General features: G+C 41.6%; 1 protein-coding gene across 7 annotated transcripts; it reads left to right on the forward strand.

The window, feature by feature from the left end:
* The first annotated feature begins 9,940 nt into the window (after positions 1-9,940).
* KRBA1 (KRAB-A domain containing 1) lies at positions 9,941-55,349 on the forward strand. Of its 7 annotated transcripts, none has more exons than XM_031939339.1 (20): positions 9,941-10,203; positions 25,870-25,996; positions 27,024-27,140; positions 28,235-28,390; positions 28,585-28,764; positions 29,653-29,793; positions 31,578-31,751; positions 33,161-33,316; positions 38,258-38,437; positions 39,620-39,898; positions 40,781-40,951; positions 44,450-44,611; positions 45,691-45,867; positions 47,152-47,403; positions 47,489-47,635; positions 48,059-48,163; positions 48,994-49,134; positions 50,252-50,311; positions 50,973-51,146; positions 52,453-55,348. In XM_031939339.1, the coding sequence occupies exons 1-20, from the start codon at positions 10,165-10,167 to the stop codon at positions 53,283-53,285; spliced, it is 3,771 nt and encodes a 1,256-aa protein (XP_031795199.1). In that variant the 5' UTR covers positions 9,941-10,164; the 3' UTR covers positions 53,286-55,348. The 7 variants fall into 7 exon arrangements, with proteins under 7 accessions (XP_031795199.1, XP_031795203.1, XP_031795204.1 ...); XM_031939338.1 differs by having other exon boundaries at positions 9,942-10,203; positions 40,778-40,951; XM_031939340.1 differs by having other exon boundaries at positions 9,943-10,581; positions 40,778-40,951.
* The last annotated feature ends 16,740 nt before the right edge of the window (positions 55,350-72,089 follow it).

The raw sequence follows: 72,089 nt of genomic DNA on the forward strand, positions 1-72,089 counted from the left end.
AAAATTTGGGTCCTAAATATGGATAATGGTGGAAGAAGCTGAATGAAGCAAGAACTGAGATCCATAATCCATTCCCTCCCTCTGAAAAAGGGGGTAGCCTCCATGATCATAACTACACAGAGAAGCAACAGTAATATTTTTTAGTATAGCTTTTTATTCAAAACATATGTTCCAAATTTCCCCCCCTCCCCTAGATGGCAAGTAATGCAATATATGTCAAACATGTGAAGCAACAGTAATATTGCATTATTTATTTACCATAACTTGTTAAGCTCTTTCCTGATCAATGAACATCTTTATTACCAGTACTGTGTTGTTACAAAAAATGCTTTTCTGAGTGTTTTTTTTTGGGGGAACCTTTCTTTTTGACTGGAACATCCTTGAGGTATGTGCTTAGCAGTGGTCAAAGAGTATGGATGTTTTATCTCTGTTGGGAAGCACCTCAGGAAGCAGTGCATTAAATTGTTTCTGGGAGGCAAGAGGAGCAGGATTCCAATCCCATTTCTGATATTTACTCACTTTGTGACCATGGGCAGTTACTGAACTTATCAGCATCCCAAGCAATTCTCTCAGACTGTAGGTTGCAGAGAAATTGTCAATCTGTGATCTTCATTAGTCGAGGAAATTCCTCGCTGAAAGCACTCTGAACCAAGGAAACCAGAGGTCCACTTAAAAGCCTCAATATTCTCTAACCCCCAACCCCTTTGTTTTCCTTCCTCAGTATCTCCCTTTATTTATACACTCTATCAGTCCTACTCAGGTGGTCATTTGTAAAGGACAGAGACCCAGAATCTAATGATACCCCAAAACTATTTGCCCTGGTCTTCCCATGGAAAGAGGGGACAGGACATAGGGCCTGGGCTTATGACTTCATTGGTGCAGGGAATTCTCAGGAGAGAATTAAACGATTGTTTCCCAGAGGTATTCCAGTTTCACACAGCCCTCAGACTCTTAAGGCAAAGTATGAAGCTGTGATCCATGGGCTCCACCACTTTGGGCTCTCTCAATAGAGCTTTAAGACTCTAGACATCATCTACCAAGTGCCAGGCCCTTTGCTAAGCAATGGAGATACAAAGAAAGGCAGAAACAATCCCTGCTTCCAGATAGTCACATCAGTGTCCCCAAGGAGGTCTTTTGGCCTTGAAAGCAGACACAGCCCTGGGAAAAGGGAGGGCACTTTATGCCAATCATCAGAACAGTAAACGTATAGGTAATTTGTGAGTCCAATGCTAAGCAAATCCACTCAAGAACATCAAAGTCCAGATCACTTAAAAGATAAATTAGGAAAGGATCACTTGCTTTGGAAAAAAAACAAACCATTTAGCTACTCAGTGTCCCTTATTCATCTAAAATAGGCAGATCCAGTGTATAGAAATTGGGTTAATACAGAATGTACTCGGGAACCATTCCATGGAGGAAAATCCAACCATAATCGTAATTAGTAACAGCAGCAAGCTTATGACTCTGTCTTTAATTCATATTTCCCAGAGGTTTGGAAGTTTTATTAGACAGAGCCATCAGTCAATTCTTTGAAGCCTCTGAGTGAATAAGTGCAATATCATCTTGTGACTTTCTGCATTGTCTTCTGTCACATCAAACAAACCATGATGTGGAAAGCCCCCCATTCTTGGCCACCTTTCCTTCCTATCCCCAAGAATCTTACTCCTGCCGGGTTCTTTTCTCATTCCAGGCTTTTCCTGTGTCCTCTGGAATATCCATTCTACTGTTTATAATAATAATAACAACAGCTAGTTTTAATTAGTATTTTAAATTTGTAAAATGCTTTACCTATATGATCTCATTTAAGTTTCACAACAATCATATGATATAAGGGCTATTATTATCCCCATTTTACAGATGAGGAAACTGAGTTTGAGGTGAAGTGAAGTGTCCAGGGTCACACAGCTAGTAAAGGGACCGAGGCATGATTTGAATTCCTTGACTCCAGATCCATTGCTCAAAATTGCCCCTCATATTCTATGTCCTAACCCTGGAAATTAATTTGTACATAATTTGTATTTAATTTTGTGTGTATGTGTGTGTATACATATAATATGTATATGTATATAATTTCTCTCCTGCCTTGAGGGCAAAAACTATTTCATTTTTGTCTTTGTATCCCTGGTGTCTAGCAGAATGCCAGATATATAATAACCTCTTGTAATGTACTTGTTGAATTGAATGGAATTGAAAATCCTTCCTAGGAAAGCACCATGTGCCCAGGCTCAGACAGGTACTGTGGGGCACACAGATGAAGGAGAAAGCAAGCCCTACGTTTTAGGACCAAATTGGGTGGTAGCACTGACCTATAAATCCAGCAGGTGCTCAGAGAAAAAAGAGGTCACTGCAGGATAGAGTAAGTGAAGAGGGCTTCCTGGAGGAGGTGACACGAGCTGAGCCTTGAAGAAAGAACAGGATGGAGAAGGTATTCTAGACTGGAATTACAGAATGAACAAAGGCACAAATATGGATGTGTGTATGGAAATCTAGGACATAGCACAAAAGGTGGGTACACAGGTTGGGCTGGAACTGAGAATCCCCTTGTTTCTATCTTTTTAATCTCTCTCCTGTATTCCCCCCTTCTCTTCTGTGACTGCCTTGGTACAGGCCCTCACCACCTCACACTTCTGGTTGGATTCCCAATGCCAGTCCATCCTCATCAGTGTCAGACTGATCTTCCTAAAGTGAAGGTCTCACCACATCAATCTCTTCCATTTCAGTGGCTCCCTATTATCTCCAGGATCCAACATAAAATCTTGTCTGGCTTTTACAGTCCTTCATAACAGTACTTTCTGCCTTTCCAGTCTTAGACCTTCCTGCCCTTTGCATACTCAGTGGCTTAAAGGCATTCTCTCCTTGCCATTTCTTACTTGTGGTAACTCTCATCTCCCACGTCCCTTCATTTTCATTGGCTCTCCTCCAGGACTGGAACTCTCTCTCTTCTTATCTCCTTTTCCTGGCTTCCTTCAAATTCCAGCTAAAGTCTCACTGTCTGCAAGAAGCCTTTCTAGATTCTCCCTAATGCTAGTGCCTTTAATCTAATGATTAACTCCATTTTATTTTACACACATATGTATTCTGATGGCCGTGGCTCTCTTCAACAATAAGAAGATTCAGTCCAGTTCTAATGATCTTGTGATGAAGAGAGCCAGAGAGGACTGTGGGAACTGAGGGTGGATTATAACATAGCATTTTCACTCTTCTTGTTATTGTTTGCTTGCATTTTATTATCTTTCTTATTTTTTTCCTTTTAGATTTGTTTCTCTTGTGCAGCAAGATAATTATATAAATATGTATGTTTATATCATATTTAACATATTTTTTTTTTTACCATATTTAACATATATTAGATTACTTGCTATCTAGGGAAAGGAGTGAGGGGAAGGGGGGGAAATTGGAACACAAGGTTTTGTAAGGGTTAATGTTGAAAAATTATCCATGCATATGTTTTCAAAATAAAAATCTTTAATAAAAAAAGAAATTGGGGTTTTTATGTTTCTTTATCAAAAGAATATTTGTGTTAAAAAGACATATTTTTCCATGTGTACCCTTTGATCCAGCATCGGTTCATGTAAGTCTTTCCAGGTTTTTCTGAAATCAGCCTGTTAATCCTTTCTTGTAGAACAGTAATATTCCATTACATTCCTATACCATAACTTATTCAGCCATTCTCCAACTAATGGGCATCCACTCAGTTTCCAGTTTCTTGCCACTACAAAAAGAGCTGCTACGGATATTTTTGCACATGTGGGTGCTTTTCCCTTTTTTATGATCTTTTTGGGTGACATACCCAGTAGTAGCACTGCTGAATCAAAGGGATATAGACATTTTTATAATCCTTTGGGCATAGTTCCAAATTCCTCTCCAGAAGGGTTGGATCATTTCACAACTCCATCAACAATGCATTAGTATCCCAGTTTTACCACATCCCCTCCAACCTATATCATTATCTTTTCCTGTCATCTTCTATGTTGATCATTCTTAAAACTACCTTTCCAGCCTCATTGTCTGCTGACCTCCAGTCTTAAATTTCCAAATGCCTTTCTGACATCTCAAACTTGATTTCCAATAAACAGCTTAAACTCAACGTGTCTAAAACAGAACTCATTGTCTTTTCTCCTAAACCCTTCCCCCTCTAGGATAGTTTCATCTCTCAGTCCTTCAGGCTCATAATCTAGGCGTCAGCTTGGATTCTTGACTATCCCTCACCCCCCATCTATGTTTACAAAGCCTTTCTATTTAACCATTACCACCTCTCTTTTATGTGTCCCACTTTGATCCTGTGCTTCTCCCCTGATAATTGCCACCATTCTAGTGTAGGCCCTCATGGCTGGTGGGTCTGAACACCTCAAGTCTCTCCCCACTTCAGTCCATCCTCCAGGCACTAAGATGATTTCCCTAAAGTGTAGGTCCAAGTATGTTACCCCTCTACTCAATAAACTCTGGCAGCTTCCTCTTGCCTCCAGAATAAAATACAAAATGCTGTATTTAACATTTAAAGTCCTTTAAAATGTAGCCTTTTTCTACCTTTCAGCATTTTTATACTTCACTTCCTAACATTTACTCTTCAATCTAGTGACACTGCTCTCCTGGCTATTTCTTGAATAAGATACTCCACCTCTTGGTTCCAGACATTTTCTTTGGCTGTTGCCCTATATCTGGAACACACTTTCTCTTCTCTTACTACTGACCTCCATGATTTCTTTTAATCCACAACTAAAATTCCACCTATTACAGGAAGTCTTCTCTACCTTCTCTTCTTTCCAGTGTCTTCCCTCTGTTAATTATTTTGTATTTATCCTTTACATAGGTTGTTTTGTGCATATTTGCCATTGTCTCTCCCATTAGATTGTAAGCTCCTTGAGTGCAGGGAGGTTTTTTTTTTTTTGGTTGCCTTTTTTTCTAGTGATTAGCACAATGCCCAGAACATAGTAGTTACTTAACAAATTTTGATTGATTGATGAAAATACCTAGTACCTTAGGTGAACAAAAGTCTAATTTGATAGTGGTAATCAGAGACCCATTGGATATTTATCTCTATGCTTATCTTTCTTATTATGGAATCTTGTGGGATCTTAACGCAAGTTGTTGGAGGAGCACTTTCCCTTATTCAGTTCTAGGCCCCCCTCATTTTCCATCTGAAGTATTTGTCTAAGATTTATGTTCTGAGAAACTCAGTGAATGACCATATAACTGCATATCCTAGTGTGAATAACAGGCATTTTCATTCACTTGCCTTTTTCTATGTGGATTGTTAAGCCAATCTCTTTTGAATGATAATACATCTCATTGAAGAGGCTCAGCCTTATTCTGGGGCTTCATGCAGTCAGCACAGATACACACAGGCAGGAGTATTTGGGGAATTTTGCCATTTACAAAGAATCCCTAAGTATAGTGTGGGATAGACATAGCCCTGGGGGACGTGTCAGGCCCTTCATATACTATCCTTATCATTTATCTTCTTTTCTGATCTTGTCCCTTGTTGGGTGGCTAAGAGACAATTTTTTTTCCATTGGGATCTGCCCTGGACATCTTCCACCGATGTCAAACATCCCTGATTCCCTGGTTTATACCTTGTTCAGTGCTGACTACGAGAAGATTATTGATCAAAGCTATTTCTGTTGATAGGTCTATTAAGAAATCTTGTATGTGGTTTATATGGAAATATGATTTGCATGACTTCACATGTGTAATGGCTATCATATAGCTTGTCTTTTTAATGGGTTCCTGAGGGGCTGGAGGGAGGGAGAGAATTTGAAATTCAAAGATTTTTTTAAAATGATTGTTAAAATCTTTAAAAGTGGGGGAAAAAGAAATCTTATGTGGTCTTTACATGTGCATGGTATTCCTTTTTTGGTGAAGAACCTTGAAGTTTGTTTTGTTTTCCCAAAGTCATATGCTTTTTTTTTTTATTGTCAACAAATAATAAATTCAGTATTCTCTACACCTTTCAGTCAGTTGTCTGATATATGAAGATGTGGCCTATTAGCTTTCTATCCTGTGGTCTAGCTATGTCCTCCTTTCACTTCCCCTAGAAATCATCATCATCATTCAGGATAGCTAACATTTACTATGTACCAGGCACTGTGCTAAGCCATTTACAATTATCCTTTCATTTCATAACATATATACATAACATATAACATAATAGGTACCATTATTATCCCATTTTACAGATGAGAAAACTGAGGCAAATAGGTTAAATGATTTAACCAGGGTCATACAGCCAGTATGTGTCTGAGGACTGATTTTAACTCAGGTTTCTGTGTGACCCTAGGCAAGTCACTTAACCCCAATTGCCTCACAAAAGAAAAAATATATGTGTGAACCACTAATCCCTACTTAAAGATCTATGCAGGGCACAATTAACTTAGTTTTAAAAGTTTTAAATTTACTTAATGTAAAAATAAAATAAAATTACCTATGTTTTATTGTATTCTTACGTATTTTGTTAAATATTCCCCAATTACACTAGAATCTGGTTCTAGTGGGACTTGGAAGTATGGGTAGTCTGTGTGACTCCCACGGATGTAGCACAGGCTTTAAGAGAAAATAAGATCAGAACTGGGAATCTTGCCTCAGAGGATCATGAGCTCTATGAGCCTGTCCAAGTCATTTATCTTCTCTGGATAAAGACCATGTAGGTCCTTTTCAATTCTTAGTTTATGATTCTATGACCTCTTTGAAGAGGAATCTAACAAGATGTTTTTTATAACTCTTCTATCCTCCCCACTAGCATTCAGTCTTTCCAAATCTTCTTTCCAAATTCCTTTTCCCATCCCCTCACAACCAGTAGCCCACAATAGTGGATTTTTTTTTAAACATCTCCCCTTTCCCTGTGCATTCAGACTACCCCATCATTTTTTCAGAGAAAGGTTACCTGGTTAATAACAGAAGTGAGTCCCTTCCCTGGGGTTTTGATGATTGACTGAGGTGATCTATCCCCCTTTGATTGACACTTGTCATTTCCACGGTTCCACAAAAACATATTCATTCTGTTGACATAAACATTTGTATCATCCTTTCTATTTTACTAGGTATTGTATATACATTAGTTTGACTCAATATAGCATAAATATCATTAACATAACTAACAGTATAATATATCACAGAGCAAAAACATTCATTTTAAAATTTTGATTAATAATTTTTTGACACAATACTATATTCCCACTTGAGTCTCTTACCATGTATAATGAATACCAGCAAAACAATACAAAAGAATGAGGGTCATTGCCAAGGAGTTCTTACAACCTTGTACTACAATAATTGTTTGTTAAAGAAAGTGTTAAAGGAAAGTACTAAAATTTCACTTAGTTCAAAGTTTTTGAGCCTTGTTTTTTTATAGTGCACATACCACAACTTGTCCGATTTATTTTCCCCAATTTTTTCCAACTTTTTGCTGTTACAAGTAATGCTATTTTCACTGATCTGTCTTTTCCTATCAATAATATCCTCAAGTTATAAAATAGAAAGTTCTGTTAAAAGTAGGAACTACTTTTTTGTCTTTTTGCCCTTAGTTTCTAGGACAATGGCTGAGGCACACATAGTAAGAGCCTAGTAAATGTTTATTGAACTCAACTAAATTCAGAAGTTGATCTCTGGGTCAAAGAATATGGAAAACTTTTCTTTCATAAAATTCAATTCAGGAAACATTTTTTAAAGTGCCCACTATAGCCCTCTTTGTAGTGGCCAGAAACTGGAAACTGAGTGGATGCCCATCAATTGGAGAATGGCTGAATAAATTGTGGTATATGAATATTATGGAATATTATTGTTCTATAGGAAATGACCAGCAGGATGATTTCAGAAAGGCCTGGAGAGACTTACATGAACTGATGCTGAGTGAAATGAGCAGGACCAGGAGATGATTATACACTTCAACAATAATACTATATGATGATCAATTCTATTGGACATGGATATCTTTGACAATGAGAGGAACCAAACCAGTTCCAATAGAGCAGTAATGAATTGAACCAGCTACACCCAGTGAAAGAACTCTGGGAAAAGACTATGAAACATTACACAGAATTCCCATTCCCTCTATTTTTGTCTGCCTGCATTTTTGATTTCCTTCACAGCCCAATTGTTCACTATTTCAAAGTTGGACTCTTTTTATACAGCAAAATAACTATATGGACATGTATACATATATTGTATTTAACTTATACTTTAACATATTTAACATGTATTGGCCAACCTGCCATCTAGGGGAGGAGGTGGGGGGAAAGAGGGGAAAATTTGGAACAGAAGGTTTTGCAATTGTCAATGCTGAAAAATTACCCATGCATATAACTTGTAAATAAAAAGCTATAATAAAAAAGTGCCCACTATATGCCAGGAACTTGAGTCACAAACAAAAAAAGGAATAGGCTTGGCTCCTTTGGGAGCTTTAAGTCTATTGGGAGATAATAACAGGTACACAAATAAGCAAAGGCAAAATAAATACAAAGTCATTTAATTAGAGAGTAGGGGAAACATTAACACCAAGGATATGGAGAAAAGACTTTGGTAGAGGGTAGTATTTGAACTGAGACTCCCATTCTAGGACACTTAGATTTGTGATCTCCGTCTAGGCAACATTCTTCACCTGTACAACGAGGGGGCTAAATGAGAGGACCTTTAAGGTCCGTTGCAGTTCTGAACCTGTGGTCCCATGTCACAGGACTGCTTGCCACCAACATTCTGTAATGAGGGACGATGGCTGGGCAGAGCTATTCTACACAGAAGCCAATGGACCAAGTATCTGTCTACATACACCAAGGTCTGAACTTCTATTAGAGATCTAGTTCTCTGGTTTTTAAGTTTTTTTGATCAAGGAAATATTTCAGATAATACTGGAGGCCAACAGCAAGGTTTTTAAATTCATATGTGTGTGTGTGTGTGTGTGTGTGTGAGAGAGAGAGAGAGAGAGAGAGAGAGAGAGAGAGAGAGAGAGAGAGAAGAGACAGAATGTGTAGTGGTGTGTGTATGTGTGTGTGTGTGTGAGAGAGAAACAGAGAGAGAGAGACAGAGAGACAGACAGACAGACAGAGACAGAGACAGAGAGAGACAGAGAGAGAAACAGAGAGAGATAGACAGAGACAGAGAGACAGAGAGAGACAGACAGAGACAGAGAGACAGAGACAGAGAGAGACAGAGACAGAGAGACTTTTTTGATAGTCTGATCAGCCTATGAACCTCTTCTCATTTAATGCATAAAATATATAGAATTACAAAGAAAATCAATACACAATTATGTGTGTGGATATTTAGAACAAGTTCATGGAACTCAGGCTAAGAACTCCCATTCTAGAGGATCACGGGGTCATGGATTGATGGACAGGCGGCTAAGAGAACGGACCAAATAGTAAATAAATAATAATCGCCCTCATGAACGTGGGACTTCTTAAAAACCCCATGAGGGAAAGCCGTGGCACCCCCATTCACAGATGAGGAAACTGAGGCTGGGGATAAGTCGTGTGCCCGAGCCGGGGAAAGCCCAGTTTGGTGTGTGATGGGAGTGGAGAGTCTAGCACTCCACCGCGCCCCGTGACCGCGAGGAGGAAGGAGCGGGCGCCAAGGATGAGCTTCCCCTGACTTTTGGGGCTTGCCCAGGACGGGCACTGGGGCCGCACTTCCCAGAAGTGTCTGCGCGAGCTCTAATAGTGGAATCTCTCGCGGGGGGGGGAGAATAAGCACGGGCGAGTGCGCTTGCAGGAGGTTGGGAGGAAGGGGGAATGGGTGCAGGGTGCGACGCTGACAACGGGGAGGGGGAGGGGGCAGCGATGCCCCAGGCAGACTCGGGCTGCTTCTGGCAGCGAGCACCCAGCTCCTGTACTAGGGGCATGACCCGTGGGTAGGTACAAGCTGCAGGGCTCGCAGGGGTGTGTGTGTGTGTGTTCCACGTGCTGGGGAGCTGCGGAACACGGAGCCCCCAAGTCCCAGGGGCAGCCGTTAGCCATTAGCGCTTGCCTCCTGGGGCCTCCCACCGGCTCCCTTCCCCCATCGCAGCCCCTGCCCTGTCCCAGTCTAGGGGAAGGAACGGCGGCCCCAGACTCCCTCCGCCCCGACACAGCCACCGTGGGGCCTTCTGGGACTTGTAGTTCTTTTTTTATCCCGGAGGCGGGCTACCCAGACAGACGTGCCGCAGCCTGGAGGGACGGAACTACAACTCCCGGGATGCCCGACTGCGGTGGGAGGCGCTTCCACTCCGGCGAGGTAATCAGCTGGAGGAGAGCTCCGGCTCTCAGACGTCCCCCTCCTCCCTTTAGCATCCTTCCCCAGCCCCGTGTTCCTGGGGCCGTCCGGAGCCGCCTCCGCCCCTCCCCAGGGGCCCGTTAGCCCGCCGGGGTCGGGCCGCCCTTCCCCAGCCTCGGGTCCGCTGCCGGGCCACCCTGTCATCGCCCCTGCCCGGCACGGCCCCGCTCCCTGGAAGGGAGGGACGCCCGGACAAGCAGACAGACAGACCCTCCCCCCCCCCGCCCCCAGGTCTCGGGGGGAAACAAAGGCCTCGTGGCTGGGGTCGGGGGGTTGCTGGCCTCGGCCTCCGAGGGCCGGTCAGTGGGGAGGCTGCCTCTGGCGGCGATGGCTCTCCAGGTAAGGCTGCGGGCGCTCGCGGCTGGGGTGGGGCGTGAGCCTTGTACCTGCCTCCCTCCCTCCCTCCCTCCCCCCGAGGCGGGTACCCCCGGGATGCAGAGCCCATCCGCTCCGGGGAAGAGGCCGGGGCGCGGAGCGCCTGCAAACTTTCCCCGGCCGGGACAGCCCGCGAGATCCCGCCCCCGGCCGGGACAGCCCGCGAGATCCCGGAGGCGGCGGGGGCCCGGGCCGTGTTCCCGCGTGGTTTGAAAAGAGGACTCGGGAGGAGCCTCCGGAGCCTCAGCCCCCTCCCCTAAGCCCCTCTCCGGGCTCTAGATTCATTGGTCGGGGAAGCCTGTCAGGGGAGGGCGCAGAGAGGGGCCCGGGGGCGCGCGCGGGCCCGCGCCGGGGGAGGATGATGGGCGGAGCGCTCCCGGCCTCCTCTGGGACCGCAGGGAGAGTTTGTGCGCGGGCACGGGTGACCCAGAGCTCCGACTGAGGCACGCGGGGTACGGCCAGCCAGCCAGCCTTAACCGGGCTAAAGGTGCCCCCGAAGCCGACTCAGAGGCGTGGCCTGTGCCCAGGGCGCAAACCTCCACCTCGTTCGCCACAGGACGCCTGAAGCTCGGGCCTGAGAAGGGGAGGCCTGAGAGCGAGGCCCTGGGGAAGCTAGAACGGCCTCTCGGGGTTCCGGGAAGCGGAGGCGGGAACAAGCTTTTCTTAAGCGACTGTTATCCGCCAGGCCTGGCACTTAGCTGATGCCGTCTCCTTCAGAGCAGGCATGTCCGTGGATAGGCCCGAGGGCCAGAGGCCAGATGATCTCCAAAGGCTGAGGAGGCGCTTCTCGGCCATCCACGCACGGAGTCCTTCCCAGCACTGGGAGCTTTCCCTCCGAGAGTGCCTTCCGTGTCTGGTGTGCGTTGTGCTTGCACACTGCAGTCTGCTTATTGCTTCCATTAAATTATTTAGTTTTTTGTTATTATTTATCCTATATATTCTTCTGTTGTCTCTCCCCTCCAAGAGAGCAGGGACATTAACCTCGCCTTTCTTCTTATTCCTGCAAAGTAACTACCACATAGTAAGCACTGTCAAAACACTGTCAAGTCTCTATTGCTATCAAAATTATCATTTCGATACAGCGTCCATTCTCTGACACCTTCCCAATTCACCGAGGAGAGGTATTAGGGAAAGGGAAAAGAAAAGGAGTTTGTGGTTTCAAGAGTCCTGGAAGGGGCCTTTTGAAGGTTACATCAAACCTTGGTCTCTGTGTCTGAACAAAAAAAGACATTTTCCATGACAAAGCAGCTACGGTGTATCATAGTACAAAGATTCCTTCTACATTTGGGGTCAGAGGTCTAGAATCGGAACCCTGCCGTTTACTTCCGGTGTTATTTGGGGTCAGTCACTTAACCTCTGCACTCCTGTTTCCTCTTCTGCCCCATCAAAAAGTCCCTGATGGGCAACAATAAAGGAAGAGTCATTTTTTTTCACATCTGGAGAACAGTTGGCAGCCGGCTCACCTAGGAAAGCTCAGGAGCTTGTTCCTTCCATTTGGCCTTGGGCGTGATACAGCATCCTGAGAGGTCAGGGCAGGAGGGCCAGCCCAGCTCTGGGTGCCTTTGGAGCATTCTGGGCCGGGGCATAGTTTCTGTATCTGATGCTAGCCATAAGCAAAGTATGTTTGTCTCTCAGCTCTCCTTGACGCTCTCTCCTCACCTACTTGGGGTTACAGTCTGACAGAATATAGAATTAGAAGAAACATTAGAGTATCTAGCCAATCAACAAATATGTTATTAAGTGCCTACTTTGTGCCAGGAACTAAGGCTGCAAAAATAAGCAAAAGATATTCCCTACCCTCAAAAAACCCATTTTCTTAATGTAAGGTCTATAGAAAGGGTCTATGAACTTGGATGGGAAACAAATCCACATCTTCGTCTCAATAGAGTTGTTCCCTTATAATCCTATGTATTTCCCATTTATTCACTTAAGAGAAGGGGTCTGTAGACTTCTCCAGACTGCCAAAGGGTTCCAGGACACACACAAAAAAGATTCAAACTTCTGCACCAGAAGGTAAAGGAGGCCAAGTAATGTAGAGGCTGAGACTTTTAATTATGTATTTTAAAAAGCTCTATTGTCCACACAGTCAAAACTGAGGAAAAAACAGCTTGTTTAATGACAAAGATCAGAAGCCCTCTAGTCCACCCTCTCATTTTAGGAAGCTGAGGTAGAATAAATAACTTGTGGGGCCATTCAAGTGAGTTACAAAGCTAGTCTTCCAACTCCAAATCCAGCATTCTTAACAGAATCCTGTGGGCCACTTCACTGAACAAAGGTCTGGCAAGACATCTTTTATGACTTCTGACCCTCCTGCTCTAATGCATTTTTTCCCTATCCTCTCTTTGAAACATTCTCCTACCCCTAACCAGAGGTCCATAATGGTTGTTTAACTTCCTTCTATTCCTTTAACTATATGTGAAGACTATCCCATAATATCTTTGTTGATGGCTAGAGTGAACTCGTTCTCCGTTGCTGTTTGCTGAGAATTCTGGACAGACTTGGGTAGTGAGTTCCTCCAACTCCCATTTTCTTTATTGGACACCTTTTATTTTCTCAAGAATCAATATATTTTGGCCATCTAGGTATTTTCACACCTATTTTCTAAGGAATATAAACTTTAACTCCTAAAGTAGACCCTTATCATAAGAATTTTTCATTTCTTTTCTATTGGCTTCAACAATTTTGTTTGTAAGGAAAATCATGTAACTGTTTGAGGCTTTCCTTATACTGTGGAATTTAGCTGAGATCTCCAAAAATTTCACCCAAATGATTAACTGTCTAAGGGTAAAAGAATTTCTGGCTCAGCTTTAGGATAAGCATTCCCCTGCTGGTGGTAAATTCCAGAGTAAATCCTCTCAGGGTTTGTTGATCAGTTTACAACTAGAGCTGATATAAATTTCTCTCTTCTGTATCTGTAAACCTTCTTCCTTTCTGTTTGCTGCCTATAAGTTTTACAAGTTTACCTTTGAAACGTAAATCTTTCTTTTTGGCCATAAATTCCAATTGTATCTTTCTTGTAGGAATAACTAGAGCCTTTATCAGTTAAAAGAACTATCCAGCCCTCAGTGGTCATTCAAATACTATAAGCCAGATACTCTGAGTATCTAATAAGCCAGTTACGAAAATATTTCTTCATGTTGATAGGTATAATTGGCAGCAGAACCTATCAGGGTATCCTTGATTATTTCTACATCACCCTGGACTGGGCCATTCAAGTTTTACACTGACAATGACAGGGAAGCAGCTGCATCCTCTGGGCCTGTTTCTCTGCAATTCTTTTCCCTGACATTTTGTGCCTTTATCTTGACAGATAATGGGACCTCCCCTTTTACTCTTAAAATGAGATCTTCCTGATAAAATAAAGCAAGCTCTCAAGTCTGACAGTAAATGTGTTCCTTATGACAACCCTCATCATGCAAGTGGTATTATACCCATTTTTTATAGATGAGAAAACTGAGACTCAGAAAGATGAAATCGGCCTAGGGAAAAAAAAATAGGCAGTCAATAAACATTTTATTAAGTGCCTACTGACTGCTATTTAGGAGTGACCAGAACATCTGTGACCTTACAGCTTTAACCTACAGTGAAACCTTTAATGGATTAAAAGGAAATCAGAGTTTTAGTGGAATTATCTGACACTAAAGGCAGGGTAGCAAAAGGGGCAGTGCTACCAGGGCCCAGTTAGTTCCAATACCAGCTGTGTCACTTATTTTGTGTGTTACTTGGACACATCTGGACCTTAGTTGTACCATCTGGACACTTAGTTATGTGGTGTAACTATGTGGTTAGACCTTTAAGATCCCTTCCAGCTCTAAATCTGTTAGTGCAGGAGGCTATTGGATTACTGCCAAGAGAGTGACTGGTAGAGTTGGGGAGTGGCACAAATATCACTAACAAATTAAGTCAACAAGCCCTTATTAAGTACCTGATTATATTGTGACTGCTACTGTTGGCTGCTGGGCATGCAAAGATGGGTCAAAACAATCCTTTGCCTTTAAGTAAATCACTTTATAATGGGAGAGACTACATCCAAATAAGAATGTACAAGTGAAATCTATGCTGATTAATTGGAGATAATCTCAGGAGAAAGACTAATTTTTTGGGGGAAAGGAAAAGCTTCTTTGAGGAAAGCGAGATTTATCTGTGCCTTGAGGGAAGCCAAAGAAGCTTCCCCAAAGGAGGAGAGAATTTCAGACAAAGAGGTGAGCCAGTGAGCCATTCAGGGGTTGGGCGATGGAGTCGCTTGTTGGGAAGCCAGTTTCACTGGGCAGGTCTGTTTTGGAAGAAGATTGGACAGCTAGGAAAGTGTTCAGGTTGTGAAGGGCTCTACAAGACAAGGTCATGATTTTGTAACAAGTACATTTTTAAAGTAGTTGAATTAGTAGTTGTGTTCAACTTGCAGCTCTTGGTTAATAACTTTGTTATTACTTTGTAGTTTGTTCAATGAGGTTTTATTCCATCCATTTAATAGTTACTGCATTTTGCTATAGGAAGGTAAGAATGGAGTAGAGGAGAGGGTCAGACAGAAGACTTGGGTCCTTTAAAAATCAGAGTTGTGACTCTGTGGCTGGGGCAGCTCTTAAGCTTGTTCTCCTCATCCACACAATAATAAACTATCTGCCTCCCTGAGGCTGTTGTGAAGGAAGCAGCGTTTTGCAAGCCATGAAGTGCTCTATGGAGCACCCCAAAAGTTTAAATATAGTTCTAAACTATTAAAAGCTAAAACTTAAGACTAAACAGAAACTTTTAGGACACCCTATATCAAGCTAAGTGTAGTCAAACAACAATCATTACCTAAGCCCCTACTATACACTAGCTCTGGAGATTCAAATAGAAAAACTAGGCAGTTGCCCCCTGGAAGTGCTTACATTTTACTTTGTGTTCACAGATAAAAAAAAAAAAATCAAGTGATTTGGGAGATAGGGTGGATCACAAAAAGCTTCTTCAACAAGATGGCCCTTAAGATGACCCTGGAAGAGAACTAGGGCTCCTGAGGGGGAGGAAGCATTTTTATGCAAAGGGGAAAGCCTTTGCTTTCCTGAAAGATGGAGAGTTGTAATGCGAGGAAACAGCTCAGTCTGCTCTTTAGGCTGCTGGTACTAAATTGGAGGGGGAGTAATGTATTGGAATTGGACTTCCTGGAATTGACTTCTGCCCCATTGGGAAGGACTTTCAATAAGCTAAGATATGTAAAGTGCTTTGCAAATCTTGGAGTGTTATTTAAATGTCAAACAGAGGAGTTTGTAATTCCTCCTAGAAATTGTGGCAGACCCAGGTAGCTTCCAGGGAAGAAAAGGGATTTGGGTCTTCGGCCTGGGTTCAGCAGAGCCAGAGGAAGCCCACACGGACTTCCAGGAAGATCACTTAGGAGCCAGCGACACAGTCCTACTGAGAGGCCCCGAAGGACCTGAAGTTGAGTGGATGTGGTGTGAGGAAAGCAGTTTTTATTAGTTGGCAGATTTCCTTTCTAGATTGGAAATACATATTATCTTTGCGTTACATCACTCTGTACCTTGTTTACATGAATACTGAGGTTACTGGACCTCAGAACTAACTACCCACAACTTCTGGGCTTTGATGGTACATGGGCCAAAAGGGCCCTGGTGAAATTCTTAGGGGGAGAGTACTTTAAAAATATCGTCAAAAATTTGGTTGATGTGAAGGGGGGGGATGGCCCAGACCTGTGATTTCATTGTTTTAGTGACTTCTCCCTGAGGAAATACTGCTTACCAATGCAGATCACTTACCTGATTTTTTAAAATTAGATCCTTTGAAGAGCCAATGCTAATAAACCAGAAAGAGACTGAGACTGTCTCACTGAAGTTGATTCACACAGACTGAGACATACTTCATCAGCAATTATATGGAGAAGTGTGCCCCTTACATTTTGGTTGGTAACATTTACAAATTACATAAGACAAAAAAAATAGCTGCTTGTTTCAGTGTAGCTGGTTATAAAAAGAATAACAGGAGTGCTTGTTAAGGAGAATGTACAGGTTACAGGAGATAAAGAAGGAATATGTCCTTGTTAGTATAGCCAGTTGCACTAAAGCAAAGGGGGCTCTCCATGACCCCATTCTGGGGTTTTCTAGGCAGTGATCCTGGAATAGCTTGCCATTTTCTTTTCCAGCTCATTTTACAGATGAAGAAACTGAGGCAAACAGCTGCAGTGACTTGCTGAGGATTATACAGCTACACATTTGAATTCATGAAGAGTAGTAGTCTACCTGATTCCAGGCCCAGCACTATTCACTGTACCCCAAGTCCTTGGGCTTTTGAAGTCCTCCTTTGTAGAAATTGAGTCTCCATGACAATTAAGAAATTAAGCACTGAAGGAAAGTCATAGTTGTAATCTAGTCCCAAAGTACTTGCAGAAGTTAAACAGCAAAAATAGCAAATACAGAACAAAATATAGTTAGTTGTATCAGTTTTTAGCTGGCTACTCAACTCTTTAAAAATCCACTATTAACATTACGACTGTTTTTCAACATGTAATTTTAAAGCATTCCCTTGGAGGCACTGAGAGGTTATTCATCTTATTCATGTCCCACACCCAATCTATGTCAGAGATGGGGGCCAATATGTGTCACCAGAGTCAGTACTTTCATTATACTTATAGTACCTTCATCTGTTAAAATAATAAAAATGGCCATGATGATCATTAGAAGTGCTTTTCCCAGGGAAATAAGAGGGTCACAATTTAGAATAGATTATGGACCAAGATGTGTGACACCCATTGAAAGTATATCTAGGAAAATGTAGGAAGGAGAAACCACTGTGCACTACGGGTTCAGGAATAAAATAAGTAGGCCTTGACTTGTAAAGACTTGAATGACTTTAAAAAGATGCAGAAGAAGAGAAGGGCTTTTGAAGGTCAGGGGTAAGTTCTGGTTTTTGAGGGGGAAATGTGGGAGGAGAGAAAGGAGGGTGGTAATGAGAGCTCAGGATAGGTATTGAGGAGGCAGTAGGAAAATGACATTGAATAAGAAGGTTGGGTCAGGTAGATTGTGGAGAATTTGAAATGCAGAGCAGGCAAATATGTATTTGATTGATTGTTCTGCTGTCAGCAGAACTGCTTTGCCTGGTGTCTTTCTGATTGCAAAAGATTCCCAGCCATTTGGAAGCTGAAATACCCTACTATAGGTTTCATTCTATGACTCTTCATCTTCTCTCCACCTCCCCAACAAATAATTGGAAGCTCATCAAGAATGTTCATGACCGGAGGAGGCAGGTTGGTTATATGTTGTGAGGAAAGAATAAAAACAAAAGATGGACAGCCTGAGGGTTGGGTGAATACCCATGAAAAATTAAAGGACCTAGAGGAATATATTTAGCATATGGAGTAGATAATTGCTGGAGGATTTCTTGAAAGAGGAAGGGAGGAATTGCATGAGATGAAAAGTCATAGGTAGTCATTTTCCAAGTCTGTATCCTACCTCCACATCTTCTGCATCCATCCTGCCCTGTCCTATCATGTGCTCTGGCTCGAATTTTCCTGACCTCACCCCTGGAGTGTGGCCTTCTGAGAGCTCTTCCTCCAGAGCTGAATGATGGATATAGAGATCCACGTTCTACATAGTTGTCAGATTGATAATTCTAAACCACAAGTCTGACCAAGCCAGTCCTTGCTCAGAAATCCTCAGTAGCTCCTCCTTACACAGAGCAGAGGCTCCCACACTTTCTTTGTTTACCTTAGTCTTGGTAATTTTTTCCCAGCACCTCCAGACTATTAACCCCCCTTCCCAAAAAACCCTAATAGTTCCATTTAGTAAGGAGTTAGGTAGAAACAACTTAATAATTTAATAGTCATTTTTTAAAAATAACACGTAAATCTAAAAGAAAATAATCATTGTCTCCTTTCATTCTTACATAGCTACAGTTACTTCCTAATGGGATTTGTGCCTCTGTTGGGCACAGCTTCTCAGACTTTGGAATCGGATTGCCTGATGCGGTCTTCATTTCCTATTCCACAATGCTTTTCACTTGGTACTTCTTTTTATCACAGCATTTTCCCCAAATCCAGCTTCACAAAAACATATTGTTGCAAATGACAAAGTTCAAGAAGTTACTGGCTAGCCCAAAGTACAAGTAAACAAAACCGTCTCAAACATTGAAGAGTGTCATCTTCATTGAAGTAGCTCAATTGAATGAACCACCTACAACTGGGAGTTAGCACTCAGTATAGTAGCAGATGACAGATGTTATATCCCTCAAAAAATTTTAAATATCCCACCATCCCTAGGAGTTTGCAAGCCTGGGAGTACAGCTTGGGACCTGAACATGGAAGATAAAACACAAAATCTATAGGGAAGCTGCTGGGCCTAGAACCAGAGTTCAAATTCTGAGTCACTGAATGGCTGACTCTTGCAACTAATTAACAGTTAGGCTCATGTTCCTCAACTATATTGTTGTTGTTCAGTTGTGCCTGGCTCTTCATGAGCCCATTTGGGGTTTTCTTGGCAAAGATGCTGGAGTTGTTTGCCTTTTCCTTCTCCAACCCCTTTTACAGATGAGGAAACTGAGGCAAATAAGTTGGAAGCGACTTAGTCAGAGTTGTACCTGAGTACATTCCAACAATGAATGTTGGAATGAATTTGGGAAGATGAGTCTTCCTGACTTCCGATTGGGAGCTCTATCTACTTAGCCATCCAGCTGCTCCCTTCCCTCACTATAAAATGGGGATAATAATAGTACCCACTTCATTGGATCGTTGTGAGGATCAAATGAGAAAACAGCTGTAAAGCACTTAGCACAGTGCCTGACATATAACAGGCTCTTTACAAATGCTCCTTCTCTCTCCTCCTTTCTTCTTAATCCTTTACACTTTTTTTCAGTTTTATTTTATGTGGCTTCTATTCATGAATTCTCCAAAATAGTTACATTGGCCTTATAGTTATTAGTTGAACTTGCTATTCTAACTGTTGCCTCTTAATTCCTTCCTTTCTCCCTTCTTTTTTCTTTTCTTCTTTCTTCCTTTTTTCTTTCCTTCTTTCTTTTTTCTTTCCTTCCTTCTTTTTTTTCAGTCTCTTTCTTTCTCCCTGTCTTCTGCCTATGAGCATTATTGATGATGATCTCTTCTTCCTCTAATTGCCTCCTATTTTTTTTTTTTTATTTTATTTAATAGCCTTTTATTTACAGGATTTATACATGGGTAACTTTACAGCATTAACAACTGCCAAACCTCTTGTTCCAATTTTTCACCTCTTACCCCCCCCACCCCCTCCCCTAGATGGCAGGATGACCAGTAGATGTTAAATATATTAAAATATAACTTAGATACACAATAAGTATACATGACCAAAACATTATTTTGCTGTACAAAAAGAATCAGACTCTGAATTATTGTACAATTAGCTTGTGAAGGAAATCAAAAATGCATGTGTGCATAAATATAGGGATTGGGAATTTAATGTAATGGTTTTTAGTCATCTCCCAGAGTTATTTTTCTGGGCATAGCTAGCTCAGTTCATTACTGCTCCATTAGAAATGATTTGGTTGATCTCGTTGCTGAGGATGGCCTGATCCATCAGAACTGGTCATCATCTAGTATTGTTGTTGAAGTATATAATGATCTCCTGGTCCTGCTCATTTCACTCAGCATCAGTTCGTGTAAGTCTCTCCAGGCTAATTGCCTCCTATTGACTTGTGTCTTGTATTGTTTGTGCTTGCGACTTGTATTCCCTTGCATTAGTTTTAAATGTTGTCTCCCTCTGTGAACTGAGCTCCTTTGGAGCTGGAGCTTCTCATTTTCCCACAAAGCCTTAGGCTTTTTCTTTGATGGGTTTTAAAAGCTTCCTTTCATAATATAGATCTGCTATACAGTCTTAAAGGATGCCTGAGGCAGTTAGAGATTACTCTGGCAGACAGCCAGGTGGTGGGAGGGGAAGGCAGGCAATGAACTTTCAGATAACACGGATGAGAGTGCCTTGGGTAAAGCACCTGAGCTGAAGTCAAATTCAAAGGCAGCCTCCCACACTGACTGGCCAGCTGACTTAAGTCACTTAACCCCGTTTGCCTCAGTTTCCTCATCTATAAAATGATCTGGAGAATCTCAACTAGGATCAGGAAGAGCTGGACATGAATGAAAGGACTGGACAATAGCATAGTGCCTTTTGTACTATCTGCTGTGTTAAAAATGCTTTACAACCATTTCATTTGATATTCAAGCAAATCTGTGGCTGGATTGGAACTTTGGTCTTTCTTGCTCCAGCCTGCGGCTCTATTCGCTTTGGCTAGCTCTTTATTTACTACACCACACTGCTTCCCTAAGAGTTTTGCACATAGTAGGTACTTAATAAATGCTTGTTAAAATGAATTACTTACTTGGAAATATGTCCCCAGAGTTGTCAAACTGTATTCATACTCTTTGAGCCAATGCTACTAGGTCTATACCCCAAAGAGATCATAGAAAGAGGAAAAAGATATCCATATAAAAATACTTATAACATCTCTTTATCAATTGAATGTGATGGGAAAATACTGTTGTACAATGAGAAATGATGAAGGGGATTGGTTCAGAGAAACCTAGAAACACTTTTATGAACTAATACAAAATGAGTAAAACCAACAGAATAATATATGCACTAACAGCAATATTATAAAGACAATTTGGGAAGACTTAGGTACTCTGATCAGGAACTTTGTTAAATACAACAACCAACCATGATTTCAGACAATTCATAATGAAACATGCTATTCATTTCCAGATAGAGAGCTGATAGCGAGATTGGAGCATTTTTTAAAAAAATTTTGTTAAAGCTTTTTATTTTCAAAACATTTGCATGTATAATTTTTCCAACATTAACCCTTATAAAACCTTGTGTTCCAAAAATTTCCCCCTTTTCCTCCCCTTCTCCAGACAACAAATGATCCAATATATATTAAACATGTGTAATTCTTCTATATATATTTCCATAATTATCGTGTTGCACAAGAAAAATCAAATCAAAAAGGAAAAAAGTGAGAAGGAAAATAAAACGCAAGCAAACAATAACCAAAAAAATGAAAATGCTGTGTTGTGATCTACAAGTCAGTTCCCACAGTCTCTCTCTGGGTAGAAATTGCTCTTTTTATCACAAGATCATTGAAACTGGACTCAATCATCTCTTTGTTGGAAAGAGCCATGTCCATCAGAATTAATCATCATATAGTATTTTTGTTGCAGTGTACAATGATCTCCTGGTTCTGCTCATTTCACTTAGCATCAGTTCATGTAAGTCTCTCCAGGCCTCTTTGAAATTACCCTGCTGGTCATTATTTATAGAACAATAATATTCCATAGCATTCATATACCGTAACTTATTCAGACATTCTCCAATTGATGGGCATCCACTCTTTTTCCAGTTTCATGCCACAAACATTTTTGCACATATGGGTGTTTATTTAGAAAGTATACATTTTTAAAATAACTAAAAAGGGAAACAAATCACACCAAAATCAATTTTGTTTGGAGAATATTGAAGGGCCTTAAGCAGAGCAGATTTTTTTCTTTCTATTTTCTTTTTTTAAATTATAACTTTTTGTTTATAAAACATATGCATGGGTAAGTTTTTCAACATTGACCCTTGCAAAACCTTCTATTCCAAATTTTCCCCTCCTTCCCCCTACCCCCTCCTCTAGATGACAGGTAGTTAGTCCAATACATGTTAAATATGTTAAAATATATGTTAAATTCACTATATGTATATATATATATATATTTATACAGTTATCTTGCTGCTCAAGAAAGATTGGATCTAGAAAAAAAAACCTGAGAAGGAAAACAAAAATGCAAACAAACAATAACAGAAAGAGTGGAAATGCTGTATTGTCATCCACACTCAGTTACCATGGTTCTCTCTCTGGGTGTATAAGGCATCTTCATCACTAAACAGATAGAACTGGTTTGAATCATCTCATTGTTGAAGAGAGTCTCCTTCTAAACTGGCATCCACTCAGTTTCCAGTTTCTTGCCACTATGAAAAGGGCTGCCACAAACATTTTTGCACATGTGGGATCACGTTGGGATATAAACCCAGCAGTAACACTGCTGGGTCAAAGGGTATGCACAGTTTGATAGCTCTTTGGGCATACTTCCAAATTGCTCTCCAGAATGGCTGGGTGTATTCACAACTCCACCAACAATGTATCAGTGTCCCAGTTTTCCCACATCTCCTCCAACATTTGTCATTATCTTTTTCTGTCATCTTAGCCAATCTGAGAGGTATGTAGTGATATCTCAGAGTTGTCTTAATTTGAATTTCTTTGATCAGTAATGATTTGGAGCACCCAGAGATTCTAAAGGAGGGAAAGGGACTCGTATATGCAAAAATGTTTGTGGCAGCCCTTTTCGTAGTGGCTAGAAACTAGAAACTGAGTGGATGTTCATCAGTTGGAGAATGGCTGAATAAGTTATGGTATATGAATGTAAAGGAATATTATTCTTCTGTAAGAAACAACCCATAGCATGATTTTAGAGAGACCTGGAGAGATTTACATGAACTGATGCTAAGTGAAATGAACAGAACCAGGAGATCATTATACACTTCACCAACAAGACTATATGATGATCAGTTCTGATGGACGTGGCTCTCTTCAACTATGAGAGGATCCAAATCAATTCCAATTGATCTGTAATGAACAGAACCAGCTACACCCAGAGAAAGAACACTGGGAAATGAGTATGGTTTCTGTTATTGTTTGCTTGAATTTTTGTTTTTTCTTTTAGGTTATTTTTATCTTCTTTCTAAATCTGATCTTTCTCGTGCAACAAGATAACTGTATAAGTATGTGTGTGTATATATATATATATATATATATATATATATATATAGTATTTAACATATACTTTAACATATTTAACATGTATAGGACTACCTGCCATCTGGGGGAGGGGATAGAGGGAAAGAGAGGAAAAGTTGAAACAGAAGTTTTTGCAAGGGTCAGTGTTGAAAAATTACCCATGCATATGTTTTATATATAAGAAGATATGATAAAAAAAAAAAAGAAAAAATGTTTTCCCAGTTTATTGCTTCCCTTCTAATCTTGTCTGCATTAGTTTTGTTTGTACAAAAACTTGTTAACTTAATAAATCAAAATTATCTCTTTTGTGATCAATAATGATCTCTAGTTCTTCTTTGGTCACAAATTTCTTTTTCCCCCACAGGCCTGAGAGTTAAACTGTCTTATGTTCTTCTAATTTATTTATAATCTCATTTTTTATGCCTAGATCATGAACCTATTTTGACCTTATGTTGGTATATGGTATTAAGTGTGGGTCAATGCCTAATTTCTGCCATACTAATTTCCAATTTCCCCAGCAGTTTTTGTCAAACAGTGAATTCTTATCCCAAAAGCTCTTCTCTTTGGGTTTGTTAAACACTAGAATATTAATGTTATTGACTATTTTGTCCTGTGAACCTAACCGATTCCACTGATCAACTAGTCTATTTCTTAGCCAATGGTTTTGATGATCGCTGCTTTATAATATAATTTTAGATCTGGCACAGCTAGGCCATCTTCATTTGTTTTGTTTTTGTTTTTGTTTTTTCATTAGTTTCCTTGAAATTCTTGACCTTTTGTTCTTCCAGATGAATTTTATTGTTATTTTTTCTAGGTCATTAAAATAGTTTTTTGGGAGTCTGATTAGTATAGCACTAAATAAACAGATTGGTTTCAGTAGTATTGTCATCTTTATTATATTTGCTCAACCTATCCAAGAGCACTTGATATTTTTCCAATTGTTTAGATCTGACTTTATTTGTGTGGAAAGTGTTTTGTACTTTTGCTCATATAGTACGTGACTTTCCCTCAGCAGATAGATTCCCAAATATTTTATACTATCGACAGTTATTTTAAAAGGGGTTTTTCTTTGTATCTCTTGCTGTTGGATTTTGTTAGTGATGTATAAAACTGCTGATGATTTATGATGTGGATTTATTTTGTATCCTGCAACTTTGCTAAAGTCATGAATTGTTTCTAATAGCTTTTTAATTGATTCTTTAGGATTCTCTAAGTATACCATTACATCATCTGTGAAGAGTGATAATTTGGTTTCATAACCTATTTTAATTCCTTTAATCTCTTTTTCTTTTCTTATTGCCAAAGCTAGCATTTCTAATACAATATTGAATAGTAATAGTGATAGTGGACAACCTTGTTTCACCCCTGATCTTAATGGGAATGGTTCCAGTTTATCCCCATTATCTATGATACTTGCTGATGGTTTTAAATAGATGCTTACTGAGTATCTTAAGGAAAAGCCCATTTATTCCTGTACACTCTAGTGTTTTTAATAGGAATGGGTGTTGGATTTTATCAAATGCTTTTTCTCCATCTATTGAGATGATCATATGGTTTTTCTTAATTTGGTTATTGATATAGTCAATTATGCTAATAGTTTTCTTACTATTGAACCAGCCCAAGCAGAGCAATTACAATGAATGTTTGTTGAATGGTCTTTTTTTGAAGGACATAAATTCTATTTGACGGGCACCTCCATACTTACACTTAGATAGATTAAGGATAGGGAACTCGGTTTTAGATTTTGTTCAGGAATTCTTACCTTGGGGAACACCTTTGCTGAGCAAAAATCAGGTCAGAGAGCTATTACTTAGTCCCATAGGCCACAAATTTTTGCATTAAAAATAATAATAAATTTTAAAAATGAAAGATTTGGCATGCTCTAAATGAATTTTTAAAACAATAGCTTTATTTTCAAAATACGTGAAAAGATAGTTTTCAACATTCACCCTTGCAAACTTCATTTAGTTTTGATTGCAGAGGGGGAAGGATGAATTCCAAGAAATGTCACACAGGGCAGTGAAACCTATTTAGGCAGTGTAACAAGGAGACTTGAAGGCAGGAGATCCTACCTTCACTATATCCCCGTGCTGCTTGCGGCTTAGATGATCCTTAGGCAGCCTTCTAGGTCGGGCGGGGGGGAGAATGTCAGGTCCCTGACTGTGTATAAGATCCACAAAATCACTTGCACAATCGGCCACAGATGATGAGGAGCTGAAAGCTGGATACAGCAGCCTCCCATGGCTTGGGTTCTGTAAGTCAATGATTGTGTATAGCCCACAACTCATTTCCAAATGGCCCTTGGCAGACAAAAAGATTTCCCAGCCCCGTTCTAGGAGAAGGCACCTTTTACTCTATTTGATGTTCCTGGTAACCTTTCAGGATCTCTTAGGAAGCTGTTGTAAGGAATCTGGGCTGTCCTAGGTCATATCTCCTGCTCCAGCTTCCCTAGTGACTGACTCTCTCCCACAGGTGCCTGTGACCTTTGAAGATCTGGCTGTCAAGTTCTCTGCTGATGAATGGCATCTCCTAGAGGAATGGCAGAGGGAATTCCACCGGGATGTGATGAGGGAGAACTATGAGACTCTGGTCTCCCTGGGTATGAGGCTGGCGGAAGATGGTGTGGTATGGTATCTGGGAATTGTAGCCAGATAGGACTTTCCATAGGATTTCAAGTCTCATCTCCGGAGATAGCATGATACTGGAAGACACTTTGTACGTCTGTACTAACTGTGTGACCTTGGCCCTAAATTTTCTTACCTGTAAAATAAAGAGGTTGGAATAATTTAAGAGTTCTTAATCCAAGGTCCATGGGCCTTCAAGGGATGTACAGATAGATTTCACACACTCTGTGAACTTAGCTGGGGGAAAAAATCTTTATTTTCACTAACCTTTAAGTGAAATCTAAATGTTACTTTAAATATTTAAATTTAATTTTAATAAAGACGTTTACATTAAATATAAAAATTTTAATTCCTTTAAATATTTAAAAATATTCTGAGAAGGGGTCCAAAGACTTTATCCAGAAGGCCAAAGGAGTCCATCACACAAAAAAGATGAGGAATCTCTAAATAGATGATCTAAGGCCCCCTTGTATCAGTGACATTCTTTGATTTCTGGGCAGAACAGCGGGGTCTTGTTGACTATTATCTGTGCCAATAAAAAAGAAATGGAGGTGTTTTATGAAGCTGGTCCTGGTCCTTGAGTCTCCCTGGCATTGTCTTGGCCCTTTGCTAGGCAGATTTGAACCACGGGAGTCTCTGGGAGGCAGGGGATTGGTCTATTTAACACAGATAAAGGAGGACCTCTCTGTAATATTTGCTCAGACAATAGCTGCTTTCTGGCTGTGTCACCATTTATCTAAAGGGTTTGTTGGTGGGGAAAGAGTGTGGTTTCCATAGTATTTGGGCATTCTCCCGAAGCCTGAGGGGAGATAAGAAATCCTCAAACCAGAACATCTGAGCGCAGAGGAGCGCGGGCCCAGGGTTTGCCACCCCCCCCCCCCCGGGTGAGGGGAAGGGGCTGCTCCATGCTGTAACCGGTGAGCATGTCGACGCATGTTTGTATGCTCGGGGATGGTGCCGGGTGCCCCTTCCCGGGGTGAGGCTTCCTATTCTCTTCCTCAGGGACAGCTCAGTTGCTTCCACTCTCTGCATTCCTCTCCCTGACAGAACCCCACGAGGACATGGGGGACAGTAGCTGTTCTGATGGAGAATGGGAGAGGCCTGGTGGAGCACTCCAGGGTGAGTGAGAAGAGGCCTCCCCCTGGGTCACGTGCCAGGCCCGATGGGTTCCTTCAACCCTCCCCTGGCTCTTCTGTCCTCAGCCCCCCATCTCTGCCCTTAGCTCCCAGCCCCAGGGAAGGAGCCCATCCAGACCGTAGTATCCTTAGCTTGACTCCACGCATGAGAAGTTCTCCCCAGTGAAAGCCTTGGCGGCTTACTAGTTGACTCCTAATCTTCACCGGGCGTCATCCGGGCCATGTCTTTGGTGGAGAGATCTGGCAGTGTGCCCACACCTGCCCCTCCTCCTCACCCCAGGAGAAGCGCTGGAGGTCTCTGATGCTTTTACAAGTCACACCCAGAGTGCGGGACTGGGGGGGGGGGGGCAGGTGTGGAGGTAACGCTGACCTCCCCGAGGGAGTGGAAGGAAAGAAGGGAGCCTTCGGGGCCTTCCCCGTAGGAACATGAAGATTCAAGGGAAGGGTGACCATGTTCTGTGAAGAAACAGGAATCCAGAGAGTTTAGGTTCTGGTTCTGGCTGTGTGGCATACCTGGCCCCTCCCCTCCCCCTCTTAGGGTGGTGAGAATCAAATGAGATAAGACTTGTCAAGTGCTTAGCACAGTGCCTGGCTTGGAGTAGGTGCTATCGCAGGTTAGCAATTATTTTTATTATTGGTCATTATCTCTGATCTTTCCTCAGCTCAGGTACTATCCTATCTCCCTTACAAGGCCTTTCCTGCCCCTAATTGTGAGTGCTCTCTCCTTCCTCACACTATTTTGTGTCTATATTATCAGGTGTCTGAATCCATGCTATATTCCACCCAGTGGACTGTAAGCTCCTTGAGGGCAAGGATCTTTGTCTTTGCCCCTCCAACACCTAGCACAATGTGGAGTCGGCATTCAACAAATACTGAATTATGTTAAAATGTTAAGTGGGTCCCTTGGAATTTGGGGTCCTCATCTTTTCATTTGTCATCTTCAATTTTGCTTTGCCCGATTCAAGATCGCTGTGGTGAACAAATGAGATGATAGGAACTACATCATTATGAAGTGCTGCTGCTGCTAATGATAATGACCCTTACAATAACAAAGATTATGTTCTTTGATCCTGCCAGTGGGTCAGCAGCAGGGCAGCCTTCACCTCAATGCCCTTGTCCGTCTGGTGAAGGAGATTCCAGAGTTCCTGTTTGGTGAGACCAAGGCCATGGAAACCCCAGAAAGCCCTGAGAGCAAGGAAAGTGGTTCAGAGGGGGAGAAACTGAGCCTGGATGGTGAGTATGGCAGCCACTCCAGGGTCTTCCTTTTGCTACTTTCACTAATTTTCTCTTCTTTCTAGAAGATCATTCACATCATCAGCCTATACTATGAACAGAGCACCCACTGTGTGCAAAGCCATTTAGACAAAGTTCTTTCCCTTGAGAGACTAGAAGAAGCTCATCTTCTCTTCTGCTTTCCATGATAACAGCCATGATTGTGGATTCCAGCCCCCTCCAGGGCTTGCTGAGCTGCCTCCCGGAGATTCCTATCAGCAGGCCTGCCCTGACTGTCACACCTGCCAGCAGCTCATCTAGCAGCAGTCTCCAAGGGGATGGGGACCGAGAGCTGAGGACCCCAGACCTCGGAGCCCAGACCCTATATCCCTATGGTGAGACCCCCTGGTTCAGTCCTTGCTAATACTGGGACAGCAACCTCTAGGTCAAGGGATGGTTGAGGTCCAGAACTACCCCTTTGGTCTTCAACTCCTGATTGATAGATAGCAGGACCCTGAACAGATGCCCTCCTATTTGATGGGCCTAGATTTCCTCTCCTTAAAAAAAAAAAAATAGAAGGCTTCCTGCCTGATTGCCAGGTGAGTAGTGAGAAGGTTAGGAAATATTTATTGAGCCCACAAAGGTCATAGCAGATGGGCTGCAGATTAATGATGAGACATAGTCCCTTTGCTCTCAAGAGCAAGAGTTCCATCAGAAAAGAAGTTTGTCATAAAGGCAAAGCATTATCAACAGAAATTATAATTGCCTCAGAAGGAAGGAGGCAATTAGCATGCATGCATAGGCAGCTACCACATTGTATATTTATTAAGTGCCTGTTGTATACAACAAGGTGGTGTGCTAACCACCGAACTTGGGGGGGGGGGGAAGGGATTGTGCCATAAAAAGGGAAGAACAGACAAGACTTAGTTCCATCCTTTAGGGACCTTACTATTGGAAGTTCAGGCATCAGCTGCACAATTTATCCATACTGATGGCCATATACAACTTCTGCTTGTTCCTTGGTTATTAGCCTGAGCTCCAAGATACTCTAGAAGGGAGGTACCCTTTAGTACTTCATGTGAACTGTTTAGTTTTTTAGAGTTAAAGCAGAAGGATAAGGAAAAGATTTCTTCTGTATCCCCACAAAACGATTCTTAAAGGGGTTAGCCCACACCAAGGCCCAGAGCCCACAGCTCAGCCATCACCCAGATACCTGCTGTTTCACCTGGAATTTATGGGTATTTTGAGATCTGGAAATAATTTCCTGTCATCTCCTTTATTAGAACCGGCTGCCAAAACTAGTCCCTTGGACATCAGTAGGAACGCTAGTTGTAAAGAAAATCCAGAAATGTCAGCCAACCAACTCAGTACTCCTGGTTTCACTGGCACTCAGGAACAGAAGCAATTGAGGACCATGGGGCGAGGTGAGACATTTTACTCAAGACTTAGTTAGATCCTGGGCAAAGCAGAGGAGGTGGTGCAATGGAGTGGATCAAGCAAACTTGGAATTGGAGGGCCTGGGAGTGAATCCTACCAAGATCTATTAAAAGCAAAGAATGAGTTTTCTTTTCTTCAACATTATAAAGAGATCAGACCAGATGATCTTTCAGATCCCTTCCAGGTAGTAGGGCAAACAGTAGAAAACTCCTGCTTGACCAAGCCCCAGGTCCTCCAATGCTATGGTCTTTGCATTCTACCATGGTTCTCTTTTATAAAACATGGGACATGAAACTAGAAGTCCAGTGCATCAAGAAAGCTACAGTATTTGGCTGAGTAACTTCTCTCCATAGGAAAGAATTAATCTTATTGTAATCATTTATCACTTTTTGTGCCCCAATGGTCTTAACCAATTTGTTACATTACTCCTCACACTTGGTTCCTAATTACTTTTGGTTATTTTTAAAAATTAAACCCTCACAAGATGAATGTGGAGGATATTGAACAGAAAGCAGCGCTGAAAGCAATTCCAAAAGAGTCCCCAACTCTAAGGTGTTACAGGAAAACAGAAAGATGGTCTTATTGGAATAAATTCATGGCCTCTCAAGGAGACTGCTTTGAAAGGGATGTAACATACTTTTAAATATTTAGTACTAGTATTTCTTTTTTGAAAATCAGTCTCCTTTCTTTATCTGTACCTTATGTGTTATTTTTAAAATTTATTTATTTATTTTTAATTATAACTTTTTATTGACATAGCCCATGCCTGGGTAATTTTTTACAACATTATCCCTTGCACTCACTTCTGTTCTGACTTTTCCCCTCCCTCCTTCCACCCCCTCCCCCAGATGGCAAGCAGTCCTATACATGTTAAATATGTCACAGTATATCCTAGATACAATATATGTGTGCAGAACAAAACAGTTCTCTTGTTGGACAGGAAGAATTGGATTCAGAAGGTAAAAGTAACCCGGGAAGAACAACAAAAATGCAAACAGTTTACATTCATTTCCCAGTGTTCTTTCTCTGGGTGTAGCTTTTTCTGTCCATCATTGATCAATTGAAACTGAGTTAGATCTTCTCTTTGTCAAAGAAATCCCCTTATGTGGTATTTTTAAAGCTCTCTGAGGCAAGAGTTTCTCCAGCTTCTCATTAACTCACGTTATCATTTTCCTACTTTTTAGGTGGTTGGAATTCTTTAGGTCTAATCTCAGACACCACATGTTTCCTTGTTGTTGCCTTCATTATCATACTGCCTACATTTTAAAAAATTGAATATTTTAAAAAATATCATAGCAATAAATCTTGACTTTGTTTTAAATTCTCTGAATCATTGTGATACAGCAGCAACTTCAAATGAGTGGAATACCTTGAGGTTTTACAAAGTACTTTTTCCCTTACAATTCTGAGAGGTAGGTGTTTAGTATTATATTCCTGTGGAGGAACTGAAACACAGAAATGTTAACTGTCCAAGGCCACACAGCTAGAAAGTGTTAGTTAGGATTTGAAGCTGGGACTACTAAATCCAGAATCAGTCCTTCCTTTCCTTCTTTTAAAGTTCCATTAATGCCTTTTATCTCACAGTCTTTCCCTAATATATTCCATGAGCTCTTCCTCAACTGAAACTAACAAAATGACAGCATATATTCACTTTGGTAGGTCCTCAGCTCTCTTAGCATAGGAGGGAAATATCTTGTTAGTTGTTCTCCAGGACCAAGACTGACCATGGAAGTTTTTGTGCTGACTGTGTTTGTTCTGACAAATGCTATAGGAAGTCCTTCTGAAAGCAGCCCTCTCCAAGGCCTCATCAACTGCCTCAAGGAAATTCTGGTCCAGGGACCCCAGCACCCACAGCCTCTTGCTACTGGATCCTTTCCTCAAAGCAGTCCAAGGGAAATGAGACTAGTAACCTCCGACCGAAGACCCAGAGGCCCCCCATGGGCTGGTGAGTCTTACATAGCCAGCGGGCCCTGAGGGCTCTGAGGCAAAAGCTGCTAAGTCCTGGCAGTAGAGACATGGGTCCAGGTTGTTGCTGTGCTTTGTGTTCTTGGTGTTGGGGGCGACGATGAAGGGGAACCGAGTCAGAAAGGTGGATACTTGACTCTGGGCTTTCTTCCACCTGTCATTTAAGACCCTCTAAGGAAGAGGGAGCTAGATCAGATTCCCTTCTCAGAATGATTCCCCACCCTTCTTTTTCAATCTGTGATTCATCAGTGAACTGGCCTTGATCCACTTTGGGTTTGGAGGGAATGGCCAGAGCTGTGTCTGTCCAGCCACTCCGTGGTGCAATGTTTGTGTGTATAGTCAACCCGTCCACGGAATTTATTAAGTGCTTGCTATATTCTCCATGGAGACATGCAGTCATTTTTAGAGGATGGGAGCTGGACTTGTGATCTCATTAGCATAAGACACTGCCTCTGCCAACATTTGCTCAAAGTCCCACAGTCAGTGTGTGTATGTATTTATGTCCAAGGCAGGACTTGTGCCCTGGTCTTTGTGGTTCCAAGGTCAGCTTTCTACTCACTACTTCTTATTTAAAGTCGCTCAGTTTTTATTATTTTTAATAGTAAATATATTCTTTATCATCATGAGAGTCAGGGGGCTTGTTAGAGAGTAGACCTTGGAGTCAGGAAGTACCAAGATTAAAGTCTTGATTCTGATAAAGTCTTGACTCTGACACATCTTGTCACGTGACAGGGCAACGCACTTGAATTCTCAGAGCCCCAGGATACTGTAAAATCGCAAGTTAAGGAGCAGGTACCACTCTACCTTGGTAGAGAGAATTCCTCACTGGGAGCTCCATATACCTATTAAGTCCACAGGTTTGGACAAACAGAATGTAGTTTACATATACCTACATATATATATACCTAACATGATCTAGGTCTCAAGGGAAAATGACATTAATAACATTAACTAAAGTAAGGGAGTGAATTCTTGGCTCCTAGGCATAGGAAAGCTAGGTAAAGGTACCAGCCTCATGGGCCTGCTGCCCCAAATTTCCATGTATCATTTACGATGCCCTCTGCCTTTTAACTTTGTGTTACACTGTTACATCAGTTTATCAACTCAGTCCCCAGAAATAGCCCTGTGGAGTAAGAAGGACTGGTGAAGGAACTGAAGCACATGGAAGTTGACTAACTTAGGTACTGACTTTCCCCAGGACCAGGCAGTAACTTACTAGAAGAGCCAGAACTAGAATCCAGATCTCCAAATCCCAGCCCTGGACCCTCCCCCATTCCCAGTCCCTGTGACTGCCCATTTCCCATTCTGCAGTCCCTATGACTGAGGGTCACATAGCCCAAGAACATACTTGTGGAGTTGTGGCTAAAAGCCTGTTTTTTCTTCCCTTAGTGAAGGCAGAAGCCATTTCAGAGAATTCTCCACTCCAGGGCCTGTTGAACTGTCTTAAAGAAATCCCAGAAGCCCAGACCAGATGTGCTGGCCTTCCAGGTGGAGGGGTGCAGCAGCAGACAGATGGTTCAGGGACTTGGCAAAAGAATTCTGGAGGTAAGGGGTGGATTATCATGTACCTACTCCTTGGACTGGAAAGGCAGCTGGAGGAGCAGTAGAGTGATGGGTCTGGAGGCAAGAAGACCTGAGTTCAAATTCAGACTCAGTTACATTCTAGTTAAGTGGCTCTAAGAAAATGACTTAAACTCAATCTGCCTCAGTGCCCTTAGCTGTGAAACAAAAATAATAGTAACATCTACCTCCTAGGTTTATTGTGAGGATCAAGCAAGGTAATAGTTGTAGTCTATAACTCTTAACAGTCTTCTAGCACTTGTTTTCCTCCCTCCAAATAGGCTTGTACCTAATGGAGATTAATGGTCCTCAGTGCTCTTTGAGTACTGTGTAGGGATAAGTATGAGCCTGATTTTGAGCCTTTGTGTCTTAGCTGAATATATACAGGCAAATCATAAATACTCAAGAGAATAACTCTTGTGTGATTGCTTGTTCAATCTCTGTATTAGGAATACTGATAGGAATTAAGAATGAGAAGGCTCAGGGTCTGGTATTCAGTTCACAGGAAATTCAAGAAGAAAATACAGGACATAGAGAAAAGAGAAAACTATTTTTTTTCAGTCAATTTCATTTGCAAATGGGAAATCCTAGAACTATTGATGTTTGACTTTGGATTGTATGAATATATTTAATTAACTTGCATTAAGTTCTCTTCTCCAACCCTCATTTTTCACTTGCTATTTTGTGTCAATAACAGGATTGTTTACAGTAACAATGGTAAATTTACTTGATTATTACCTTCTGACCAGCTGGGCAATCTCAGATGATCACAACCTCTGTGGACCTCAATTTCCTCGTTTATATAATAATAGTATTAAATCTGCAGCCTATGATTCCCAATTAAAGTAACTAGAAATGAAATTGTCTACCTTATGTGGCAGTAAGTTTCCTATAGGGATGAGAGCTAGGGAAAAAAAAGACCTTAGAGGCTCAGCTTCCTTAGCTTACAGGTGAGGAACCTGAGGCACAATGAGATTAAGTCACTTCCCTATGAACATGTGGGTAGTAAGTAAAAGATCTGAGACATGACTCAAGTCTTCTGACTCTGGTTTATGTACTTTTTCTACTATACTATGTAATATTGTACAATATAATACAATAAGATATTATACTATACAGTACTTTTCTAGGAGTTTTTAAGTGAAGGCTAGATTAACATTTGGATAGGGGATAGACAAGATGAATTCTGAGGTACTAACTCTGATTCTGTGATTATTTATTTTCATTCTACAGTGGGATAAGACAGTTTTGCATCACTAGCCTTTTCCATTTACTAATGGGCAGCATCGTTTGTAGTTATATAGCAGGAGAGAGAATTGGAAATTATTTCCTCCTACTAAGTAAGATAATAATACAAGAGGAATCTTTGTATGGAGATGTTAGTGAGTGTAAACTAATGTGTTAATGAGATGACAATGAGAGTGCAAGTTGATTTGCAGAGTCAATGAAAGGTAGTGATTTATTTGAGATTTTCTTTATCTTCTCAAGTTTCAGATTCGGGCCTATGTGAAGAACTAAGAATCTACTACAGCCTTAGGTCACATTGCTCTAGGGTTGATGGTTAATTAAAATGTCAAATAAATGCACTTTTTTCTTCTCTAAGTTATGTTTTTTTCCCCCCTGAGGCAATTGGGGTTGTGACTTGCCTAGGGTCACACAGGTAAGACATCTTAAGTATCTGAGGTCACATTTGAACTCAGGTCTTCCTGACTTCAGGGCTGGTGCTCTATCCACTGCGCCACCTAGCTGTCCCTCCAACTTTGCTTTTAACAGTTATCAGGGTGAACAGCCAAAGAGGACATAGGGAAAGCTGGAGAAGAGACTTTTGGGTTGTGGGTAAGAGTAGAGAGCATAGCTCTGATTTAATGGTTCTCTTTCTACAATTCAATTCAATGGACTTTTTAAACATGGTCCATTCTACATAGATACAAGGCACTATATTAGATTTGGGGAATATAAATAATAAAAATGATACCATTTCTGTCTCCAAGGAGCTATAAGAAAAATTTGTTGAAATGAATTTGAAAAATGAATGTTGAAAACCATTTTTACATGTATTTGGAAAAATAAAATACCATTGAAAACTTTATTTATTAAGTTTTAATAGCTTTTTATTTTCAAAATATATGCAAAGATAGTTTTCAACATTCATCCCTGCAAAAATATGCGTTCCAAATTTTTCCCCCTTCCTTGAACCCCACTCCCTCCCCAGCAAGTAATCCAACATACGTTAAAGATGAGCAATTCTTCCATTCATGTTTCCACATTTGTTATGCTGCACAAGAAAAATCAGATCAAGGAGAAGGAAAAAAATGAGAAAGAAAAAAAATCAAGCAAACAACAATAAAAAGGTGAAAATACTATGTTGTGATTTACATTTAGTCCCCACAATCTTCTCTGTGGATTCAGATGGCTCTCTCCACTTATTAGCCTATTAGAACTGGCTTGACTCACCTCACTGTAAAAAGAGCCACAAACGTCAGAATTGATCATCATTTAATCTTGTTGTTGCTGTGTATAATTATCTCCTGATTTGCTCATTTCACTCAGCATCAGCTCATGTAAGTCTCTCCAAACCTCTCTGTATTCATCCTGCTGGTCATTTCTTACAGAACAATAGTATTACATAACATTCATATACTACAACTTATTCAGCCATTCTCCAATTGATGGGCATCCACTCAGTTTCCAGTTTCTAGCCACTACAAAGAGGGCTGCCACAAACATTCTTGCACATGTGTGTCCTTTTCCTTTTAAGATCTCTTTGGGTTACAGGCCCAATAGAGACACTGCTGCATCAAAGCTGTATATACACTTTGATAGCCCTTTGGGCATAGTTCCAAATTGCTCTGCAGAATGGTTAGATAAGTTCACAATTCCAACTACAACGTATCAGTGTCCCAATTTCCCCAAATTCCCTCCAACATTTGTCATTATCTTTTCCCATCATCTTAGCCAATCTGAAAGATGTGTAGTACTACCTCAGAGTTGTCTTAATTTGCATTTCTCTGATCAACTATTGAAAGATTTTTTAAAAGATTTTTCTCCCTTACCTCTCCCTTCCCTGAGACAACAAGCAATTTGGTCTAGGTTATACATATATAATTATTTTAAACATATTTTCATATTAGTTATGTCATAAAAATCAGAACAAAAGGGAAAAACCATGAGGAAAAAAAAGCAAACACAAAAAAGGTGAAAATAGTATGCTTGGTCCACATTTAATCTCCACAGTTTTCTCTGGATGCAAATGGTATTTTCCATCCCAAATCTATTAGAATTGTCTTAGATCACTGCATTGCAGAGAAGAGCTAAGCCCATCACGCTTGATCATCACATAAGCTTGCTATTACTACGTATAATGTTCTTCTGGTTCTGCTCACTTCATTCAGTATTAGTTCATGTGAGTCTTTTCCTCCTGATTGTTTCTTGAACAAGACATTCCATTTCTCCACTCAGAGATTGGCTCTGGATATTCCCCCATGTCCGGACCACTTTCCCTCCTCCACTCCACTTACCTACCTACTTGGCTTCCTTTAGATCCTAACTAAAATTCCATCTTCTGCAGAAAGCCTTCCCCAATCCCTGTTCATTCCAGTGCCTTCCCTGTTAATGATTTCCTATTTATACTTCCGTTAGTTAGCTCTGCATATATATTGTCTCCCCTGTTAAATTGTAAGCTCCTTAAGGGCAGAGACTGTCTTGTGCCTCTTTTTGAATCCTTAGCATTTAGCATTGTACCTGGCACAGAGTTGGTGCTTAATAAATGTTTATTGACTTATTGTTAATTATAATACAAGCTAAAGAAATGATGGAGATAAAGGAAATTTCTAGACACAATTTTCTAGGAAAACTTGCAGAGAAAGTTCCCTTTTGCTTGGAGTGAGGTATTTAGGTAGAAGGATGGGAGAAAGCTTGAGGAAGGTGTTACCTGAACTGATCTTTGAAGGAAGATAAGGTTTCCAAAAAGTAGACATAGGAGAAGGGAGTTCATTTCAGGAATGTGGAATGGCTTTCAACTTGTAATTTGGGGAGCTGTTAGTGGTGGTTTGTTAGGCTGTAATGTGGACTTCAGAATTAGAATTAGACTGGAAAGTTTAATTGGAGCCAGACTGAGAAAGAATTTAAATTCCCGCCTAAAGAGCTTATGTTTTATCCTAGAGAGTCACTGAAAGTGACTGAGTAGAGGAATGACCCAGATCAGTCCCTCAGACAAATTATTTCTGTAATGTTGTAGAGATCGGACTGGAGAGGGGAGAGACTGAAGCAGGATGACCACTGACCAGAGCTGGGAAAGCTAAGAACAGCAATAAGGATTTGGATTTTTTTTTTTGGGGGGGGAAGAAGTAAAAGTGCTGCTTCTGGCATAGGTAGTGTGGTAATCTGAACTACAGAGAGAAGACAGAACTGTTCAATATTCATTTTGCATCTGTTTTCTCTGCCAAGGAGAATGATATGCAATCTGAAAAAGATGAAACAAAAGTGCTTAGCAGGGAGTTTGCTAGCCAGGAGAGAAGTAAGGGATCAGCTCCATGCCCCTGGAGAGCTCACATTACCAGACCTAGAGTTAGCAGACATGGTTCTGAGTCACCGGTAGGAATCTTATACAAATGATAAGAAAAAATAGAGCCTGAGGACAGAGGAAGGGAAATCTGCTATTTTGTTTTAAGGAAAGAATGGAATCTGCCAACTATAGATCAGTATATTCACGCTGTTGGAAAGAGAACTGGTTTCAGATTCTAAAGAGAACTGGTTTCAGATTTTAGGATCTAGATTCACATTCTTGTGGAGTTACTAGCTTCTTTGGGTTGCAGTAGGATGATGGGTACATGTCTCTGTCTGTTACTACAGACTCGACTATGAAGGCATTAGCTTAGATGACTTCCAAGTTCTATTCTTGCTCTAATCATGGGATTCTTGCTGCAGTGAAGATGGAAGGAACCCCCGAGGATGTTTGGACCCAGAGCCCTCTGAGCTACACCCATGACCCTCCTGTGTCCTGCGAGCTCACCACACTTAACCACAGCTCTTCCACCGGTAGCAGTATAGAGGGTGATGGGAACCCCAGGGGGCCAGAGCTGCCGGGTTGGACTCCAATGAACCAAGGTGAGACCCAGGCACCAGTGCAGCACAAAGCCGGGTGGAAGTGAATTAGTCTAGGTTGGGTGCATCAGGTTCCTTGTCTCAGCCCCGGAATTCCCAGTTCCCATATTCTTCCTCACAAGAACTGAGAGTAAATTGAGAAAGAACTGCTCCTTTTTGCTGGAAGTAAAGCCTGTCCTTTCATTTTCCAATAGTTTATTTGTTATTTGAGGATCCTGGAGACCTTGGGCTCTGAAAGCTCTCTACAAGTTTTCTGATTTTTATCTTTATCTTGAGAAAGAGCAGACCCTTGTTTTGTAAAACTTCACATATGCCTTTACAGTGGGACATGGGGGGATGGGAAGGGAGGGAGGGAGAGAATCTGGAACTCAAAGTTTAAAAAAAAAAAACGTCAAAAATTGTCTTACATGTAACTGGAAAAATAAAATGTTAAATATAGAAAGAGCAGACCCAAAATCATAGGGAAGGATATTCCCTAGGGTTATAAAGTGCACTTTAGTCCCTAACCCAGATCCCTCATACTGCACATTAGACCCCTTCTTGCTCACTTTTTTTTTTTTTTTTTTTTTTTTTTTTTTTTTTTTTGCTGATGCAACTGGGGCTAGTGACTTGCTCAGGGTTACACAGCCAGGAAGTGTTCTGTATCTGAGACTAGATTGGAACTCGGGTCTTTCAGGGCTGGTGCTCTATCCACTGCTCCACCTAGCTGCCCCTTGCTCACTCTTAAGTGAAGATACAACATGGAGTAGCCAAAAAGAGTATTATCCTGGAAGCCAGAAGACCCGGCTTCAAATTCTACATCTATCATTTAAGAGCTGTGAGAACTTGGCAAATTTCTTCCCATCTCTTAGCATCTGTTTTTTCCTTTGTAAAATGAGGGAGCTGAATCAGATGATCTCTGAGGAGCTTTTGTTATGATTTATTGAGACGGAAAAAGCTGGAAACCACTGATAAATGATTTGGTATGGACCTAAACCCCTTCTCGTTTCCTTTTTTCACTCCTTTTCTCCAACATGCTGGCTGGTTTCACAGCTCTCTTCTGTAACGATTTAATGATTAATATGAGGCTAAAGTCCTGATCCCAGAGAGAAGCATGGGTGCTTTGATTATGGCTGTGTGGTTAGACAAGAAACCCACTACAGCCCCGTAGGGAATTTCCTTTACAAATTGGCTTCCCCGGGCCAGGTTCTTCCTGTGCTCCTTTTGCGGAGTCTGAAGTCTGGACACGTATCACACCCCCTTGGTATCTTGCTTGTGATGACGATTGTGCAGCGATGTCTCTTGCCCTAGCTGGCAGTGCCCAGAGCTCGCCTTTGGAGGCCCTGGAGACCTATCTGAAGGACATCCCCCTGAACAGATCAATACGCCCTCAGCCCTTGAGCAACCCCTGGTGCCTGAGCCCTGGGCAGGTGGAGACGGTTCAGCGGAGGTCCGACCCTCTGGCCCGCAGGTGGCCCATGGAAGGTAAGTGTGTGGTGCTGGTGAAGACAGTGACAGATATTAAGGGATGAGGGAGAGAGAGGTCCTTCTGGTCCTAACTGGTGCACCACAAGCCCAGATCAGCTTGTTTTTGTCTCCAACCCCGGCACTCTTTCAGGTTTCCCCCTCACATCCCCAGGTTCCCCGATGCAGGGATTCTACAGAGTGCTCAAGTTCCAGGCTGCTCCCGTCTTACTAGGGTGCCCTACAGAGGCCTCTCCTCTCATCCAAAGGCATCTGTCCCATCCCGGTTTCACAGGGCCCTCAACTTTCTGCTCTTGAACCTGGTAAATGGGTGCTTGCTGAGTTTGTGAATGAGTGCAACTAGGTCATCTAGGCAACAGTTGCATGTTAGTGGCCTTCAGTGCCTTAGCTGGAAGAAGTGACCAAGGGAATCTTAGGCCCTATGGCAGGTTGTCAAGGAGAGGTTTTGAACCTCAGACCGAACAGTACCACAGAATTTATGGGCCTCTCTTGCTGCTCTTTGGATTGTCCCTGACAGTGGTACAGCAGCAAGCACAGCCGATTGCAAGTCAGAGGACCTCGTGTGTCAGCTGTCCTATTTGTGTGACCCTGGGCAAGCCCCTTCACTTCTCTAATGTTCTCATCTGTAAAACGAAGGGGAAGGGCTAAATGTCCTCAAAGGCCCCTTCTCTGATTCCATGATGCTGCCGGGTCTTATTCCAGATTATCTTTGCTTTATCCTGGAATAGCTAAGCCATATCCTTTTCATGCATTCCTCTGGGTCCCACCACATATCATGCCCCTGTTTCTCCCACTTTGGAAGGGATTTGTCACCAAGGTAGATCACAGCGCATTATTTCTGGCAATATCTTGATAGTGGGGGTATGTTTTTCCACACAGCAGGGACCACAGGTTCTCTACCTTCTCTGGGGCCTCATGGTTGTGTAAAGGATCTCTCTGCTCGCCACCCAGGCCACCTCAACACCCCCAATAGCTTCTCCTCAGCCAGCAGCACAGATGGGGACCTGGATCTCAGGAGCCTGGAAGGGAGCCAGGGACGATGGGGCAGAGAAGGTGAGCCGGGCCTTCTAGGCCCTGTCTTCAGCAATTCAGACGCAGTGAGGGTGGGAGATGGGATGGGGGAAGTGGGGGTGGTCTGGATCAACTGTGAGGAAGGAGTCTGGGGAGTCATTCCCTCTCTGTCGCTGTCACTGGGAGCGTCTCACCTAATCACAAGGTACAGTTGAATGGGGAGTACTTGAACTGCTGGTGAGGAACCGAATCAGTTCCTGCCCACAAGGAATTTGCAGTCTAATTCCACAGCCCATTACAGGTTGTGAAGCTAAAGGTGACTCTGGTGTTTCCATTTCTAGAGGAAGGCTCTCTTTCCCCACTAGAGTTTCCTTTGACCTTAAAGCTTGCCAAAATTTGCTGCTCTGTGAACACCATATTCCTTGGGGTCTTCTCTTTTGGAGATCATTTCTGTGTCCATTCTCCACATCACAGAGCTTCTCTTAAGCACCATTTGTAAAATGGACATAAAACGCATGCTATACACACCTTGATCTCCAATTCACTTCCAGAGACCATCCCTCAATCATGTTTTCTTTTTAAAAATCCATGTGGTTCACTTGTATCACTACCTTTTGTTGCTGTCATTTAATGACCTCCCAAATCATCCAGGGACTCGAACACCAATTTCCCATTTTCTTTTGCAATTGTACCAACTCTAAGATTCATAATTTTAAAATTTCCCCTTCTAGACTTCCAGATCCTACCTCTTATTTTTCTTTCTCCCACTCCCTTGCTCACACTAAACCTACCCTTGCCTTTACTGCAAGCATCTTAATCTTCCCCTTTTTAGCTTCCCTTGCCTTGTACCTACCCTTGACCCCATATCCTTCCATTTTAAAGTTTCACTACCCTAGTCCACTTCCTATTTTGGCTTCATCCCTGGTTAATTCTCATTATCCAATTTACCACAAAATAACATTCTATAATCTTATTCAAATAGGTCCTTGGCACTACTTGAGAATCAACATCACAGAGTCTCAAAGGACTGTCCAGGTCAAGCTAATATCTGAACAAGAACCCTTCACTGCTTTCTTTTTTTGCCTTTGTTCTTAAAGTACAAATATTGCTCTTTAAGCCTAAAGTGAACTCTTCCATATATTAAAAAAAAAACAATAAACGAATAAACAAAAACTTTTAAGCAAAACTGATGTAATATAGCACCTAACAGTGCATATACCCCATTCTCCTTCCAAAGTCTGCCTCTTTGCTGAAATGAGGAAGGAATCTATCAATTCTTTAAGACGAAGATTGGGGTAGCTGGGTGGCAGAGTGGATAGAGTCAGGAATTAGTCAGAAAGTATAGATCAGAATAGTCAGGATAGGTCAGGAAGATCCGAGTTTAAATCCAGCCTCAGCTACTTACTAGGTATACAACCCTGAGCAAGTCACTTTATTTGTCTCATTTCTTTATCTGTCAGATGATCTGGAAAAGAAAAGGCAAGCTACTCTAATATCTTTTCCATGAATATCTCCAAACAGGGTCACGAAGAGACATGACTGAAATGACACAACAGCAACAAAAGAGCAAGATTGTTTAACCAGTGACTTTTTTTAAAAATTTATTTTTTATAGGCCTTTTTAATTTATGGTGAGCAAAAAAAAAAAAAAAAAAAAAAAAACCCTTATTCATGAAACTTTTAGATCAGTTTGCTTTTCTTAAACCAAGCTGTCTTGCCTGTCGGCTTCTTTCTGGCCTTTTTTTTAAAAAAAAAAAAAAAAGGTCTTGATGATCATCTTTTTTCTTCTCTTTTTTAATCATTGACCTCCTTGAGGTATAGTAGTTGAATTTCTGGGTCAGAGTAACTTTATTTGTATAATTCCTAATTATAGTCAGTTGTCAAATCCAGTAACCTTTTTTCAGTCTTCATACATTCTGACCATTTCTGTCCACTAGATAATCTTTCCTCACTTGCCAGTCTCTCCTAATTTTCCTTCTCACCTTTTAAATGTTCCTTTCCTGTCTCTTCCTCAAGTTATCTTCTTCTTTCCAAGTTTTCAATCTCTTTCTAGAAATTCTGCCTGGCTCTCTTCTCTCGGAAGTTATATCCACTCCCAAAACTTTTGAACTTCCATTTAAATGGTTCTTAAGTCTTGATTTTTCATCTGTCTCCCAGACCCATGGATCTACATAAACCCACCGGTTTGCAGGATATCTCCACCTGGATGTCCTCCAAGAGTTCAAACTCAACATGTTTGAGTTTGAGGTCATCATTCTTCTAAACCTGTCTTCCTTTCAAGTTTACTATTTCTATTCATTATTTACCTTTTCTGCTATATTGGAAGACTCCTTAACTCTCATTCCTTCAATACTTATACATTGTTATCTCATCCTGTAGAATCCATTTTCTGCAACTCCTTCTCCAATCATCCGTCCCCACCTCTCTTCCCACTGATACTCATATCTCCTTGTGTACATTCTTAAAAAAAAAAAAAAAACAACAACAACAACCCTAGACTAGTTATTTGGAAAGGAAAGTTTACCCAACAACTTCCTTTTTACATATGAGTAAACTGAGGCCTAGGTAGGCAGTACTTTGGCAACATCACACTGCTGATAATAGAGGTTAGATTTACACTCAGATATTATCACTCTAAATTCTATGCTATTTCTACTGTATCTTACTGCCTCCTTACAGTGTTTCCTGCCCATATCCTTGCTCTAATCAATCCTTCATACCACTACTAGAATGTCCTCCGATAGACAAAAATCTTGGTGTCGTTTTAAGTTTTATTACCTAAGTTTTTGTTGCTGTTGACCAGCTGCTGCTGACCAGAACTGTCTATAGTTTGCTTGATACTAGTGTGGTTTGCTATTTACTTCTTAAGGCAGACAGGTTAAATGACTTGCCCAGGATCACATAGATTATGTGTGTCTGAGGTCAATTTGAACCCAGACCCAGCACTCTCTCTCCTAAGCCATCCAACTGCCTCCTAGGTCTAGAGTAGGTTTAATCTCATTTTTCTGCTCAAAAAAACTTAAACTTTTCTGTCATTTAAGGCTTCCACCCCTCTGGTGTTACCTACTGCAATATTTTCTGTATATTTTATTTTCCAACCAAACTACACTGTTCTTTATCCCATGTCCCACCCCAACCCATGCCCAATTTATACTGTTATGCTTCCATACCTTTGCTTGTATTGTTTCCTAGACCAGGAATATTCTCCGTCTCTCTTAATTTGTTGAATTTAACTCATCTTTCAAAGTCCATATCATCCAGAAAGCTTCTATTCCTCTATCATTAAAAGCCTTTCTTTCCTCAGATGTTGCATTATACTTTGTAATGCTCTAAGGCAATTACTAGATAATTACATAATGTTGTATATCATAGACTTATCTGTTTGATATCTTATTTCTGCTACTTTACCCTGATTTGACAAAAATGATTGGCCATGTGCTCGTGGACCCCAGCCAATCTGGGCAGGGATTGGGAGATCGAACCCTAAGATTTGCAGACTTCAAACTGCATAGCTAAAGCCAAGATTGTTTGGTTTCTGCAGCAAGTCCAATTGGGAGCTCTCCCCTCCAGGGCTTGGAGAACTGTCTCAAAGAGATCTCCACAAACAGGCCCCACCTCAGCCAGCCTGCCCCATTGTTGGTCCCAGCAGGATATGGGATATCAGCTAGAGTGGAACCCAGGAGCTGGACTACACCCAAAGAAGGTAAACCAGAGATTGCCCTGGTGTGTGTGTGTGTGTGTGTGTGTGTGATAGAGAGAGAGAGAGAGGGCCTGCTAGTGTTCGATTATGTCTGTGGGAATAGGGAAAAGAACGTCCTAACACTTGAACTCTTCTTTCAGAGATCTGTAATCTGGTCCAGGATTTAAGAGAAAAAAAAAAATTCCTATTTCTAAAAGATCTGCATCCAAACCCAAGTCAGACTGGACCATTAGGAGCTTGTGGCTAACTTTAGCCAGCTCAATACTTGACCATTTTAGAGAAGAAAAAACTGAGATCCCCCAAAGTGACTGTCCAAGATCTTGTAGGAAACACCACAAGTAGGACACAAAGCCAGATTCTCTAACTACAAAGCCAGTTCTCTTTCCTGCCAAAGCAAAATGAACATGTTGCTAGCTCGGTACTAACATCTACCAGTGAAATGAACTAGTTTTGTTGGCTTTTTTGCTGACTTTATTTACATTATTGTAGTCATTGTTAATTCTTTAGACTCCGTTTTCTTTACCCTAAACAACTTTCTATTGGGCTTCCCATATTTCTCTGAATTCTTCATATTCTTCATTCCTTAAGCTGGGTTGTTTCCACTACATATGAGCTGGGTTCTAAGCCTTCGGCAGCATCAGTGACCCCTGTGCTTACCAACTAAGTCTCTTTCAATTGTGGGTGAATTGGCAGCACTGGCTGTGCTATTTCTTTACTCCCAAATGTCCTGGCCCATTTCCCAGGAGGAAAAAAAAGGAGCCATGTCTAGAAGCAAAGTGTATCCTGGAAGATTCTAGGGTGCCAAACCCCTGAGAATATGGACCTTTTTAAAATTATTGTTTTTTCTAATTACTATTTATTGATTTTTCTTACCTTCCCACTCCACTTCTTCCTATTAAACAATTTAAGAACAAAGAAAAACAAAACACAAACCTCACAGAAAATATGCACGATACAGCAAAACATTTCCACATTGACCATGTCTACTTTAAGGTGATCACCTCTCTCACAGAAGGGTTAGGTAGTGTGTTTAATCTTTAGGCCTCTGGAGCCAACGTGTCTGCTTTTCTTGTTGCCTACAGGACTGGAGGGTGAGTCCCATGACTCTCTTTGCCTGAGGCAAGGTGGAAAGGAGGTGTCCTCTGAGAGTCTGAACCTAGGCAGTCCACAGACCAGAGTTTGCAACTCCTTTGCTCACCACCAGACTGGGGACAAAGACAGGACAACTGAAGCAGGGCCTTGGAAGTGCCTTGGAGAAGGTAAACTTAAATCTCATTGTATGCATGTCCCATTGGTTACATTAGAGTATGAATTTCCTGAGACCAATATTTTATCTCTACCACATTTCCTTACCATGAAAACTCCTTGAAGAAGAATTAAAAGATGAAATAGGTCTTCATCTACACAGTTCCCCTGTATCTTTTTCCTTCCTTACTGTCAACTATAGCCATTCTGAAAGTTTAACAAGAAAAGTTAGATAACTTTGAAGGGTAATTGAGAAAATTGGAGGGTGCTTAAGAACTGTGTGATATTTCAGATTGCTTGACTTTTCAACGAGGGGAAGAATGGGAGGGAGAAGAGAAGTTTTAATTAAAAATTTTAAAAAGATAAATGTTAACATTTATTTTTACATGTAATTGGGGAAAAAGAAAATATCAATTAAAATGTTTTTAAATAAAAAGAACTGTGTAGTAAAGTCAGGGAAGAGCTCTGGATTAGGAGTCAGAGTAATTGGGTTTGAATCTTGGCTTTGCTACTTAATGATAGCAGCAGCAGCAGCATTAATAATAATGATAGCTAGCACATAGTGCTTTAAGGTTTACCAAGCACTTCTGTTATTTAATTTGAATCTCACAATGACACTATAATGTAGATTCTTTTGTTATTCCCATTTTACAGATGGTACATCTGTATGTATGTACAGACAGGTCAAGTGACTTGCTTGTGGGTCAAACAGTAAATATCTGAGGCAAGATCCCAACTTGGGTCTTCCTAACTGTAAGCCCAGGATTATATCCGCTGTGCCATTCAGATACTGTCTGCTTATTGTATGATCTTGGACGATCACATGATTTCTTTATGTATCATTTTCTTCATCTGTAAAATAAAAAGGTTGGACCAGATAATCTCCAACATCCATCCTGGATCTAATTTTTAAAAGTGTATCAATCAGGTATTTGTTAATTGTCTACTCTGTATCAAATCATACCACAAACTGGAGATGCAAAGCCATTCTAAATTTGACAATCATAAGTGTGGCTTCTGTAGCTGCTCTTACCAACCCTCTAGAGACTATAGAAGAAGAGGCTGTGGCTGAATTCCCTGGGGATCCCCCTCTGTTCAATAACCAAAGTTGGTGTAATTTAGCAAAATAATTCCCTCCAGCCTCGGCCTAGTGAAAGGTGTATTCCCCGTGTCACTTCTCCTCCTTGTATACAGCTCTTGCAGAGTTCTGGCTTTGGTAGGCTCTGGGTCCTAGGCTCAGGTGTGAGCATGCCTGTCTGTAAGAGAGCCATGGGTTTGGGCCCTTCTTGTTTGTCCAGGGGCTGCTCCCAAGCCTTCTCCACTTCGCTGTCTGGAAAACTCCTTGAGGGGGATCTCGGCCATGAGGCCCCTGCGCTTCTCCTGTTTGGCCAGCCCCAGCCTTAGCTCCGGCTCCAGGCTGAGCTCCAGCCGCAGCAGCAGCAGCAGCAGCAGCAGCAGCAGCAGCAGCAGCAGCAGCAGCAGCAGCAGTGGTGGCTCAGAGGGAGAAGATCAGAGGTTGGAGCCTGAGCTGTGGAGGGCTCGTCTCAAGGGTAAGTTCTGTGGTGGGATGGGAAGAATGAGGCAGAGAGCTGTGGAATCCCTAGCTCTGACCCTGGCTTTGGTTTCTGTTGGCAGAGTGTTCCTCCTTCCCCATCCCCCGGGGCCCTGTCTCTCAGGCCAGCAGCCACTCCAGCCCCCTCACCAGCAGTACCAGTAGCCCCATGACAAACAGAGACCGCGGGAGGAGGACAGAGCTGGGGGATTGGAGAATTCTCAGTGCAGGTGATCTTCGGAATTTCTTATTGATATTCTATGCTTCTTTAAGGGAAAGAAAAAGAGAAAAAATAATGTATGATAGGGGAGCGCCATGAGCTGTCTTTCTAACAGTCAGTGTCCTGCTGACCTATTTCCAAGCAGTCTCTGTATTTTCTTGCCTCAGTTTTCCTCTGTAAAATGCGAATAGTCAGACTGGCCTAGATTTTAGGTCTAGATGAGGAAAATGATGAGTTTTTTAGAGAGGTTAAATGCCAGGGTTAGGTTCATACATCTTGCCTACTGTTTAAGACAAGATTTGTAGGGGGGGAGGGAGGGCTTCTTGATTTCAAATTCAGATCTTCATTTACTAGGCTGTCTAGCCACCCATATATTATTGTAATGATGGTGTAAATCATTCTTGTTTTGCTGAACCTTGTTTTTTACTCCCAGCTCTGAAAGCAGAGGAGACTTCGCGCTGTAGCCCCAGGCTCCATGGGAAAGATGTGCCTTCAGAGGCCTCTAGTGGGTTTCATAGCCCTAGCAGCACTGAAACAGGTGAGAATCAGTAAGTGGAGGGCAGAGCGTAAGATTGGGGGAGAGCACTGTGGCTCAGGGGGCAAGGAATAGGAAAAAGAATGGGTTCTAAAGGTAATAGAACCCATCTCTTCATGACAGAATACAGAGACTTGGATGTGGAGTCAGAAGACAGGCCTGGGCTGTGGTTCCAGGTCTACCATTTTCCAGCCTTGTGATCCTGGGCATTTCATCTCTTTCAACCTCACCTATAAAATAGGGATAATACTATTTATAGTATCTACTTCACAGGACTATTCTGAGGATGAGAATGAATTGAAAATACTCATCTAGAGAGGAAGATGAGTCTCCCCAAACTCTATGATCTCTGGGGCTCTCCGGCGCTGCTTATAGGCTGTCTCCCATAACATGGCCTAGGAAGGGCCCATTTCCCTGGCAGAAGAGCCCATAAATAAGAGGTGTCTGGTTAGTCTAGTTGAGGCAGGTGGATGTTATAGCAAATAGAGGGCTGTACTTAGAATGAGGAGTAACCTAGGATCAAAGCCCATTTCAGATTTATTAACTGGGCAAGTCATTTATTCTCTCAGCCTCAGTTTCCACATCTGTAAAATGAGGCTAATAATAGTATAGGTACTTTCAAATGAAACAACACATGTAAAGTACTTTGCAATCCTTAAAGCACTATAAATGACATTATGTAGTTCAACTCTTTACAGCTAAGGAAAATGTGGTCCCTTAAGACAGACAGATACCCATTCTCCAGTGGGGACAAAGTTGGATTCATGAACAGACAGCCTTCATTTGAGGCAGGTTCCGGGTTTGTGGAGGCTCAGAGAACTGTCTTCTTATAGGATCATCTGCAGATCCCTGTCCTGCCCCTGACCGGGAAGAAACTCCTGAGGTGCCAACCCCCTCCCCTTCTTCTGGAGAGCCGGAGGTAGATGAAGAAGCTGATGGCCCGAAGGCTGTGCCTGGAGATCTGAGTGTCGCAAGTGAGCTAGTCAGTGTCCCCTCATTTCTCCTCAGGTGGAGCAGCCACTAGGGGCATGGCCCCCGGGGCAGGGGAGGGCTCTATGAAGACCCCAACATGACTGCTGGAAGCATCCATTCTCCTCCTCCACTCCTAACTGCTCCCTCTGCTCAGCTGTCCCCGGCAGGGTTGGAGAGGACACCGAGCCCGAGCTGTGGCTTCCATTCACAGCTTGGCTTGTGCTATTGTGAGCACTTGTTCTCATTCTTTGGCTCAACTCCTTGGCCGGGATCATTGTTTAAAGAGCCCAAAGTGCGGGAGCTTGGCTCTTATAGTGGGAGTGCCCTGGATTTGGAGACAGAAGTCTTGGCTCTGACGTACACTTGGTCCTGTGATCTGGAGGCAATCACTCCACTTCTTGAAGTCCTAGTTTCCTCATTTGTCAAATCAGTCTGGTACTGCTGCTAACCTGTTCTCCATGCGTGTCATGGAGAAAACACTGTAAAATACCAAATAAGTTCTCTGGTCCCTTGGGTGGGTAGGGGGGAGTTTGGAGGATAATCCTGGATTTTTAAAGACCACCAATGGAGGATGGGATCTGGCCAGTCGTACAAGGTGGGAAAGGCTGACATGCAGGCTCAGGGATGGAATGTGTGTCCCTTACACAAGGACTAGCCCAGCTGCTTTTGGAGAGCCTCAGAGGCAGTTTGGCAGCTGTATTCAGTTACTGCTAGGTTGGACTCTGATGAGGTGAGGGCATCTGCACAGTCTTGAAGTTCTATTATTCAAAGACACTAAGAAATACCAGGAAAGACAGGGCTAAATATGTAGACCTACTAAGAGGTACCCTTTGATATGAAGGCAGATTTGCTCAAATATACGCCTAGATACACAAATAGAGACAGTTCCCCCCCCCTCAAGAGGAACAGAGCTGGTGAGTAGATAAGAAAATATGTCCGCTTTCAGGCTTCGGATGCTTTCCTGAGGACTAGGGCCAGCCCTGGGACTAGCTTCCCCCTCAAAAAGAAGCCACCCAGAGAGGCTACCCACTCCTTGCTGAGGGTTAATGCTCAAAGGACCTCCTCTGCAGGAGCTTGGCTCTTCCCAATATCTCAGCTTTCAATGTTCTCTCTGTCCAGGTCCCAAGGATGCTAAGCCAGACCCAGCAGGGACAAAGGCCAGGGACTTGACAGGACTTGGTGAGTAGGCTGAGGGTCCCATTCAGAGAGAGGGCTACAGGCAGAGAGAGTTGGAACCTGCTGCCCAAGAGTCCCTCGTGAGTTGGCCCTCCTCTGAGCTCGCTCCTGGTTGGGGATGGCAATAGTTCTATAGACCTTGAGGGGATAAGGTGCTTTCAGAGATTCCTGGACCTTTGGGTCATCTGTTGGAGCCTATAAATTCCTGTTCAGAATAATGTTCTTAAATACACAAAACAAAGTATGTAGGATTACAAAGGAAACCAATTATATTGAAAAAATGTAATTTTGTTTCTCATCCAAGTTCATCAACCCCCTGATCTTTCCAGGGTTGGTGGACCCCACCTCAAAAAGCTCTGGACTAAGTGCAGAGGTGTCAAATACATGGCCTGTGGACTGCCTGCAACACTTTCAGGTGTGGAGGAACCAGATTGAAATGTAATTTGAAAAAAATTTTAAAATAAGTAAAAATACAATACACCATAGCTAATATTAATATGTGGTTTTCTAAGTCAAAGTGTAGCCCATAAGGATCCTTGTGTATTGCTCAGAAGCCCCTTTCGTTTCATTTTGATCCCTCTCATCTATTAGTTGTGAATTCTAAATGAGTGAGGGCAGAGGGTAGTGCCCTAGAAGCCAAATGCCATTTGCTTATAACCAACAGCGCCAGATGCTGAATCTGTCTCCCAGTCATGCCTGCCGGAAACTCCTGAAGGCATCCGGAGCTGGGCTGGCACTTCTGCCCTGACCTCCCAGGATGCTCCATCACCCCCCAGGCTGGATAGGGGGCACAAGCGCCCGTCTTCTCTGGGTGATCCTGCTGCCAGCTGTTCTGCAGGTGTGAAGAAATGACCCATCCCTGTGATTGTGGTGATCTTTTAATGAGTTAGATTAAGACCCCAGAAATTGGAGGGAGGGGCCAGAAGGAGCACTGCTTGGAACTGGAAGAAGAGTTGCAGTGGAACCTGGGTCAGGTCAAGAAGAGGATGCTCAGGGGCCTGGACATCCAAGTTAGGACGGAGATCTGGCTCAGTCTCTGTAGTTACATTATGCAGATTAGCCTTCACCATTATGGACTCTATGCTTTATTTTAGCTTATTTATCTTCCACCATTATTAAAGTTCTCTAATGTCTTGTGAGTTAATTCTAGCCAGAAAGAGATTAGGAAGTTGGCCCTGGAGTGATGACAACCATGAAAGACCATCTATAAAAAGGCAGGGGGGAAATCAAGGAGCCTTCTAGTGGTGACGTATTCCATTTGCTCTCAGCCCTTTTCTCCATCCTCATCCCTGACTTACCAAAAAAACAAAAACAAAAATAACAAGAGACCATGATACCTTTGGTATAGGGAGCTCCTAATGGGGACATTTCCTGACCAATTTAAGTCACCATCTGTTCTGCAATTTATAGTTTTAGAAGAGGGTCTGAGGCACTGAGAAGTGAAATAACTTACCCAAGACCACACAGGAGTGAGGATTTGGACTCTTATCCATTATGCCCCACTCGCCTCTTTCTTACGGTTTTTTTTTTTCTTTTTTTGCTGAGACAATTGGGGTTAAGGGACTTGCCCAAGGTCACACAGCTAGGGAGTGTTAAGTGTCTGAGAACAGGTTTGAACCAGGTCCTCCTGACTTCAGGGCTGGTGCTCTATCCACTGTGCCATCTGGCTGCCCCCTTAAGGTTCTAATCCACAAAGTTCTTTAGATAAAGCCTGTCTTGGTCTTGAACAGATTGAAGGAAAGAAAGCAGGGTGTGGGCCTGAGGCTGGGGCTTTGGGGCGCTGACCAGGAGTGACTGAGGAAGGAGAGCACTGACCTTCCAGGGTGGGGCCAGACCCTGGAAGGCTTTGAGAACTGCTCCCCCGCCTGCAGGGGGTGCATTCCTCCATGCCAGTCCCAAGGGCTTCCCCAAAGGCCAGCACAAAATGCTCTCCACTGCCTCACCCAGAGGATTTCCCTGGTGATTCAGCCTGCTGATGGACTGGACTGACGGAGGCAAAAGGGGTGTCTTGGGAGGGGCCCAGGGGCTGCTCCATGCGGAGCAGGTGTTTCTAAGAACTCCTGACTGCCCTCCAGAAGGCCCAAGCCAGGGGGTGGGGGACGCTTGAGGGGATGGTCTGAACTCGCTCTCTTTTCTGCTTTCAGCTCAGATGGGCAGAAGACTCTCAAGCAGTCAGACTCACAGCTCGGCCGAGACCCCCAGCAAGACCCCTCGCCTGGCCTTGTCCCCCGTGGCTCCCTCCCCTGCCACCTTGCCCCTTGAGGCCCCCCAGGCTTCCTGCCACTGCGGGGACATCCTCCGGGGGGAGCTCCTCAGCCTCGGGGCCACCCTCACCCAGCAGCTGGCCCGCCTCTCTTCGGCCCTGGCCGCCCTATCCCAGGACGTGGCGGTGGTGAAGACCCGTGTGAAGTCACTGGGGCGGGACTTCCGGTCGCACCAGAGGCTGGGGAGGCGCCCCCGACCCTGGCACCTCTGCCGGGGATACCGCAGAGGTTGTCATTCTCTCCGGGGACCTCGACTGGGACAAAAAAAGCTCGTTCAGGCCCGACCCCAGCAGCTTGGGCCCAAAGGCCTGGGCAGGAGCTCTGACTTCCTGCAGCAGGAGCCCCGCCCGCCTCCCGGCACACCTCCTGGTGGGACAGCTGTGGTGCCGACGACGCCCCTGGGCGGACATTCCCCCTGCTCTCCCCTCTTGTCTCCTGCTCACTCTGCGATGCCCCCTGTGCACTCACCCCAGAGGCGACTGGAGGATGACCAAAGCCTGCCGCTCACTCCGGTGGCCGGCTCAGCTTCCCAGATCGCCCCTCCTCCTAGCCCCGAGGAAGGGTTCAAGCCCTGGCAGGAACTGGAGCCGTGCCAGGGGAAACCCGCCATGGCCACAGGGGTGAAGGGAGCCTGGTCCCAGCAATCCAGAGAAGCCTCTGCTCGGAGGCCCGGGGAAGTGAGCTCCAAAGCCCAGCACGGGGGCCCCAGCTAGCTCTCAACGGGATTCCCCTGGGGGGCAGAGGCCCTTCTCCAGCGGGCGCCTGGGGGGAGCCAGGCTTCCTTCCAGGACAGTCAGGAGGCCCCCTCGGTCGCACAGAGAACCTGGGGTTCCTGCCTGTTATTCTTACTAGTCCTAGGCTTTCCCAGGTGTTTGGGGACGTTTTCTTCAGAGAAGAAGCAACTGTTGGGGATGTTTTCTTTCCCTTGTCCTTAGCTTAAACCTTGATTCCATGTATCCTCCCACCATTATCCCTTTGCTCAAGAACTGCCAAGTAAACACGAGAGAGAGTCTTCGTATTTATGTTATCCAAGTGGCAACAGAGCACCCCTGGTTTCCGTCTCCTGTCCCCCTGCTACCTCAGCTTTCACCGTGACCCTTGTCCCTCTGCGGACCAGAGGGTGTGTATGTACCTGCTACAGACAGCTCTCATGTCAGGAGGCTGTCTGCCTCTGGTATAATTTGGCTTCAGGGCATGGGGCCAGATGCATCATTAAAGTTCTCAGTGGCTAAGACTAAATGTGGGAAACTGGGCTAGGTCTCCTGGGCAGTGAATGGGGCAGGGGAGGTGTGTGCCTTGGGCGGACCACCCCTTCAGATCACGGCGGGTAAGGCAGGTTTCTGATGGTCTAGAGGGGGGCACGGCTTGGGCTCCCTTACGGAGGAGGTAGCTGTCTGAAGGAGAGAGAGGCAGGAGAAGAACGGGATGGTGTTATGGATACAAATATAAGCTGGAAGAGACGACGTTTTAGGACCTTGTCTGACAAGGTTTTAGTGGCCTGCTAACCCAACAAGTCAGTAGTATGGTAGGAGAGCCCAAAATGCTATTAACATCTTGGGCTATAGTAATAGTATAGTTTCTAGGGAAAAGGAGGTGATAGTCCAACTTCTCTGTGCTCTGCTCTTGCTCAGATAATATCTGGACTATTGTGTTCACTTGGGGAGAGCCTTGAGTCATTGTCATATAAAGATCAGTTGAAAGAACTAGGGATATTTAGTCTGAAAAAGGAAAGGGTTGGAACTGGGATGGGGCCTGAGGGCTATTTTCAAGTACATGCAAGAATAGTTCTCCTAGGTTCCCAAAAGGTAGAAGTAGGAGCCTCAGGTAGAAGTTTCAAAGAAGCAAATGCAGGCTCAGGATCAGGAAAACGAACTTCAGGGAGCAGCCCCAAAGTGGAGTGGGCTGCCTTGAGTTGTGGCCGGTCCCACAAAATGGCTATCTTCAGGCAGAAACTGGATATGGCCTCTTGGAGGTGGTTGGATGAGATGGCCCCTGACCTCCCTTCTAGCTCAGACGATATGATTCTGGACAGAGACAAGTGGGAATGTAGGGATGAAAGATCAAGAGTTGGAGATGGGATCTCACAGAAGAGGTGGGAATGCAGAATGGGCAGGGGCTTTCCTTATGTGTGGAAATCCTTACCACCTCCAGGACAGCCACTTGCCAAAAGAACAAATATAGTATGCATTAATGGTAGAAGGCTCGCTATAATGACTACAGGCTAGAGCATGAAACATGGGCCCAAAGTAAATATGTAGAGAACAGTGCGTCAAAAGCTATGCATCCAGAAGAGATGAGTGGTGGAGTGCATAAACATGCTTAATTCCTGTCAGTTCTCAGCCCTCCACGCTGTGGGAATTGAGAGATGTTTCGGGGCACAACTTTCACTGCAGAGAGGGGGCCCTCTTGGATTCTCTGTGGGAGAGAGCGGAGGAGGACCCTGTTACTGCTCTCCCAGGGATGGATGCAGCTGGCACAGTACTTTGCATTTGTAGTAGGTATTCCTATAACAATCCCTCTGTACCTCAGATCTTTCCTTAATCTTGTCTTATATGTAGGCAAAATAGTCCCCTGATCTAAAAATATCTCCCCTCAAGCTAATCTCTGCCTTAAATTCTCAAAGTATCCTACTCCACTTTCACTTCAATACACATTTTAGGTTGACATTGTCTCCAAAAGCCCTTTGTTAAAATTCACCTATTGGTTGAGAAACCTGTTGTATCAGGATCCTTTGACCCATCACTAATAATAGTACTTTTTTAAAAATTATTTTTAATTATTTTTTATTTATTTTTAAAAATTTTAATAGCCTTTTATTTACAGGTTACATGTATGGGTAACTTTACAGCATTGACAATTGCTTAATAATAGTACTTTGAGATTTAAATAGTAATTTAAGATTTGCAAAGCATTTTGTAAGTATCCAATTTTAAGCCCACAACAACCCTGGGAGGTAGGTGCTATTTATCTCCATTTTACAGATGAAGAAACTTAGGTTAAAAGAGGTTACCAGGGTCACACATCTAGTAAATGAAGCCAGATTTGAATTTAGGGTCTTGAATTCAAGTCCAGTGCCTTGTACTCTTTTTGCAAATTTAGATTATAAGTGAAGATTTTCTTCACTTAACAAACTCTGTGAGAGGGGTCAAACATTCCTATTTTACAGAGAGAGATTCAGGAAATCAGCTTCAAATTAAGTGACTTGCCCTGCCTACATCACATGTCACTAGGCCCAGTGTCAAAGTTAGGGCCCAGAATTCTGACTGAACTCATGGCATTGCCCAGCCTTGGCTGTTCCTAACAGAGATCAGACCCCAGAGATAATAAATTGGGTGTGGAATGAGGATGGGTCAAGGGAACAGTAGAACCAGAGTGAAGGCTACTCCCTGAAGAGCAGGTCTGGCAGGGCACTGGGTGCAGGGCATGAAATCACTTGAACACCCAGAGGAATGATGGAAGAGTAAGCCGGGCATGGAGGGGGTTAGAGGAAAGAAGAAACTTTCTACAGTAGAAAATTTCTACTGGGAAATTCTGCTAAGAACAAACCCAACTAGTCATTCAATATATAGCCTCTCTAAACTTAAGGTGTGGGAGGGACAATGCCTCTTTAGGTATGGTGTATAAAGGTGATTTAAGGCACAAACTAACGGGCTGAGGTTCCTCCATGGCTCCCAAATGAGCTCTGAGGATACTGGGAGGGAGGGTGAAGAAATCCCAGTTGTGTTCTGAGCAAAGGCCAAACTATGGGAGTTGTGGCTTCCCAGAAGAAACCTTTGAACAGAGACACTCATCTGAATGCTTATGTTCTAATGTGTGTGTTTTAGAACAATGGATCTTATTTTATGGCCATGTTAGATACAAAATAGAGAACACAGACTTGCCAGGATAAAATATCCATAGAGGTGTTGGTAGCTGTTTTTTAAGATCTGCCCCTAACGTTGGCTAAATCCCTTAACACGGGGCTTCAGTTTCCTGACCATCAAGGGATTTGGGTCAACTCTAAAACTCTTTCTAACTCTACATCTAAGATTCTATGATGCTCTGTGATCTGTGAACTCCACATTAAGATGGGAGAGAAGAATCCCCCCGGGCAGCTAACGAAAGAAGGGAGCTGAGAAAGAAGGAATAGAAGGTACCTTGGATTGTTGAGGGTGGATCCATAAAGACAGATGTGGAGGTGGAGCAAGTTGGGTTGGCATTTTCTCTTGCTAAAGTTTCTTTGAAAGCCCCTTCATCTCCCAGTTCCTTCCATATAATAAGTGCTTAATACATGTTGAATTGGGAATTTTAAAAGATATTATGGCCCGTCATATCTAGGCCATATCAGAAATAGGATCTCCCATCTTCACTTCCTAAAAACCTGAGTTCCACTGTACTCTCCTAAATTTCCTTATACTACCTTGAAACATGAGCCCCTGACTGATTCTACCCTGAAGTCATGAGACTTGGGTTGTAGTCTTAGCTTTGCTTCTCACTTGCTATATGACTGTACACAGGTGATTTCACATTTTTAAATATTTCAGTTTTCCTCATCACCTCTAGCTATAATGTTCTGGTATAATATCCTGGGTCAACCCATGTTGTCTTCCAGTTGAGCAGCTACTTGTCAAAGCAAGCTCAGACAACTCAAGATAGGTCAAAGGATACCTGTTCAAGGAGGTTATGTAGATATAGAGGAACTAACTAGACCTTCCATAATTTTGATATATCAACTTTTGATTGACGGGGCAGGATCTATGTGGTCTGGTTCATGGGATGTTGTCAGGGATGACGGGTCACAAACCATGTTGTGTGGTGACTTTGGTACCTCAGGAAGAAATTGGATTCCAATTGGGAACAGATGGAAGATGAAAAGAAACCTTCTACTACACAATTGTGCCTATGACTAAGCTAGCTGTGTTGTATTGGAAGCAAAAGTTTTCTTCTAGATAATTCAGTTTCCTTTTCTTTAAATTAAGGTGGTTGGAACAGATGAATTTCTAAGCTTCCTTGTAGCTCTAAATCCTATAAAACAACATATGGCTCCCACTTGATGTTTGTCCTCCCCATGTTCCAGCCCATCCTCTCTTCCCATTGCTCTTAAAGAACACTGAATTCTATCTGCCCAGCACTGTAACCTCCTAAAGGAGGCTCTCTACTAAAAAAAAAAAAATACTGGGTTAAAAGGGAAAACAGGATTTACTTTCAATTTTGTCATAAATCATGGACAAATCAGTTCCTTTCTTGGGGTCTCAGTTCCTTCCTTTGTAAACCTCACCTTCTCCATAAAGTCATCTCTGTCCATCCAGAGTCTTCATTATTACCGAACTCTTTACATTATAGTATCTCTCATTATGTAATCTGATACATTAATCCATACTTGAATGATAGGAGAGGGCTAGGAGAAAAAGTTACGAACTGAGTAGTGTCTTCTCAGGAAAGCAGTGTACTTCATAACTATGACCTCTAGTAGTAGCTACAAGCCTGTTCCTCTTTTAAAAATTTTTAAAGAGGTAGGATGGTGTAGTGGACAGGGTACTAGACTTAAAGTCAAACGGACCTTAGTTATGTGACCTTAGACAAGTCATATAACAAACAAGTAAGTTAAAAACATCTTAGTATGTGCTAAGAACTGAGGATAGGGTAGCCAGGGGTGCAGTGGATAGAGCACTGGACTTGGAATCTGGAAGACTCATCTTTCAAATCTTGTGTTAACCCTGTTTGCCTCAGTTTCCTTATCTGTAAAATAAATTGGAGAAGGAAATGGCAAACCATCCCAATATCTTTACCAAGAAATCCCCAAATGGGATCATGAAGAATTAGACTTGACTAAAAAATGGTTCAACAAGAACTGGGGATACAAAGACCAAAACAAACCACAAACCCCAGTGCTGCCCCTCAAGGAGTCTTTGTTTCAACAGGAGAGACAACATGCAAAAAGTTTTACAGAAGAAACATGTACATGGAAAGTAATCTCATAGGGATTTCCTCAGTGTAGGGAATTTGGATTTAGAAATTTGCATAGGATTTGGACTGAATCTTGAAGGAAGCCAGAAAATAGAATTAAAGGGGAAAGCATTTTGTACATGATCATCTAGTGGAATCTTCAAGTAGCAAGAAGTCTAGAATTGATGGATTATAGAGTATGTGGAAGGAAGCAAAGTGAGGGAAGACTGGAAAGGTAATAATAATAATACTCACTGTTTAGATATTGTTTTAAGTTTTACATGTTTTTTTTTTAATGTATTGATTAACTCTGGCCTTGTTCTTCCCTGAGGAATTAGCATGTCTCTTTTCTTTCATGCTCTCAGCTTTAGCCCATGCTATTTATTGTATCTTCTTCCCATTGTCTCCTTCTCCTTTCCATTTAACCGTTAACATCATTTGGCTTTTACAAATAGATATTAATATAGAAAATAAGACAAAACAGAAATACATTTCCCCCAGACATTTGAGGGCATATTCTCCTATATGCCATCTAGTTCCCTAGGGAGAATGGGTTCAAATGAAATTTTTACATAGCATTAGCCCCACTTAATTTACTTCCCATTGTGGTATAGCCAATGGGCAGAGGAATGTTGGATTAGGTTAAACAAATTACTTGAGAATTTTTCTCCTTTCCATCTGACTTTTCACAAATCCCAGCATGGACTATAGCTCTAGGACTCTGGTGGCTCATTCTCCTGAAAATTTTTTTTTTGGTGGGGAACACAATTGGGGATTAAGTGATTTATGATTGAAGCCATATTTAAATTTAGGTCCTCCTGATTCCAGGGTTAGTGTTCTATTCACTGTGCTTCTTAGTGGTTCCAAATCCTGAGCTTTCTAAAGGCAAGATCATAGACATCTCAATCATCTTCATCTAAAATAGGAAAGAGCAAATGCAAAGAGGCAAAGAACAGAGAGCTTCCTAATCATGGGCAACATGTTCGCCTCAGCTTATATTCTTGGCTCTCATCCGAACAGCAGCCAAGCAGGAAAAATACAGAACAGTGTAAGAGCCAGGCTCTGACTGATAAGTGCTTTTTTGAAAGCAGCCCAGCTTTTGGCTGTGCAGTCAATCACTTGTTTTAACTCCCTATCTCATGGTGAGCAGCCTCGAATCAACTAAAGAATGGCTATTCATACTCCAGTCTGGGAGCAGGACATTTCCATTCCTTGTCATGCTGCCTTCCCAGAAGCAGCTTTTGCTTCTAGACTTAGGTGACCCGGGAGGAAAGAGTGAGGCTGGTGATTTTGTAGCCTTCCCTCACTTAAATCTACTTCCCTTGAAAGTCAAGAGATCCCTGTATATACATGAGTATATATTTTTACTTAATTAAAAATTTGCAAAAAAATTTAATACTGGGATAGTATACAAATTGAATTTTGCGATAAAAATAAATAAAAATTTTTAATGCAGGAAGTAGTAGACACCTTCTGGTGTCCTTGGTCCTAGTTATGTTTTAATTATGTGAGAAATGAGAATGAAGGACCAACAACAACAATCCCTAGCTTCAGCCTGACTCCCCTTCCCCTTGCCTTCCCATTCTGCCAAAGAAAATAATTAACTGTTCTCTGCAGCTGTCTGCCAGAAAAACCTTTCATTTTAGTCTAATTCCAAATCATTTCTAACTTAGGTGTCCAAAAAGGGGCAGAGTTTTCCCTTTCCTTCTGACATGTCTCTGCCCTAAGGCAATTTTAGGTAATGTTCATAGGAATCCAAGAAATAATATCAAGATATATGACAATATAGTCATAGATTAGCATTCGGAATAGTTAGCAATCAATTTCTATCTTCTTCCACCTAAAGTCTAAACCATTCTTCTGGAGAGTTCCCAAGATCTCCATCAGAAGAAAAATTGAAGAGGTATGGTTGAATGTGTCCCTTAGATTGGAAGAGGGGAACTCCAGTCTAATCCCTTCAATTGATAGAATGATTACCTATGGGTATCATAGTATCATAGGATGGGGAAAACCAATAGCTAAACGAGGTAAATTTTAAAGTTTCTGGTAACTACCATTCATCCATTTAGGGAAGGAAATAAGCATTTATAAAGTTCCTAATATGTGCCAAGGAGCATACTAAGTTCTTTACAAATATTACTTTTGTATTTATTTGTTTGCAAGTCTAATGCAGGATGGCAAGGTAGTATTGTGGGTACAACGCTGGGCCTGAAGTAGGACTCATCTTCCTGAGCTCAAATCCAGCCTCAGATACTTACTAGCTGTGCCATCCTGGGCAAGTCACTTAGCATTGTCTGCCTTAGTTGTTAACTACAAAACAAGCTGGAGAAGGAAATGAAAAACCAAGAAAACCCCAAATGGGGTCACAAAGAGAATTTAGTACTCTTCAAGGGCAGCGTGTTGCCTTTTGCCTCTTCTCGTGTCCCTAGCACTCAGGGTACAGAGTAGGCCCTTAATAAGTGTTTATTGATTATCTTGTTATTATCCCCATTTTATAGTTGAGAAAACTGAGGCAAACAGAGGTTATAAATTTCTCAGAGTTATATAACTAGGAAGCATTTGAGGCTAAATTTGAATTTTTGACTCCAGACAGCATTCTATCCACTCTGCCAACGAGTGCTTCATGCATTCACCTATAAAAGGCCCTTTTTCCATTTTATTTTGATCTGTCCCACATTCAAACTAGAAAGTAAAAGGCTTTTTTTTATCACAGCAGAAAAAAAGGTTTCATTTTTTCATTTTTATTAATAAGGATTTAAAAAATATGCCAATGCAACTTCCCCTTTGATGCTATTAGCACAGTGTTCCCCCAAGAATATTGTCTTCATCGATTCCCATTGCTCTTCAAAATACATTGCTGTCGTTGGTTTTTTACAAATGTGGGAATTCTGTGCTTTGCTTTCCTGCAGTGAATGTAGCAAGGCAGTAAAATTAAAAGAAACTCTGTATGGCACTTAAGGCCATCGTGGCTCCAGCTTTCAGGCTGCTGACATATGACTCCAGACAGCATTCTATCCACTCTGCCAACGAGTGCTTCATGCATTCACCTATAAAAGGCCCTTTTTCCATTTTATTTTGATCTGTCCCACATTCAAACTAGAAAGTAAAAGGCTTTTTTTTTTTATCACAGCAGAAAAAAGGTTTCATTTTTTCATTTTTATTAATAAGGATTTAAAAAATATGCCAATGCAACTTCCCCTTTGATGCTATTAGCACAGTGTTCCCCCAAGAATATTGTCTTCATCGATTCCCATTGCTCTTCAAAATACATTGCTGTCGTTGGTTTTTTACAAATGTGGGAATTCTGTGCTTTACTTTCCTGCAGTGAATGTAGCAAGGCAGTAAAATTAAAAGAAACTCTGTATGGCACTTAAGGCCATCGTGGCTCCAGCTTTCAGGCTGCTGACATATTCTTCTTTCTCATTTACCGGACACTGTGGCCCAGCTGGCCCACCTATTGTTCCCTCTCCACGATGTCCCTTCTCTTTGTTAAGTAGGCCGTGTCTGACTCAGAGCAGATTGGTATGAAATGCAATGCTTGGGGAACACTCCACAATTTGCAAAAGGTGTTATAGTCAGTTATAGCATGGAAAGAATGTATTCTCATCTCTCTAGTGAACCTGCCACCTCTCCAGTCAGTCCATTTCATTTTTGGATATCTCTATTAGGGAGTTTTCCCTGAGAGCTGGTTGAGATGAGACTCTCTGTCATTTCCCCTTGGTCATCCTTCTCTCTGGGACAGCCTTTCAGATACCTATACTCAGCTATTACATCCTTCCAAAACTTCTTTTTCCAGATAAATATCCTAGATTTTCCTATGATAAGAACTTCAGGCTCTTTGTCTTCCTCAATGGATGTTCTTCTTTTTAACAGGGTGCTTTTTAAAGTGACGCACTGAATAAAATACTCCAAAGATGTATAATCAGGGCAGAATATTCCTAGAACATATGCCCTTCTTAATGCAGCATAAGATTGTATTCATTTTCTGGTTGCCATATCATAATGCTGACTCATAGTGGTCCACTAAACCCCCTAGTAATTATCAAATAAATTGTTGTTTAACGATGATTTGCCCATCTTGTTCTTGTAAAGTTGATTTTTTTGAATCCAAGTGCAAGACTATTTATTTCTATTAAATTTTATCTTGTTAAATTCATCCTAATGTTTATCCTGTCACAATCTTCTTGTCAAGTCAAAAAGGTTCGATTTACAAACTAGAATATTTTAATAATACAGCTATTCTAATTTGTAAATTGGACCTTTTTGACTTATTATAATAATAATTAATAATAATGTATTATTAATTTCCAGTGGTAAATATATATACACATAAAACACTGGAATATTCAATTTCACACCCACTTCTTGCTATCAAGATCAATAAAAAGAAAGTTATTTGGTGAGCATCAGATGTAGGACAAAATAAAATATTTAGTGTCTATAAGGAATATTTTCATCAAGATATGGGTTACTTTATATAGAGCCATATCTGCTAGATTACTCTTCTTAATATATACAGTCAATTGTATCACTGCTCAAAAACTTTCCACATCTCTATTATCTACTGAATAAAGTACAAATTTCTGATCCTAGTATTCTGGATCCTCTTCTGTCTAACTCACCAGATTTTTCTCTCTCTGCTTTTTCTTTTGTAAACAGATGTCACACTTAAGAGAATAAAGTAAATATGTCCTTTCCTTTTCCATTTGTGTCTTTGCTCACAACATTCCTTATACCTGGAAAGTCCTCCATTTCTGCCAATTGATAATCTCTCAACTCAGATACCATCTTCTCCATGAAATTTTCCTTGATTCCCCCAGCTGGCAATGATTTTTCCTTCATCTGTTCTCATAGCACTTTATAACCATCTTATGGACTAATCCTATTCTAATTTATATTTCACGTCCCAGTAAATTCTAAAAGGGCCATCTTGTCTTAGTGAGACATGATTAACATGAATCAGTTCACTCTGAACTAATCATAACATAGAATTTTAAATACAAAAACTGAGGATCAGTATGGACTTTCACCAGGTAGGAACTTCTCCCATGCTTCCCAATCACTAGAGAAAGATCCTTTCCTTCTCACTGAGGCAATAAAAAATGGACACTCAGTGGCTTTTGCAAAGGGAATGGCTGAGATGACAGTAAGAGGCTCCTTATAGATGGTTGCAGATTGAGTCCCAGAAGGAAGAGATGATACAGGACTTGAAAGGACTTCTGTAGCCTCTTTCAAGCCTCTCTTTAGGGTAAGTACTGATATCAAGATATTTTTGAAATACTGACAGATATCATAGAATCACAAGACATCAGAGCTAGAAGGGACTGTCCATGTACTATCTGCCTATCTGCTCAAATAAATTAATGTTTTTGTGTATTCATTTTTTCAGCCAAAGAAATGAAATTATTTGCCCAAAGTCATACCTGGCAATCCCGATGATCATTTTCTCTCTCTTCTGTGCAATAACATCATACATAGCTGCTAAGTAGAAGTCAGGAGCCTGGTTTTTCTCTCTCAGCTCCCAGAAATAGTTTTCTTTTCCTTTTCCCTCCTGCATTCCCATCACGAAATCTGTGGTATCATTGATTATCCAAAACAGAAGGGCCTCCAGGGCACACTTCTGACTGTACAGCAGAGAAGACTGAGTCCCAGAGAAATGAAACGCTTTGCTTTGGGTCACAGAGTGCATTCCTGAACAGCCAAGGGTTGGATATTTTTTTCCTCCTTTGAGCCACACCAGCTATATAACTACTGAAGCCAGCAATGTGATCTTCCATCTCTATTCCTAGAAATCTTTGGGAGGGGAGTTCCAACTCTACTTGCACTCCCTCAGATCTGCAGATGATCTTGGCAGATGATCTGGAGTTCTCTGTTTTCTCTCCAGGATAACCCAAAGTTTCTCTCCAGGCTCAGGCACTAAGTTGTGTGACTCAGTGATATGACTCCAAAGGAAGCTGAACCCTTCAATAATTATTGATCACCTTTGTATAGGATGCCCAGACCAGGGGATAAGGGGGACTGATGGGCCCTTTCTGTGGACCTTTTATATTTTCTCTTTACTCTCTCTCTTCCCATCTTTCTAGTCCTGATTCTTCCCTTTCTCCTTTCCCTCTCTCTTCCAGTCCTAGTGAAGGGGAAGAATCAATGTGATTATGTACCAAAGTCCCAACAACCTTAATCCCCTCCTAAAATCCCTTTATCTTTGCTCTATTGAAGCCAGAGAGACAGGGGAAGCAGATAGCTCTTGGATTTCTTCCAGGCAAGGTCCCATCATTATTGCACAGGCATAGATTCACCCCTGTGCAGGCTGATTAAGAAGAAACAGGAAGAGACATGGCAACGGTCAAGGCAGCTCAGGTCAGTTCCCTGAATGACACTGTGGCACTGGAAGGGTGAAGAGAACTTCTGGCTGTGACTCTGAGTGTTTGACCATGTCTGTGTAGCATGCTTCCTGAAGGTCTAGATCTGTACTGAATACATGTTGAATAAATGAGTATATCGTGATGACAATTGTATTAATGGGACTAGAACTATCCCTTCCCTTTTGGAGACCCTATCCTAATTAACCTCCCCTGCTGCAATGGGGTCTTTTAGTAATTGAATTTTTTTTTAGCATTTTATTTTCAAAATACATGCATAGGTAGATTTAAACTCACTCTTGCAAAGCCTTGTGTTCCAAATTTTTTCTCCCTTCCTTCCCCCGACCCTGTACCCTAGATAGCGAGCAATCTAATATGTCAAACATATGCAATTCTTCTGTATGTATTTCCACATTTATCTTACTGCACAAGAAAAATCAGATCAAAAAGAAAACAAGAAAACCAAAAGCAAGCAAACAACAACAAAGGTGAAAATGTTATGTTGTGACCCACACTCAGTTCCCATAGTCTTCTTCCTGGGTGCAGATGGCTCTCTCCATCACAAGTCCTTTGGAACTGCCCTGAATCACCTCAATGTTGAAAAGAGCCACGTCCGTCAGAATTGATCTTGTTGTTGCCATGTATAATGATCTCCTAGTTCTGCTCATTTCACTTAGCATCAGTTCATGTAAGTCTCTCCAGGCCTCTCAGAAATCATCCTGCTTGTCATTTCTTACAGAACAATAATATTCCATAACATTCATATACCACAATTTATTCAGCCATTCTCCAATTGATGGGCATCCATTCATTTTCCAGTTCCTAGCCACTACAAACAGGGCTACCACAAACATTTTTAAAGCACATGTGGGTCCCTTTCCCTCCTTTATGATTTCTCTGAGATATAGGCCTAGTAGAGACACTGCTGGGTCAAAAGGTGTGCACAGTTTGATAGCCCTTTGGCCACAGTTCCAGATGGTAACTGACTTTGTTGAAGAGCAGTTGCTAGAGGAAGAGATGGCTTAGCAGCTGATGCTAAAGCCCCTGTCCCACTCTATATCTTTCCTCAATCCCCACCAAGACAAAGGGGTCGTACCCCTTCTCTTTTTCTTTCATAAACACCCCACCCACCTGGTTGCCATGTTGCCCATTTGTCATTTATTTGCTCTATCAAAGTTACTTGTAATTTTCATCTTAACTAAAATATACAAATCTTTCCAGAGTGGGAAGGAAGGGTAGAGAAGGGGCTAAAAAAAAAGCAATTTGAACTAGACTGTTCCCGCATGAGGACAGCCCCTCCACATAGTTAATATATTAGAGAGCAGGGAAGGAATTGAGTGTTCTCAATTTTGTGCTCTAACTGCAACATTATCTATGAATCTAGGACAGTTATGTATCTTGCTTTGTGGGGGTGCGCTTGCAAACTTAAAGGTCAAAATGACCACATGATTGGTTCATTTCTAAGCTGTCAGGCTAAGTTTGTGTTGGATATTCTGCGCCAGCAGTCCATGGGTTTTGGAAATTTCATTCAACTTTTTTTTTTGCTAAGTACCTTCTATGTGAAAGGGATTGAGCAAGATGCTAGAGATAAAGACCTCTGTCCTTAAACTTTCAGTCTGATGGGAAAGGGTCAGGAGATATGTACAAGCCAATATAGCAGAGGACAGAGTTTTCATTTTGGGTTTCTTTTAGTGCTTAGCCCAGTTCCTGGCAAAGAGTAGGTGCTTAATATATGTTCATTCATTGATTGGTCAGTTTCAGAAGCAACTGGTAGATTCTTTATACTTCCACTTTGTCCTCTGATTCTAAGAGATGGGAGCAGTTTTCCTCAATGATTTTTTTTTCAAATAGGATATCTCAGGGTTTTTTTTTTTGTTTGTTTTTGTTTTTTTATTGTGGGCTTTTAGGTAAGACAAAGATTCTTAAATTATCTCTCCTTGATCTATTTTCCAGATATGTTGTTTTTGTTATGAAATACCTTATATGTTCTATTTTTTCAGTCATTTGTCTCATTTTTTTTTATCTCAAAGAGTCTTGTTTCCCTCTTAATTTCCAAGTAGTTTTTTTTTCTTGGACAAGGCTTTGTATCTCTGTGTTAATTCTCTCTCTATCCCCTATGTTAATTTCCTTTTAAATTATTTCTTCTATGACTCTCATTTCTTTTCCAATTTTCCCCACTAGTGCTTTCATTTAATTTAGAAAAATAAACATTTCAATTTTAAAAAATCATCTCTTCTATGAATTCTAGTAGAACTGAAATTTAAGTTGTATTTTATTTTAATGCTTTGCTTTTAGATGTTTTGGAGTAACTCCCTTTTTCTTGGCTTATCTTAAATGCCTCTTACCATAAAATTTTTTTGTGATAGGATTCTTTTGTTGTTGTTGTTGATTCATTCTTTCACCCTTCTTCTTGACTCTCAAAATATCTAGAATATTTTTGCTTCCTTGGGTCATTGAGTTTTGCATTATCCAAAAATCTCAGTAATAGCTGCAAGTCTACCAAAATTGTCTGATCTAGGGCAAGATCTGATGGTTGTTCTCTTGGTCTGGGTTCTGCAAGTTGTAACATGAGTTTGGCTCTGAGGAACAAGTCTTTTGGAGTTTCAGTAGACTGCTTCTGGACTCAGGATTCCTCCTCTCATTATTCTTCTGCCTTAGACTTAAGTCTGGAACTGAGACTTTGCTATATTCCTGGGACCTGAGACACAACTGATGCTTATTTTTAGGTACTGCAACTCTTCACCTAGAATTCCATCACTAGGTGCAAGTCTCCTCAGTCCACTTTTGATCTGTGACTTGGAAGTGAGTAATAATAAAATTTCCAACTGGCATCAGTTCCCAAACTATGCACAAGTTTAATCCCCATGTGTTGGATTTGGGAACTTTTTTTTTTTTTGTCCTGGAGCACAGTGTCTTCCTATTCTGAGATGTCTGATATGATGAACTTCTAGATAGATCTCATCTCCAATATCTGCAGACCTCTTTTTCTGGTTCCTTGAACTGATATAGACTGGAAAAATGACTCACTGTGATTTCTTCCCCCCCCCCCCACTTTCCATTTTTCTATCAGGATTTGATTTAATATGTTTTCCAGATCTCTGTGAAGGAATTTTTTTTTTTAAACCTTAACTCATATTTCTTTTTCTTGCTCTGCCTTCTTGGCTCTGCACTAAAATAGGGATATTTTACATTTTTGTCCACCCAGGTTATCTGAGAAGCTTCTAAGAAAGATCGTGAAATAGTCACTTTCCACAAATTTTTTTCAACCCCTAAACTTTAAAACAAAGGATTTATCTTGAAGTATAGATCATTCCACAAAATAAGTGAAAATTTAAAAGTTTAAAATTCCATAATTAACACCAAGGAATTTTCCTGATTAGAATTTTTACCAGTCTCCACTCAACTTTACAGGTTCTGTATATCCCAGGTTTGTGACTGGGCTCTCTATAAAAGAATTCTTTTTATCAGTGACTATACCTGAATTTTATCTCCCTTGTATTGTTCAGAATATGAAAGGAGGAGAGAGGGTGGAAGAATAGGGTAGGGCTGCAGATGTGCCAGTTTATGTGGAGGTGTTCAGAGGCACAAGATAGAAAGAAGTAAAGCGTCAAATTTGATGGAAATGGGACTGGAAAAGCAGCTAGGACTAGCCTCTCTCTCTCTGGAAATTCCTCAAAGCAGGTCCTCGCCTGGAGATTCCATATCCTTCAATAGAAGCCTGAGACATCTCAGAAGCCCAATCCTAGGATTCTGTGTACCAACCAAAGAGGGAGCAGCCAAAGAATAATGATAGAAAATATAAAAACAATTCCTAAAAAGGTGCAAACATCAAGCCTCAATAAAGGTGCAAAAAACTTGCACCTAGTGATGGAATTCTAGATGATTAGTACCTAAAAGTAATAAAGCCTCTGTGGAAGCAGAAAAACAAAAAAGATCTACAGAATCCTTCATCTTCTTTCCCCTTTTCAACTTCCTTTTATGTGTCTTCTCCATTAAATTATGAACTCCTTTAGGTCTAGAGTTGAGTTTCCTTTTTGTATTTGTATCCCCAGTGCTTAGCATAGAGCCTGACATAGTGATAGTCCCTTAATAAATGTTTACTGGCTGATCCTAAATCCAGAAGGAATAATGATAAACCCTTAAAGATAAATAAAAGCATATTAAACAAATACTTTAATATGAAGGAAAATGAATTATTATTGTTTAATGAAAGAATCATGTAGTTTCTCCAGAGATCATGAAACAGAATTTCCAGAATGGTTCAAGAGAAAGAAAATTCATAGAAAGAAAACAGTTATGTTTACTATTCTTTTATAAGTTTGTTTTTGAAATACACTACTCAGGAGGGCTTTTTTTCCCCTCCTAGGTACTCAATTAGCAGTTAGGATGAGCTACCATAGTGTGGGTGGCACTATTTCTGTCTATGGCATAAAACAGTGAAGCTTTTCATAGGGATAGTTATTTAAGAGACATAAATTATACATCATATACCCTGTTCAAGTATTTTATTTTTATTTTTTATTTAATTAATTTTTTAAGTTATTTTTTGTATTTTGTATTTTTTTCCTTTAAAATCATAATTCTTTCCCAAAACAGGAACCAAAAATGAAATATTTCATTTGATTCTTGAAACAACCTGTTCAGGTAGGGGCTATTGTTCTCATTTTACAGATTAAAGAGATGTTGGCAAACATGAGTTAAATGACTTGCTCAGAGTCATATAGCTAAAAAACATCTGAGGCTGGCAGAAACTAGGCATTGATCCATACTTAACACCGTACACCAAGATAAGGTCAAAATGGGTTCATGACCTAGGCATAAAGAATGAAATTATTAATAAATTAGAGGAACACAGGATAGTTTACCTCTCAGACCTGTGGAAGGGGAAGGTCTTTATGACCAAAGCAGAACTAGAGATCATTACTGATCACAAAATAGAAAATTTCGATTATACCAAACTGAAAAGTTTTTGTACAAACAAAACTAATGCAGACAAGATTAGAAGGGAAGCAATAAACTGGGAAAATATTTTTACAGTCAATACATTTTACAGGCCTTGATAAAGGCCTCATTTCCAAAATATATAGAGAATTAACTCTAATTTATAAAAAATCAAGCCATTCTCCAATTGAAAAATGGTCAAAGGATATGAACAGACAATTCTCAGATGAAGAAATTGAAACTATTTCTAGTCATATGAAAAGATGCTCAGTCATTATTAATCAGAGAAATGCAAATTAAGACAACTCTAAGATACCACTACACACCTGTCAGATTGGCTAAGATGACAGGAAAAAATAATGATGATTGTTGGAGGGGATGCGGGAAAACTGGGACATTGATGCATTGTTGGTGGAGTTGTGAACGAATCCAACCATTCTGGAGAGTAGTTTGGAACTATGCTCAAAAAGTTATCAAACTGTGCATACCCTTTGATCCAGCAGTGTTACTACTGGGATTATATCCCAAAGAGATTATAAAGAAGGGAAAGGGACCTGTATGTGCACGAATGTTTGTGGCAGCCCTTTTTGTAGTGGCTAGAAACTGGAAACTGAATGGATGTCCATCAGTTGGAGAATGGCTGAATAAATTGTGGTATATGAAAATTATGGAATATTACTGTTCTGTAAGAAATGACCAACAGGATGATTTCAGAAAGGCCTGGAGAGACTTACATGAACTGATGCTGAGTGAAATGAGCAGGACCAGGAGATCATTATATACTTCAACAACAATACTAGATGATGACCAGTTCTGATGGATCAGGCCATCCTCAGCAACGAGATCAACCAAATCATTTCTAATGGAGCAGTAATGAACTGAACTAGCTACGCCCAGAAAAAGAACTCTGGGAGATGACTAAAAACCATTACATTGAATTCCCAATCCCTATATTTATGCCCACCTGCATTTTTGATTTCCTTCACAAGCTAATTGTACAATATTTCAGAGTCTGATTCTTTTTGTACAGCAAAATAACGTTTTGGTCATGTATACTTATTGTGTATCTAATTTATATTTTAATGTTCTTAACATCTACTGGTCATCCTGTCATCTGGGGGAGAGGGTAGGGGGTAAGAGGTGAAAAATTGGAACAAGAGGTTTGGCAATTGTTAATGCTGTAAAGTTACCCATGCATATATCCTGTAAATAAAAGGCTATTTAAAAAAAAAAAAAGAAAGAAACATCTGAGGCTACATTTCAACTCGTTTACCTGACTCAAGTCCCAAATTCTGTCCACTGAGCCATGTAGATGTCACTAAACTGAAGCAATCACTGGCTGAGATTTTACTGAAACTACAAGTTCATTTTGTGTGGGGGTTAATTCCTTTTTAAAGGTTGAATCCAGCAACCCAAAAGTTATGAACAGACTGTGTTACAGGAAAAGCAGCCTAATAGAAATATGACTAGCTATGTCACCCTACAGAATAACTCAGTCCAGGGTGGCTTTGGACTAGGAAACAAGACTCATTGGACAATTTTTCCTTTTAATCTGAGAATAACCAGCTGTAGGCAAGGTCCTGATGGATTTATAGAGAGGTTAATATGAGAAGAATTTCCTTGCTGTTTTAGCTGTGGATTTAATAGTTTGTCCAAAGGAATGTGTTTCCCTTTCAGGGCTAGGCAAATGCATCTTTATTTTAGCCTCTATGAGCATTTATAAGCATATATATGTATGCATTGTATCCATTATGTCATTCTTGACCCACATGGTGTTAATGCTCTGAAAAAGAGTAATGGTGGAAGACTGGAATGGTGGAGAATGGTAGAAGGATTTGAGTTGGGAGGCCACCAAAACGCTGAGAGCTCTCCACCTGAGGACAATCTTGCTTGTTTTCCTGCTTGTCAGGAATACAGGCTGCGGGAAATAAGTGGACAGAGATAGAAGTCTTGGGTTCAAGACTTTTCTCACATACTGACTAGCTCTGTGATCAGGAGAAACTCAAACTACCACTATCTCAGTTTCTTGATTTGTAAAATGGGGATAATACTTGCACTACCTTCTTATTTACTTTTCAAACATAAGTTATCTAAAATAATAACTGTTGTTCAAGTCAACTGGGAATCAATATTGTATTCTTGTCTTCATAGATCCATAGCAAGGGAACTGAGAGAGGAGAAAAGAACAAAAAGAAAAGATCTCAAAATGGGGTTGAGGGATCGGAAATATCCTAGACCTTGGGTAGTAACTCTTGCAAACAGGTGTTCCTCTGAACAGATTTTCCTCTGGGA

Source organism: Sarcophilus harrisii, chromosome 5 (assembly GCF_902635505.1).
Source record: "Sarcophilus harrisii chromosome 5, mSarHar1.11, whole genome shotgun sequence".
In the NCBI taxonomy this organism is placed as follows: Eukaryota; Metazoa; Chordata; class Mammalia; order Dasyuromorphia; family Dasyuridae; genus Sarcophilus; species Sarcophilus harrisii.

Excerpts from the sequence above, each read along its gene's own strand:
- KRBA1 (XM_031939338.1), top strand. The coding sequence starts at position 10,165 with ATGCCCGACTGCGGTGGGAGGCGCTTCCACTCCGGCGAG. Across the intron at positions 40,952-44,449 it reads GGGACGATGGGGCAGAGAAG|CAAGTCCAATTGGGAGCTCT; the intron begins GTGAGCCGGGCC and ends TGGTTTCTGCAG. Across the intron at positions 47,636-48,058 it reads TTGGAGAATTCTCAGTGCAG|CTCTGAAAGCAGAGGAGACT; the intron begins GTGATCTTCGGA and ends TTTTACTCCCAG.